Source organism: Gasterosteus aculeatus, chromosome Y (assembly GCF_964276395.1).
Source record: "Gasterosteus aculeatus chromosome Y, fGasAcu3.hap1.1, whole genome shotgun sequence".
Taxonomy (NCBI): Eukaryota; Metazoa; Chordata; class Actinopteri; order Perciformes; family Gasterosteidae; genus Gasterosteus; species Gasterosteus aculeatus.
Window position 1 is genome coordinate 4,290,888 of NC_135709.1, and position 72,089 is coordinate 4,362,976.

General features: G+C 41.7%; 3 protein-coding genes, 1 long non-coding RNA gene and 3 other non-coding genes across 8 annotated transcripts in view; 6 read left to right on the forward strand and 1 right to left on the reverse strand.

Annotated features, from left to right (window-relative positions):
* Positions 1 to 26,374: 26,374 nt before the first annotated feature.
* On the reverse strand, positions 26,375 to 30,158 carry LOC120812679 (uncharacterized). Of its 2 annotated transcripts, XM_078097374.1 has the most exons (7): positions 29,969 to 30,158; positions 29,742 to 29,784; positions 29,549 to 29,641; positions 29,113 to 29,178; positions 28,963 to 28,999; positions 28,780 to 28,876; positions 26,375 to 28,680 (listed from the first exon to the last, which is right to left on the reverse strand). In XM_078097374.1, exons 1-5 carry the CDS (start codon positions 30,016 to 30,018, stop codon positions 28,964 to 28,966), a joined length of 288 nt encoding a protein of 95 aa, XP_077953500.1. In that variant the 5' UTR covers positions 30,019 to 30,158; the 3' UTR covers positions 26,375 to 28,680; positions 28,780 to 28,876; position 28,963. The 2 variants fall into 2 exon arrangements, with proteins under 2 accessions (XP_077953500.1, XP_077953499.1); XM_078097373.1 differs by having other exon boundaries at positions 28,963 to 29,178; positions 29,969 to 30,150.
* Positions 29,613 to 34,375, forward strand: LOC120812678 (large ribosomal subunit protein uL4A-like). Its single transcript, XM_040168838.2, has 10 exons — positions 29,613 to 30,613; positions 31,288 to 31,459; positions 31,584 to 31,690; positions 32,201 to 32,339; positions 32,568 to 32,692; positions 33,033 to 33,162; positions 33,332 to 33,488; positions 33,662 to 33,745; positions 33,929 to 34,049; positions 34,251 to 34,375. The coding sequence occupies exons 1-10, from the start codon at positions 30,611 to 30,613 to the stop codon at positions 34,320 to 34,322; spliced, it is 1,110 nt and encodes a 369-aa protein (XP_040024772.1). The 5' UTR covers positions 29,613 to 30,610; the 3' UTR covers positions 34,323 to 34,375.
* On the forward strand, positions 31,771 to 31,868 carry LOC120812916 (small nucleolar RNA SNORD16). Its single transcript, XR_005710764.1, has one exon. It is a non-coding gene; the product is annotated as a small nucleolar RNA SNORD16 (small nucleolar RNA).
* LOC120812912 (small nucleolar RNA SNORD16) lies at positions 32,406 to 32,505 on the forward strand. Its single transcript, XR_005710760.1, has one exon. It is a non-coding gene; the product is annotated as a small nucleolar RNA SNORD16 (small nucleolar RNA).
* On the forward strand, positions 33,787 to 33,854 carry LOC120812915 (small nucleolar RNA SNORD18). The gene has a single exon (XR_005710763.1). It is a non-coding gene; the product is annotated as a small nucleolar RNA SNORD18 (small nucleolar RNA).
* Positions 34,376 to 59,840: 25,465 nt separating the features above from the next.
* Positions 59,841 to 61,299, forward strand: LOC120812835 (zinc finger MYM-type protein 1). The gene is made up of 2 exons (XM_040169046.2): positions 59,841 to 60,197; positions 60,268 to 61,299. Exons 1-2 carry the CDS (start codon positions 59,913 to 59,915, stop codon positions 61,297 to 61,299), a joined length of 1,317 nt encoding a protein of 438 aa, XP_040024980.2. The 5' UTR covers positions 59,841 to 59,912.
* A 4,728-nt stretch (positions 61,300 to 66,027) lies between these two features.
* The window catches only part of LOC144390892 (uncharacterized), a 12,508-nt gene continuing 6,446 nt past the window's right edge, over positions 66,028 to 72,089 (forward strand). The window contains exon 1 of the long non-coding RNA XR_013454705.1: positions 66,028 to 66,164. This is a non-coding gene — a long non-coding RNA (uncharacterized LOC144390892). The remainder of the gene's footprint in view (positions 66,165 to 72,089) is intronic.

A 72,089-nucleotide genomic window follows, 5' to 3' on the forward strand; every position in this document is an offset into this window, starting at 1 on the left:
AAGATTACTTTTGGTCAATTTCAGGTTAGAACTAAAAGGAAACTATCAATAGTTACATGATTATTTCACTTTGGACTGATAGTACACATCTCCAAGGTGTCACTCAGGGATAAGCAAGACATTGTAATGTACTATTCTAAAATGAAAGGCTCTCAAACACCATTTATGAACAAATTTCCTTCAAATCACGAGACTACTTTCGGTCCATTTCAGATCAGAATTAAAAGGACACTATCAATAGTTACATGGTCATTTCACATCAGACTAATAGTATACATCCCCAAGGTGTCACGCAGGGATAGGCAGGACATTCTGATTTACTATTCCAAAATGAAATCCTCTCAAAATACCATACATGAGCCGATTTCCATCACAACACTACTTTTGGTCAATTTCAGGTTAGAACTAAAAGGAAACTATCAATAGTTACATGATAATTTCACTTCAGCCTGATAGTACACATCCCCAAATTGTCACGCAGGCGTGAGCAAGACATTCCGATCTACTATTGCAAAATTATAGCCTCTCAAACTACCATACAGGAGCCAAAATATCAATCACAAGACCACATCTGGTCGATTTCAGATTAGGAAAAAATCGAAAGTTACACAGTATTTCTGCTTCAGACTGATAGAACACATCCCCTAGGTGTCACCACGGGATAAGCAACAAATTCTAATGTACTATTCTTAAATGAAAGGCTCTCAAAATACCATACATAAGCCAACTTCCTTCAAAGTCTAATTCACAAGACTACTTCAGGTCAATATAAGATTACTATTAAAAGGAAACTATCAATTGTCAAATGATTTTGTCACTTCAGAATGATAATACACATCCCCAAGGTGTCACCTTGGGATAAACATTATATTCTGATTTACTATTCCACACTGAAAGCCTCTCAAACTACCATACTATGGCCAATTTCCATCACAAGACTACTTTTGGTCAATTTCAGGTTAGAACTATAAGGAAACTATCAATAGTTACATGATTATTTCACTTCAGCCTAATAGTACACATCCCCAAATTGTCACGCAGGGGTGAGCAAGACATTCCGATCTACTATTGCAAAATTATAGCCTCTCAAATTACCATACAGGAGCCAAAATATCAATCACAAGACTACATATGGTCGATTTCAGATTAGGAAAAAATCAAAAGTTACACAGTATTTCCGCTTCAGACTGATAGAACACATCCCAAAGTTGTCACCCAGCGATAAGCAAGAAATTCTAATGTACTATTCTAAAATGAAAGACTCTCAAACACCATTTCTGAGCAAATTTCCTTAAAATCACGAGACTACTTTCGGTCCATTTCAGATCAGAATTAAAAGGACACTATCAATAGTTACATGGTCATTTCACATCAGACTAATAGTATACATCCCCAAGGTGTCACGCAGGGATAGGCAGGACATTCTGATTTACTATTCCAAAATGAAATCCTCTCAAAATACCATACATGAGCCGATTTCCATCACAACACTACTTTTGGTCAATTTCAGGTTAGAACTAAAAGGAAACTATCAATAGTTACATGATAATTTCACTTCAGCCTGATAGTACACATCCCCAAATTGTCACGCAGGCGTGAGCAAGACATTCCGATCTACTATTGCAAAATTATAGCCTCTCAAACTACCATACAGGAGCCAAAATATCAATCACAAGACCACATCTGGTCGATTTCAGATTAGGAAAAAATCGAAAGTTACACAGTATTTCTGCTTCAGACTGATAGAACACATCCCCTAGGTGTCACCACGGGATAAGCAACAAATTCTAATGTACTATTCTTAAATGAAAGGCTCTCAAAATACCATACATAAGCCAACTTCCTTCAAAGTCTAATTCACGCGACTACTTCAGGTCAATATAAGATTACTATTAAAAGGAAACTATCAATTGTCAAATGATTTTGTCACTTCAGAATGATAATACACATCCCCAAGGTGTCAGCTTGGGATAAACATTATATTCTGATTTACTATTCCAAACTGAAAGCCTCTCAAACTACCATACTATGGCCAATTTCCATCACAAGACTACTTTTGGTCAATTTCAGGTTAGAACTATAAGGAAACTATCAATAGTTACATGATTATTTCACTTCAGCCTAATAGTACACATCCCCAAATTGTCACGCAGGGGTGAGCAAGACATTCCGATCTACTATTGCAAAATTATAGCCTCTCAAATTACCATACAGGAGCCAAAATATCAATCACAAGACTACATATGGTCGATTTCAGATTAGGAAAAAATCAAAAGTTACACAGTATTTCCGCTTCAGACTGATAGAACACATCCCAAAGTTGTCACCCAGCGATAAGCAAGAAATTCTAATGTACTATTCTAAAATGAAAGATTCTCAAAATACCATACATGAGCCAACTTCCATCACAAGATTACTTTTGGTCAATTTCAGGACTAAAAGGAAACTATCAATAGTTACGTGATTATTTCACTTCAGCCTGATAGTACAAATCCCCAAATTGTCACGCAGAGGTGAACAAGACATTCCGATCTACTATTGCAAAATGATAGCCTCTCAAATTACCATACAGGAGCCAAAACATCAATCACAAGACTACATATGGTCGATTTCAGATTAGGAAAAAATCAAAAGTTACACAGTATTTCCGCTTCAGACTGATAGAACACATCCCCAAGGTGTCTCCCAGGGATAAGCAAGACATTCTGATGTACTATTCTAAAATGAAAGCCTCTCAAAATACCATACATGAGCCAACTTCCTTCAAAGTCTAATTCACGCGACTTATTCAGGCAAATATAATATTACTATTAAAAGGAAACTATCAATAGTTAAATGATTTTTTTCACTTCAGAATGATAATACACATCCCCAAGGTGTCACCTTGGGATCAACAGGATATTCTGATTTACTATTCCAAACTGAAAGCCTCTCAAAATACCATACTTGAGCCGATTTCCAACACAAGACTACTTTTGGTCAATTTTACGTTAGAACTAAAAGGAAACTATCAATAGTTACATGATTATTTCACTTTGGACTGATAGTACACATCTCCAAGGTGTCAATCAGGGATAAGCAAGACATTCTAATGTACTATTCTAAAATGAAAGGCTCTCAAACACCATTCATGAGCAAATTTCCTTCAAATCAAGAGACTACTTTCGGTCCATTTCAGATCAGAATTAAAAGGACACTATCAATAGTTACATGGTCATTTCACCTCAGACTAATAGTATACATCCCCAAGGTGTCACCGCGGGATAAGCAGGACATTCTGATGTACTATTTCAAAATTAAAGCCTCTCAAAATACCATACATGAGCCAATTTTCTTTCAAATTCTCCATCACGAGACTACTTTTGGTCCATTTTAGGTCATGGGCTTAGTTGGGGGTTCACTGTCTTGTCTTAATTTAAGAGTTAGGTAAGGGGGGAAGCAGGATGTGCTGAGCAGGCAAACACGAGTCTGACAGGATGGGGAGTCAGTTTCTGTCCTGGCTGAGGAATGTAAGGTCTGGGGGTCAACTAGCCGATTTACCAGCCAAAGGGGGGTTTAGAGACACACCAACACTATTCAACATACACACTCTGTTCGCTGATGTTTACGTTAAGTTCGGAGTCTGGACATTGGATGTGACCGGATCTTTAAATGCGGGGGGTGGAAGGTCCTCCTCTACGACAGTTTAGGGCCAATACCATACAAATAAAATACCATACATGAGCCGATTTCCATCCGATTTCCATCACAACACTAATTTTGGTCAATTTCAAATCAGAATTAAAAGGACACTATCAATAGTTACACAGTATTTCCGCTTCAGACTGATAGAACACATCCCAAAGGTGTCACCCAGCGATAAGCAAGAAATTCTAATGTACTATTCTAAAATGAAAGATTCTCAAAATACCATACATGAGCCAACTTCCATCACAAGATTACTTTTGGTCAATTTCAGGACTAAAAGGAAACTATCAATAGTTACGTGATTATTTCACTTCAGCCTGATAGTACAAATCCCCAAATTGTCACGCAGAGGTGAACAAGACATTCCGATCTACTATTGCAAAATGATAGCCTCTCAAATTACCATACAGGAGCCAAAACATCAATCACAAGACTACATATGGTCGATTTCAGATTAGGAAAAAATCAAAAGTTACACAGTATTTCCGCTTCAAACTGATAGAACACATCCCAAAGGTGTCACCCAGCGATAAACAAGAAATTCTAATGTACAATTCTAAAATGAAAGACTCTCAAAATAGCATACATGAGCAAGCTTCCTTCAAAGTCTAATTCACGCGACTACTTCAGGTCAATATAAGATTGCTATTAAAAGGAAACTATCAATAGTCAAATGATTTTGTCACTTCAGAATGATAATACACATCCCCAAGGTGTCACCTTGGGATAAACAGGATATTCTGATTTACTATTCCAAACTGAAAGCCTCTCAAAATACCATACATGAGCCGATTTCCATCACAAGACTTCTTTTGGTCAATTTCAGGTTAGAACTAAAAGGAAACTATCAATAGTTACATGATTATTTCACTTCAGCCTGATAGTACACATCCCCAAATTGTCACGCAGGGGTGAGCAAGACATTCCTATCTATTACTGCAAAATTATAGCCTCTCAAATTACCATGCAGGAGCCAAAATATCAATCACAAGACTACATATGGTCAATTTCAGATTAGGAAAAAATCAAAAGTTACACAGTATTTCCGCTTCAGACTGATAGAACACATCCCAAAGGTGTCACCCAGCGATAAGCAAGAAATTCTAATGTACTATTCTAAAATGAAAGACTCTCAAACACCATTTCTGAGCAAATTTCCTTAAAATCACGAGACTACTTTCGCTCCATTTCAGATCAGAATTAAAAGGACACTATCAATAGTTACATGGTCATTTCACCTCAGACTAATAGTATACATCCCCAAGGTGTCACGCAGGGATAGGCAGGACATTCTAATGTACTATTCTAAAATGAAAGACTCTCAAAATACCATACATGAGCCAACTTCCATCACAAGATTACTTTTGGTCAATTTCAGGACTAAAAGGAAACTATCAATAGTTACATGATTATTTCACTTCAGCCTGATAGTACACATCCCCAAATTGTCACGCAGGGTTGAGCAAGACATTCTGATCTACTATTGCAAAATTATAGCCTATTGACTACATCTGCTCGATTTCAGATTAGGAAAAAATCAAAAGTTACACAGTATTTCCGCTTCAGACTGATATAACACATCCCAAAGGTGTCACCCAGCGATAAGCAAGAAATTCTAATGTACTATTCTAAAATGAAAGACTCTCAAACACCATTTCTGAGCAAATTTCCTTAAAATCACGAGTCTACTTTCGGTCCATTTCAGATCAGAATTAAAAGGACACTATCAATAGTTACATGGTCATTTCACATTAGACTAATAGTATACATCCCCAAGGTGTCACGCAGGGATAGGCAGGACATTCTGATTTACTATTCCAAAATGAATTCCTCTCAAAATACCATACATGAGCCAAAATATCAATCACAAGACTACATCTAGTCGATTTCAGATTAGGAAAAAATCAAAAGTTACACAGTATTTCCGCTTCAGACTAATAGAACACATCCCAAAGTTGTCACCCAGCGATAAGCAAGAAATTCTAATGTACTATTCTAAAATGAAAGACTCTCAAACACCATTTCTGAGCAAATTTCCTTAAAATCACGAGACTACTTTCGCTCCATTTCAGATCAGAATTAAAAGGACACTATCAATAGTTACATGGTCATTTCACCTCAGACTAATAGTATACATCCCCAAGGTGTCACGCAGGGATAGGCAGGACATTCTAATGTACTATTCTAAAATGAAAGACTCTCAAAATACCATACATGAGCCAACTTCCATCACAAGATTACTTTTGGTCAATTTCAGGACTAAAAGGAAACTATCAATAGTTACATGATTATTTCACTTCAGCCTGATAGTACACATCCCCAAATTGTCACGCAGGGTTGAGCAAGACATTCTGATCTACTATTGCAAAATTATAGCCTATTGACTACATCTGCTCGATTTCAGATTAGGAAAAAATCAAAAGTTACACAGTATTTCCGCTTCAGACTGATATAACACATCCCAAAGGTGTCACCCAGCGATAAGCAAGAAATTCTAATGTACTATTCTAAAATGAAAGACTCTCAAACACCATTTCTGAGCAAATTTCCTTAAAATCACGAGTCTACTTTCGGTCCATTTCAGATCAGAATTAAAAGGACACTATCAATAGTTACATGGTCATTTCACATTAGACTAATAGTATACATCCCCAAGGTGTCACGCAGGGATAGGCAGGACATTCTGATTTACTATTCCAAAATGAATTCCTCTCAAAATACCATACATGAGCCAAAATATCAATCACAAGACTACATCTAGTCGATTTCAGATTAGGAAAAAATCAAAAGTTACACAGTATTTCCGCTTCAGACTAATAGAACACATCCCAAAGTTGTCACCCAGCGATAAGCAAGAAATTCTAATGTACTATTCTAAAATGAAAGACTCTCAAACACCATTTCTGAGCAAATTTCCTTAAAATCACGAGACTACTTTCGGTCCATTTCAGATCAGAATTAAAAGGACACTATCAATAGTTACATGGTCATTTCACATCAGACTAATAGTATACATCCCCAAGGTGTCACGCAGGGATAGGCAGGACATTCTGATTTACTATTCCAAAATGAAATCCTCTCAAAATACCATACATGAGCCAAAATATCAATCACAAGACTACATCTAGTCGATTTCAGATTAGGAAAAAATCAAAAGTTACACAGTATTTCCGCTTCAGACTGATAGAACACATCCCAAAGGTGTCACCCAGCGATAAGCAAGAAATTCTAATGTACTATTCTAAAATGAAAGACTCTCAAAATACCATACATGAGCCAATTTCCATCACAAGATTACTTTTGGTCAATTTCAGGTTAGAACTAAAAGGAAACTATCAATAGTTACATGATTATTTCACTTTGGACTGATAGTACACATCTCCAAGGTGTCACTCAGGGATAAGCAAGACATTGTAATGTACTATTCTAAAATGAAAGGCTCTCAAACACCATTTCTGAGCAAATTTCCTTAAAATCACGAGACTACTTTCGGTCCATTTCAGATCAGAATTAAAAGGACACTATCAATAGTTACATGGTCATTTCACATCAGACTAATAGTATACATCCCCAAGGTGTCACGCAGGGATAGGCAGGACATTCTAATGTACTATTCTAAAATGAAAGACTCTCAAAATACCATACATGAGCCAACTTCCATCACAAGATTACTTTTGGTCAATTTCAGGACTAAAAGGAAACTATCAATAGTTACATGATTATTTCACTTCAGCCTGATAGTACACATCCCCAAATTGTCACGCAGGGATGAGCAAGACATTCTGATCTACTATTGCAAAATTATAGCCTATTGACTACATCTGCTCGATTTCAGATTAGGAAAAAATCAAAAGTTACACAGTATTTCCGCTTCAGACTGATATAACACATCCCAAAGGTGTCACCCAGCGATTAGCAAGAAATTCTAATGTACTATTCTAAAATGAAAGACTCTCAAACACCATTTCTGAGCAAATTTCCTTAAAATCACGAGTCTACTTTCGGTCCATTTCAGATCAGAATTAAAAGGACACTATCAATAGTTACATGGTCATTTCACATTAGACTAATAGTATACATCCCCAAGGTGTCACGCAGGGATAGGCAGGACATTCTGATTTACTATTCCAAAATGAATTCCTCTCAAAATACCATACATGAGCCAAAATATCAATCACAAGACTACATCTAGTCGATTTCAGATTAGGAAAAAATCAAAAGTTACACAGTATTTCCGCTTCAGACTGATAGAACACATCCCAAAGGTGTCACCCAGCGATAAGCAAGAAATTCTAATGTACTATTCTAAAATGAAAGACTCTCAAAATACCATACATGAGCCAATTTCCATCACAAGATTACTTTTGGTCAATTTCAGGTTAGAACTAAAAGGAAACTATCAATAGTTACATGATTATTTCACTTTGGACTGATAGTACACATCTCCAAGGTGTCACTCAGGGATAAGCAAGACATTGTAATGTACTATTCTAAAATGAAAGGCTCTCAAACACCATTTATGAACAAATTTCCTTCAAATCACGAGACTACTTTCGGTCCATTTCAGATCAGAATTAAAAGGACACTATCAATAGTTACATGGTCATTTCACCTCAGACTAATAGTATACATCCCCAAGGTGTCACCGCGGGATAAGCAGGACATTCTGATGTACTATTTCAAAATTAAAGCCTCTCAAAATACCATACATGAGCCAATTTTCTTTCAAATTCTCCATCACGAGACTACTTTTGGTCCATTTTAGGTCAGAATTAAAAGGAAACTATCAATAGTGATAATCAAAAGTTCTCTTCATGGGCTTAGTTGGGGGTTCACTGTCTTGTCTTAATTTAAGAGTTAGGTAAGGGGGGAAGCAGGATGTGCTGAGCAGGCAAACACGAGTCTGACAGGATGGGGAGTCAGTTTCTGTCCTGGCTGAGGAATGTAAGGTCTGGGGGTCAACTAGCCGATTTACCAGCCAAAGGGGGGTTTAGAGACACACCAACACTATTCAACATACACACTCTGTTCGCTGATGTTTACGTTAAGTCCGGAGTCTGGACATTGGATGTGACCGGATCTTTAAATGCGGGGGGTGGAAGGTCCTCCTCTACGACAGTTTAGGGCCAATACCATACAAATAAAATACCATACATGAGCCGATTTCCATCCGATTTCCATCACAACACTAATTTTGGTCAATTTCAAATCAGAATTAAAAGGACACTATCAATAGTTACACAGTATTTCCGCTTCAGACTGATAGAACACATCCCAAAGGTGTCACCCAGCGATAAGCAAGAAATTCTAATGTACTATTCTAAAATGAAAGATTCTCAAAATACCATACATGAGCCAACTTCCATCACAAGATTACTTTTGGTCAATTTCAGGACTAAAAGGAAACTATCAATAGTTACGTGATTATTTCACTTCAGCCTGATAGTACAAATCCCCAAATTGTCACGCAGAGGTGAACAAGACATTCCGATCTACTATTGCAAAATGATAGCCTCTCAAATTACCATACAGGAGCCAAAACATCAATCACAAGACTACATATGGTCGATTTCAGATTAGGAAAAAATCAAAAGTTACACAGTATTTCCGCTTCAAACTGATAGAACACATCCCAAAGGTGTCACCCAGCGATAAACAAGAAATTCTAATGTACAATTCTAAAATGAAAGACTCTCAAAATAGCATACATGAGCAAGCTTCCTTCAAAGTCTAATTCACGCGACTACTTCAGGTCAATATAAGATTGCTATTAAAAGGAAACTATCAATAGTCAAATGATTTTGTCACTTCAGAATGATAATACACATCCCCAAGGTGTCACCTTGGGATAAACAGGATATTCTGATTTACTATTCCAAACTGAAAGCCTCTCAAAATACCATACATGAGCCGATTTCCATCACAAGACTTCTTTTGGTCAATTTCAGGTTAGAACTAAAAGGAAACTATCAATAGTTACATGATTATTTCACTTCAGCCTGATAGTACACATCCCCAAATTGTCACGCAGGGGTGAGCAAGACATTCCTATCTATTACTGCAAAATTATAGCCTCTCAAATTACCATACAGGAGCCAAAATATCAATCACAAGACTACATATGGTCAATTTCAGATTAGGAAAAAATCAAAAGTTACACAGTATTTCCGCTTCAGACTGATAGAACACATCCCAAAGGTGTCACCCAGCGATAAGCAAGAAATTCTAATGTACTATTCTAAAATGAAAGACTCTCAAACACCATTTCTGAGCAAATTTCCCTAAAATCACGAGACTACTTTCGGTCCATTTCAGATCAGAATTAAAAGGACACTATCAATAGTTAAATGGTCATTTCACCTCAGACTAATAGTATACATCCCCAAGGTGTCACGCAGGGATAGGCAGGACATTCTGATGTACTATTCCAAAATGAAAGCCTCTCAAAATACTATACATGAGCCAACTTCCTTCAAAGTCTAATTCACGCGACTACTTCAGGTCAATATAAGATTACTATTAAAAGGAAACTATCAATAGTCAAATGATTTTGTCACTTCAGAATGATAATACACATCCCCAAGGTGTCACCTTGGGATAAGCAGGATATTCTGATTTACTATTCCAAACTGAAAGCCTCTCAAAATACCATACATGAGCCAATTTCCATCACATGACTACTTTTTGTCAATTTCAGGACTAAAAGGAAACTATCAATAGTTACATGATTATTTCACTTCAGCCTAATAGTACACATCCCCAAATTGTCACGCAGGGGTGAGCAAGAGATTCCGATCTACTATTGCAAAATTATAGCCTCTCAAATTACCATACAGGAGCCAAAATATCAATCACAAGACTACATATGGTCGATTTCAGATTAGGAAAAAATCAAAAGTTACACAGTATTTCCGCTTCAGACTGATAGAACACATCCCAAAGTTGTCACCCAGCGATAAGCAAGAAATTCTAATGTACTATTCTAAAATGAAAGACTCTCAAACACCATTTCTGAGCAAATTTCCTTAAAATTACAAGACTACTTTCGCTCCATTTCAGATCAGAATTAAAAGGACACTATCAATAGTTACATGGTCATTTCACCTCAGACTAATAGTATACATCCCCAAGGTGTCACGCAGGGATAGGCAGGACATTCTAATGTACTATTCTAAAATGAAAGACTCTCAAAATACCATACATGAGCCAACTTCCATCACAAGATTACTTTTGGTCAATTTCAGGACTAAAAGGAAACTATCAAAAGTTACATGATTATTTCACTTCAGCCTGATAGTACACATCCCCAAATTGTCACGCAGGGATGAGCAAGACATTCTGATCTACTATTGCAAAATTATAGCCTATTGACTACATCTGCTCGATTTCAGATTAGGAAAAAATCAAAAGTTACACAGTATTTCCGCTTCAGACTGATATAACACATCCCAAAGGTGTCACCCAGCGATAAGCAAGAAATTCTAATGTACTATTCTAAAATGAAAGACTCTCAAACACCATTTCTGAGCAAATTTCCTTAAAATCACGAGACTACTTTCGGTCCATTTCAAATCAGAATTAAAAGGACACTATCAATAGTTACACAGTATTTCCGCTTCAGACTGATAGAACACATCCCAAAGGTGTCACCCAGCGATAAGCAAGACATTCTAATGTACTATTCTAAAATGAAAGATTCTCAAAATACCATACATGAGCCAACTTCCATCACAAGATTACTTTTGGTCAATTTCAGGACTAAAAGGAAACTATCAATAGTTACATGATTATTTCACTTCAGCCTGATAGTACACATCCCCAAATTGTCACGCAGGGATGAGCAAGACATTCTGATCTACTATTGCAAAATTATAGCCTGTCGACTACATCTGCTCGATTTCAGATTAGGAAAAAATCAAAAGTTACACAGTATTTCCGCTTCAGACTGATAGAACACATCCCAAATGGGTCACCCAGCGATAAGCAAGAAATTCTAATGTACTATTCTAAAATGAAAGACTCTCAAAATACCATAGATGAGCCATGATTATTTCTGGTCGATTTCAGATTAGGAAAAAATCGAAAGTTACACAGTATTTCTGCTTGAGACTGATAGAACACATCCCCTAGGTACCCAGGGATAAGCAAGAAATTCTAATGGACTATTCTTAAATGAAAGGCTCTCAAAATACCATACATGAGCCAATTTCCATCACAAGATTACTTTTGGTCAATTTCAGGACTAAAAGGAAACTATCAATAGTTACATGATTATTTCACTTCAGCCTGATAGTACACATCCCCAAATTGTCACGCAGGGTTGAGCAAGACATTCTGATCTACTATTGCAAAATTATAGCCTATTGACTACATCTGCTCGATTTCAGATTAGGAAAAAATCAAAAGTTACACAGTATTTCCGCTTCAGACTGATATAACACATCCCAAAGGTGTCACCCAGCGATAAGCAAGAAATTCTAATGTACTATTCTAAAATGAAAGACTCTCAAACACCATTTCTGAGCAAATTTCCTTAAAATCACGAGTCTACTTTCGGTCCATTTCAGATCAGAATTAAAAGGACACTATCAATAGTTACATGGTCATTTCACATTAGACTAATAGTATACATCCCCAAGGTGTCACGCAGGGATAGGCAGGACATTCTGATTTACTATTCCAAAATGAATTCCTCTCAAAATACCATACATGAGCCAAAATATCAATCACAAGACTACATCTAGTCGATTTCAGATTAGGAAAAAATCAAAAGTTACACAGTATTTCCGCTTCAGACTAATAGAACACATCCCAAAGTTGTCACCCAGCGATAAGCAAGAAATTCTAATGTACTATTCTAAAATGAAAGACTCTCAAACACCATTTCTGAGCAAATTTCCTTAAAATCACGAGACTACTTTCGGTCCATTTCAGATCAGAATTAAAAGGACACTATCAATAGTTACATGGTCATTTCACATCAGACTAATAGTATACATCCCCAAGGTGTCACGCAGGGATAGGCAGGACATTCTGATTTACTATTCCAAAATGAAATCCTCTCAAAATACCATACATGAGCCAAAATATCAATCACAAGACTACATCTAGTCGATTTCAGATTAGGAAAAAATCAAAAGTTACACAGTATTTCCGCTTCAGACTGATAGAACACATCCCAAAGGTGTCACCCAGCGATAAGCAAGAAATTCTAATGTACTATTCTAAAATGAAAGACTCTCAAAATACCATACATGAGCCAATTTCCATCACAAGATTACTTTTGGTCAATTTCAGGTTAGAACTAAAAGGAAACTATCAATAGTTACATGATTATTTCACTTTGGACTGATAGTACACATCTCCAAGGTGTCACTCAGGGATAAGCAAGACATTGTAATGTACTATTCTAAAATGAAAGGCTCTCAAACACCATTTCTGAGCAAATTTCCTTAAAATCACGAGACTACTTTCGGTCCATTTCAGATCAGAATTAAAAGGACACTATCAATAGTTACATGGTCATTTCACATCAGACTAATAGTATACATCCCCAAGGTGTCACGCAGGGATAGGCAGGACATTCTAATGTACTATTCTAAAATGAAAGACTCTCAAAATACCATACATGAGCCAACTTCCATCACAAGATTACTTTTGGTCAATTTCAGGACTAAAAGGAAACTATCAATAGTTACATGATTATTTCACTTCAGCCTGATAGTACACATCCCCAAATTGTCACGCAGGGATGAGCAAGACATTCTGATCTACTATTGCAAAATTATAGCCTATTGACTACATCTGCTCGATTTCAGATTAGGAAAAAATCAAAAGTTACACAGTATTTCCGCTTCAGACTGATATAACACATCCCAAAGGTGTCACCCAGCGATTAGCAAGAAATTCTAATGTACTATTCTAAAATGAAAGACTCTCAAACACCATTTCTGAGCAAATTTCCTTAAAATCACGAGTCTACTTTCGGTCCATTTCAGATCAGAATTAAAAGGACACTATCAATAGTTACATGGTCATTTCACATTAGACTAATAGTATACATCCCCAAGGTGTCACGCAGGGATAGGCAGGACATTCTGATTTACTATTCCAAAATGAATTCCTCTCAAAATACCATACATGAGCCAAAATATCAATCACAAGACTACATCTAGTCGATTTCAGATTAGGAAAAAATCAAAAGTTACACAGTATTTCCGCTTCAGACTGATAGAACACATCCCAAAGGTGTCACCCAGCGATAAGCAAGAAATTCTAATGTACTATTCTAAAATGAAAGACTCTCAAAATACCATACATGAGCCAATTTCCATCACAAGATTACTTTTGGTCAATTTCAGGTTAGAACTAAAAGGAAACTATCAATAGTTACATGATTATTTCACTTTGGACTGATAGTACACATCTCCAAGGTGTCACTCAGGGATAAGCAAGACATTGTAATGTACTATTCTAAAATGAAAGGCTCTCAAACACCATTTATGAACAAATTTCCTTCAAATCACGAGACTACTTTCGGTCCATTTCAGATCAGAATTAAAAGGACACTATCAATAGTTACATGGTCATTTCACATCAGACTAATAGTATACATCCCCAAGGTGTCACGCAGGGATAGGCAGGACATTCTGATTTACTATTCCAAAATGAAATCCTCTCAAAATACCATACATGAGCCGATTTCCATCACAACACTACTTTTGGTCAATTTCAGGTTAGAACTAAAAGGAAACTATCAATAGTTACATGATAATTTCACTTCAGCCTGATAGTACACATCCCCAAATTGTCACGCAGGCGTGAGCAAGACATTCCGATCTACTATTGCAAAATTATAGCCTCTCAAACTACCATACAGGAGCCAAAATATCAATCACAAGACCACATCTGGTCGATTTCAGATTAGGAAAAAATCGAAAGTTACACAGTATTTCTGCTTCAGACTGATAGAACACATCCCCTAGGTGTCACCACGGGATAAGCAACAAATTCTAATGTACTATTCTTAAATGAAAGGCTCTCAAAATACCATACATAAGCCAACTTCCTTCAAAGTCTAATTCACAAGACTACTTCAGGTCAATATAAGATTACTATTAAAAGGAAACTATCAATTGTCAAATGATTTTGTCACTTCAGAATGATAATACACATCCCCAAGGTGTCACCTTGGGATAAACATTATATTCTGATTTACTATTCCACACTGAAAGCCTCTCAAACTACCATACTATGGCCAATTTCCATCACAAGACTACTTTTGGTCAATTTCAGGTTAGAACTATAAGGAAACTATCAATAGTTACATGATTATTTCACTTCAGCCTAATAGTACACATCCCCAAATTGTCACGCAGGGGTGAGCAAGACATTCCGATCTACTATTGCAAAATTATAGCCTCTCAAATTACCATACAGGAGCCAAAATATCAATCACAAGACTACATATGGTCGATTTCAGATTAGGAAAAAATCAAAAGTTACACAGTATTTCCGCTTCAGACTGATAGAACACATCCCAAAGTTGTCACCCAGCGATAAGCAAGAAATTCTAATGTACTATTCTAAAATGAAAGACTCTCAAACACCATTTCTGAGCAAATTTCCTTAAAATCACGAGACTACTTTCGCTCCATTTCAGATCAGAATTAAAAGGACACTATCAATAGTTACATGGTCATTTCACCTCAGACTAATAGTATACATCCCCAAGGTGTCACGCAGGGATAGGCAGGACATTCTAATGTACTATTCTAAAATGAAAGACTCTCAAAATACCATACATGAGCCAACTTCCATCACAAGATTACTTTTGGTCAATTTCAGGACTAAAAGGAAACTATCAATAGTTACATGATTATTTCACTTCAGCCTGATAGTACACATCCCCAAATTGTCACGCAGGGTTGAGCAAGACATTCTGATCTACTATTGCAAAATTATAGCCTATTGACTACATCTGCTCGATTTCAGATTAGGAAAAAATCAAAAGTTACACAGTATTTCCGCTTCAGACTGATATAACACATCCCAAAGGTGTCACCCAGCGATAAGCAAGAAATTCTAATGTACTATTCTAAAATGAAAGACTCTCAAACACCATTTCTGAGCAAATTTCCTTAAAATCACGAGACTACTTTCGGTCCATTTCAAATCAGAATTAAAAGGACACTATCAATAGCTACACAGTATTTCCGCTTCAGACTGATAGAACACATCCCAAAGGTGTCACCCAGCGATAAGCAAGACATTCTAATGTACTATTCTAAAATGAAAGATTCTCAAAATACCATACATGAGCCAACTTCCATCACAAGATTACTTTTGGTCAATTTCAGGACTAAAAGGAAACTATTAATAGTTACATGATTATTTCACTTCAGCCTGATAGTACACATCCCCAAATTGTCACGCAGGGATGAGCAAGACATTCTGATCTACTATTGCAAAATTATAGCCTGTCGACTACATCTGCTCGATTTCAGATTAGGAAAAAATCTAAAGTTACACAGTATTTCCGCTTCAGACTGATAGAACACATCCCAAAGGTGTCACCCAGCGATAAGCAAGAAATTCTAATGTACTATTCTAAAATGAAAGACTCTCAAAATACCATAGATGAGCCATGATTATTTCTGGTCGATTTCAGATTAGGAAAAAATCGAAAGTTACACAGTATTTCTGCTTCAGACTGATAGAACACATCCCCTAGGTACCCAGGGATAAGCAAGAAATTCTAATGGACTATTCTTAAATGAAAGGCTCTCAAAATACCATACATGAGCCAATTTCCATCACAAGATTACTTTTGGTCAATTTCCGGTTAGAACTAAAAGGAAACTATCAATAGTTAGATGATTATTTCACTTTGGACTGATAGTAAACATCTGCAAGGTGTCACCCAGGGATAAGCAAGACATTGTAATGTACTATTCTAAAATGAAAGGCTCTCAAACACCATTTATGAACAAATTTCCTTCAAATCACGAAACTTCTTTCGGTCCATTTCAGATCAGAATTAAAAGGACACTATCAATAGTTACATGGTTATTTCACCTCAGACTAATAGTATACATCCCCAAGGTGTCACGCAGGGATAGGCAGGACATTCTGATTTACTATTCCAAAATGAAAGCCTCTCAAAATACCATACATGAGCCGATTTCCATCACAACACTACTTTTTGTCAATTTCAGGTAAGAACTAAAAGGAAACTATCAATAGTTACATGATAATTTCAATTCAGCCTGATAGTAGACATCCCCAAATTGTCACGCAGGGGTGAGCAAGACATTCCGATCTACTATTGCAAAATTATAGCCTCTCAAACTACCATACAGGAGCCAAAATATCAATCACAAGACCACATCTGGTCGATTTCAGATTAGGAAAAAATCGAAAGTTACACAGTATTTCTGCTTCAGACTGATAGAACACATCCCCTAGGTGTCACCACGGGATAAGCAAGAAATTCTAATGGACTATTCTTAAATGAAAGGCTCTCAAAATACCATACATAAGCCAACTTCCTTCAAAGTCTAATTCACAAGACTACTTCAGGTCAATATAAGATTACTATTAAAAGGAAACTATCAATTGTCAAATGATTTTGTCACTTCAGAATGATAATACACATCCCCAAGGTGTCACCTTGGGATAAACATTATATTCTGATTTACTATTCCACACTGAAAGCCTCTCAAACTACCATACTATGGCCAATTTCCATCACAAGACTACTTTTGGTCAATTTCAGGTTAGAACTATAAGGAAACTATCAATAGTTACATGATTATTTCACTTTGGACTGATAGTACACATCTCCAAGGTGTCACCCAGGGATAAGCAAGACATTCTAATGTACTATTCGAAAATGAAAGGCTCTAAAACACCATTCATGAGCAAATTTCCTTCAAATCAAGAGACTACTTTTGGTCCATTTCAGTCTAGAATTAAAAGGAAACTTATCAATAGTTACTTGATGATTTCACTTCATACTAATAGTATACATCCCCAAGGTGTCACGCAGGGATAAGCAGGACATTCTGATGGACTATTCCAAAATGAAAGCCTCCCAAAATACCATACATGAGCCAACTTCCTTCAAAGTCTAATTCACGCGACTACTTCAGGTCAATATAAGATTACAATTAAAAGGAAACTATCAATAGTTAAATGATTTTTTCACTTCAGAATGATAATACACATCCCCACGGTGTCACCTTGGGACAAACAGGATATTCTGATTTACTATTCCAGACTGAAAGCCTCTCGAAATACCATACATGAGCCGATTTCCATCACAAGACTACTTTTGGCAATTTCAGGTTAGAACTAAAAGGAAACTATCAATAGTTACATGATAATTTCACTTCAGCCTGATAGTACACATCCCCAAATTGTCACGCAGGGGTGAGCAAGACATTCCGATCTACTATTGCAAAATTATAGCCTCTCAAATTACAATACAGGAGCCAAAATATCAATCACAAGACTACATCTGGTCGATTTCAGATTAGGAAAAAATCAAAAGTTAGGCAGTATTTCCGCTTCAGACTGATAGAACACATCCCCTAGGTGTCACCCAGGGATAAGCAAGAAATTCTAATGGACTATTCTAAAATGAAAGGCTCTCAAAATACCATACATGAGCCAACTTCCATCACAAGATTACTTTTGGTCAATTTCAGGTTAGAACTAAAAGGAAACTATCAATAGTTACATGATTATTTCACTTTGGACTGATAGTACACATCTGCAAGGTGTCAAATAGGGATAAGCAAGACATTGTAATGTACTATTCTAAAATGAAAGGCTCTCAAACACCATTTATGAATAAAATTCCTTCAAATCACGAAACTTCTTTCGGTCCATTTCAGATCAGAATTAAAAGGACACTATCAATAGTTACATGGTTATTTCACCTCAGACTAATAGTATACATCCCCAAGGTGTCACGCAGGGATAGGCAGGACATTCTGATTTACTATTCCAATATGAAATCCTCTTAAAATACCATACATGAGCCGATTTCCATCACAACACCACTTTTTGTCAATTTCAGGTAGGAACTAAAAGGAAACTATCAATAGTTACATGATAATTTCACTTCAGCCTGATAGTACACATCCCCAAATTGTCACGCAGGCGTGAGCAAGACATTCCGATCTACTATTGCAAAATTATAGCCTCTCAAATTACCATACAGGAGCCAAAATATCAATCACAAGACTACATATGGTCGATTTCAGATTAGGAAAAAATCAAAAGTTAGTCCATTAGAATTTGTTGCTTATCCCTGGGTGACACCTAGGGGATGTGATCAGTCTGAAGCGGAAATGCACGCAGGGGTGAGCAAGACATTCTAATGTACTATTCTAAAATGAAAGGCTCTAAAACACCATTCATGAGCAAATTTCCTTCAAATCACGAGACTACTTTTGGTCCATTTCAGGTTAGAATTAAAAGGAAACTCATCAATAGTTACTTGATGATTTCACTTCATACTAATAGTATACATCCCGAAGGTGTCACCCAGGGATAAGCAAGCAATTCTAATGGACTATTCTAAAATGAAAGGCTCTCAAAATACCATACATAAGCCAACTTCCTTCAAAGTCTAATTCACAAGACTACTTCAGGTCAATATAAGATTACTATTAAAAGGAAACTATCAATTGTCAAATGATTTTGTCACTTCAGAATGATAATACACATCCCCAAGGTGTCACCTTGGGATAAACATTATATTCTGATTTACTATTCCAAACTGAAAGCCTCTCAAACTACCATACTATAGCAAATTTCCATCACAAGACTACTTTTGGTCAATTTCAGGTTAGAACTAAAAGGAAACTATCAATAGTTACATGATTACTTCACTTTGGACTGATTAAGATTGAACACTTTGTTCAATCTCTACAGCTATGACGCTGGAAACATCTAATCCAAGTGGGAGACATCAGTTCTTATGTCAGGGCCTTTGTGATGTAACCACTTGCAACTAATAAACTGGTCACAAAACTTTGCCTGCCACAGAACAAAAACTCCGTAAAAAACCCTCCGAAATGGGAAAATAGGAAGAAATCTGTTAGGAGAAGATAAAGACTGGAAACCTTCTCATAGGATTTGAGCGTTACACCCCAGATGTCATGTGTACAGTATTGAAATAAAAAATAAATGAAAACGTTTTTAAATCACAATACCGGAACTTGATTCCCTATCACACAATACAGATAAATAAACACATGGTTACACGAGTCCCCCCCAGTCGTCTGAGGGGGTTCCATGAGCGCTGTCGTTCCATGATAAGAGAGAACCACTCTTTAGGTAGCGGACTACGGAATCACAAAAAGATGCTGAGATGCAATGAAACTGAAGCAAGGAATAATATGAATAAAACTGTCGTGGCACAAACGACTACTGTGTCTACGTGGAGGGGTCCTGGCCGTGTTCTTCTTCTTGTGTTCGTCCGCAGGTACACGTTGGGATGTGGAGTCTGCCAACCTTCTTTCTTGTGAGGCACCCGCGTTGTAGACAGTCAACACAGATCACAATGCACTGTGTGTCTGTCGGTCAACTGCCCGTCCGTGGTCACTGGATCGGTGGTGTCGTTTGATTGACACTTGTTGTGGAGGTAGGGTCGCCTGAGCCCACTGCTGGTACTGGATCTGGAACCTTCTTGCAATGGGATGCGTGGACCCAAGTTGCCCTTTCAGCTACCTTGACCGCTGTTTGGGTGACCAGGAGAATCTGGAATGGACCCTGCCACCGTTTAGCTTTCCAACTTTTCCTCCTGAAGTCCTTCACCACCACGAAGTCACCTGGTTGCAGTCGGTGTAGTGGACCCGCTGCTTCTCTCGGAAGTGCAGCTACAACCTGTTTTCGAAGACGAAGAAGTCGAAGACAGTCAAATGCAATAGGTTAACATGTCATTCTCGCACATTGTGGTGGAAGGGAGTGGTGTTCCTAGAGCTTCCACACCTATATGGGGAGGAACTGCGAAAAGGATTTCAAATGGGCTTAGGTTGCTGCGTGTTCATTTCCTCATCCGCATGTACATCAGAACCAATGGCAGTGCTTTTGTCCACGGTAGACCTGTGTCTGTGCAACATTTGGCCAGTTTTGTTTTCAATGTTCCATTCTCTCTCTCTCTACCGCTCCTCCACTAGCTGGATGGTATGCGCAGTGTGTTTTTAAGTCAATACCCAGGTATGCACTTAATTCTGTGATTGCTTGGTTGACAAAATGTGAACCATTGTCACTAGAAATTTTGCTTGGGATTCCCCAGTGGGGAATGATCTCTGAAATCAAGGCTTTAGCCACTGTGGAGGCTGTCTGCTTACTGGAGGGAAACACCTCAACCCATTTGGACAACATGTCTACCATTACAAGACAGTGTTTCTTACCTTCCGATGGGGAGAGTTCCACAAAATCCATCATTACATGTTCAAACGGTCTTGCAGGCGGTGGATGTGCTGCATGATGTGACACCTGTACTGAACGACCTACATTGTGAGTTGCACATGTTATGCATGCTTGGCAGAACCTTTGTGCGTAAGCTGCAAAGCCTTTTGTGAACCATGTTGCATCAATGATACTTAACATTCCCCCTTTTGACACATGGTCTAACCCATGAGTCAATTTCGCCTAGTGAGGGAAGAAATGTTTAGGTAAGCATGGATTACCATTCGGACCACACCAGATGCCGTCTATGAATTTGGAGTCTGAGGAGGACCAAAAACGTCTCTCATCTGAAGTAGAGAGGGACTGCACGGCTGCAAGAGAGGAGGGAAGAGAACACATGGCAGGAACTGGGCGTGATGGTTTGGGAAGAGGACGTCTAGCAGCCGCTTTTGCAGCTAAGTCTGCTCGCTCATTCCCCTTTGCGATGTCGCCTGTGCCGGATGTGTGCGCTGCACATTTACAAACGGCAATAGCTGTGGGCAACAAAATGGCATCCAATAGTTCTGCTATCAGAGTGTGGTGTAACACTGGTTTGCCATCTGATTTGAGAAAATTTCTGTGTTTCCACAGTGCGCCGAAATCATGAACCACGACAAAAGCGTATCTGGAATCAGTGTGAATGGTTGTCGTTTTATCCTTAGCTAGTTTACAAGCTTCTGTTAGCGCAATTAATTCTGCTGCTTGGGCTGAGAGGTGACATGGAAGAGGGCCGGAACACAGAACAGCTGAGTCTGAAACAACAGAGAAACCCACAAGATTAAAACCAGTCAGGTGATCCCGTGAAGCAGATCCGTCAACATACATTACCATGTCACTGTTGAGCAGAGGTGTGTCTGCGAGGTCTGGTCGAGGTGTGCACTGAGCTTCCAGCTCAGCCAAACAATTATGCTCCTCTCCATCCTCCGGAGTGGGGAGGAGAGATGCAGGATTGAGGACATTGCAGCGTTTTACTGTAACATTCGGCATGTCTAGGAGACATGTGTGATATCGAAGGTAACGCGCTGCAGATAAATGAGACGACTTCTGTTCGAGAAGAATTAGTGAAACCGAATGTGGAACCAATAATGTTAGCGTAGCATAGCCTACAATGTCACGAGAGGCTGTAAGAGCCTTTTCAGCAGCTGCCACAGCTCGAAGGCACTGTGGTAAGCCTGCTGCTACCGGATCAAGTTTTGCGGAGAAATAAGCTACTGGTCGTTGTTTATCGCCATGGGATTGTAGGAGCAGTGATGTCATACAGCCAGAACGTTCATCAACGGTTTGTGTGAACGGTTTGTGAGGATCAGGAAGACCCAAAGTCGGAGGAACTTGTAACGCGCATTTCATGTCCGCGAAAGCTTGAGGGGCTGCAGGGAGCCACTGAATTTTATCATGCGCGCTGAGATTTTTCCCATGTATCAATGCGGACAGAGGTTGCTCGAGTTGGGAGTCATTTGGAATAAATTACCTACAGTAGGAACACATTCCCAAAAATGACATCATCTATTTCTAGGTTTGTGGTTTTGGAAGTGTTACAATTGAGGCAATGCGCTTTGGTGATAGTGTCTTCCCTTCACCGGAAATGTTATGGCCTAGGAAATGAACGTTTTGTGAAACAAACTGTAGTTTGGATAGGCTGGCCTTGTGTCCTTCCGCTGCTAAGTGTTGAAGCAATTTGAGTGTGTCCTGTTCACACTGCTTTTGTGTTGGAGCTGCAATTAAACAGTCATCAACATACTGCAAAAGAGCTGTTCCTGGAGACAAAGTGAGGCTCTCCAAACGTTCCCTGAGTGCCTCATTGTAGATCGTAGGTGATTCTGTGTAGCCCTGACACAAGCGTGTGAAAGTGTAAGGCTTGCCATTGAAATTAAACGCAAACCCAAACTGACTGTCAATGTCCACAGGGACACTGAAAAAAGCATTTGAGAGGACAACCACGGAAAACCATCGAGCATCAGGTGGAACCTGTGCCATAATGGTGTAAGGGTTGGGAACATTTGGGGCTCGTGCGTGGACGGCTGCATTAACTGCTTTTAGGTCCTGCACGAAGCGCCACTCAGTTGGTTTGCCTGCATCTCTGATCTTTTTAACTGGAAAAATAGGTGTTCTTACCGGCGAGTCAGGACATGGGACAATCACTCCGGCCTTTAAGAGGGAGTTGAACACCGGTGTTATACCGTCAATGGCCTCTTGGCGCAGTGGGTATTGATGTTTGTGGGGACGGAAGTCTGATCGAGGAGTGATGACCACAGGTTGACATTTTTTGATGAGTCCCACGTCATATTTATGCGCTGCCCACAAGGTGCCTGGAACAGAATTGAGGGCAGGAGAAATAGAGGAGACATTAGTCAAAAATGTATCAGTGTGTTTCAGAAAATATGTTATTTTCATCCATGGCATAAACAGATCTGAGAGCAGGTGTGCAAAATGCAAATGGCTGTTTAAAGAAGCCTGTCGACGGAGAGCGCATCACAAGTGGATCTGGTGTAGCCTCCCAATCTGCCAATGCCTCGCACGCTGCGACAAAAGGTCCCAAATCTCTCCATTGGTCTGTTGGTCTGTTGCTGCTTTAGACAAGGAGATGTGTGGGAAAGAAGAGTCCACATTAAAGAGGTGCTGCTAAGAGGGGGTGAGAGAAACGGAAACCACATTTAAGTGTGGACCAAAACATTGTCATACATGCAATCTGATCATTCAGATCCTGTAGAAATAATGCATCATATTGCTTATCTGGCCCATGTGACACATGAGCAGTGCAGTGGAGATACGAAGCATCCATGCACTCTGCCTCAGGCTGGACGCGTAATGCTGCCAGGTTGGACAGTTCTGATTGTTGGTCAACCGGAAGCCACCACTGGTACACAAACATTGGATCACTCATAACTGTCTTTGCCATCTGGTCAATGGCTCTGCATCTCACCACTTGCAACCCTGTAGGAGTGGAGATGAGGCTAATGCCGAAAGTGCCGAAGAGTGTGAGTGTGCGTGTAGGGAGTTAGTGCAGAAAGCGTTTCTTCATTGCAGGCTGCGGTGTGTGTGTGTTTTACTTCCCTTATTATGTGAGGCCTCAGCATGGTTGCCGTCTCCCCCTCACATGCAGCCTCCTCCTCCCCCGCCTCACGTCAATCGGATTGTGCGTTGCCACCCCTTCCTCGTCTGGCCAGTCCACGCCCCCATCCTCTATGAGGTGCTTTTTGTGGACATTCTCTGTGACAATGTCCTTGTTCGCCACAGCGGAAACACGTATCATTGTCATTGGGTGGATACAGCTGTGATCCCTCCTGGTTCTAGTAGGAGCGTCCCCTCGTCATATCCCGACCACGCCCCCTGAATCCACCCCGTTGGTTGGGATCCCGTGGGCGGTCGTTTCTGGCAAGTTGAGTGACAGCTTGGAACATAGTCAGTTGGGCGAGTTCAATCTGACGTGAACGCCTTTTCCCCTCGTGGTCAGTTCTCTCTATGTCCATGGATTGCGCATGCGCAGCATGTTTCTTTACATCTGCGAGTCGCGAGTCTTCCATTCCAGCAACAGAGCGCTGCACATTCATTTTTATGTCGGGCAATAGTCCATTCATGAAAGCATTCTTCAGGTGTGATTCCCACGTCCCCAGAGCGTCTCCTAACACGGCGGGTTGTTGAATGCCACTGTTAAGATTAAACACTGTGAGAAGTGCTGCTTTCACTGCCGCTTCCTTTTCCCTCCCTCTGCCGGGTGTAGTGAACTTTTTGAGCTTGTGACCATGCAGACGGAGGTTTCTGGTTCGCAGGTGAAGCAGGGTACGGCAGTGGGCATGTGTTGAGGAGAGGGCCGCCAGCCCCTGTGAGACTCGGATACAAGGGAGAAGAAGCACATCGGTCATTTTGTTCAATAACATTTGGATCTGGTTTTTCAACCAATGTGGCTTTTGCGCATGTCAATTCTTTAGCCATTTGTTTCGTTTCTCTACATTCACATTCATCCTCCCACCATTTTAACCATTTACTTTGTTTCTCAATGTTCTCCCAAGTCTTTGCCTTTTATTACCCTCTGAGTTTTTATACCCTTCTCTTTTCCCTCTAAGCCTGTTCGTAACATGTTCAGTTTTATTCTACTGAAAGAACCATTTGCAGGGAACCCAAAATCTTTTGACCACTCGGGCAAAAACTCTAGAGATTGATCTCCATATTTCCTTCTCATCAGATCCACAATGGGTCCCTCCGGAGAACCCATTTCCTTTTTACTTTTACCGTGTACACCACCCATCTTTCAGGCGTGGTGAAGTATACTTTTTATTCCTTAAAATATAGTCGTCACTATAAGTCTTGATTTTCTTTTACGTAGGAAAAATACAAGTTAAAACCCAACCAGAAGTATTGGTTAATAAATATAGGTCAAGGGCGCAAATATCTGTTTTCAGATTACTGTCCGTAAACCCCGATATTGTTCCTGTCTTCCTGTTAGGTCAAGGGCTGAGATTTTGCGATTTCAGTGAACTCTAAAAATCCCTCCTATCTTCCCCTTCGGTCAAGGGTCACAATTGTCAATTGCCCCTGTCTTCCCCTTTGGTCAAGGGTCACATTTATGCGTTTTCAGAGTGTTAGTCTGAATACAATCGTTAATACGCAAATTGCCCCTGTCTTTCCCCTTGGTCAAGGGTCACAATTATGCGATTTTCAGATAGTTAGTCTGAATACAATCGTAAATCCGCACATTGCTCCCTGTCTTCCCCAGTAAAAAGTTGGATGCTGATGAACCGGAAATACTGTTTAATTACTCTTATAATTTTATACACATTTTTCAAATAACCGGATAAAAAGACAAGTTATCATCATTAGAAGCCCAATCAAATAACCGAAATTTGGATTTTCTAAGAAGAGAGAGAGAAAAAAAAAAAATCACAAAGTACTAAATACCCGTCTTTGTAATCTGTTAACCCGTTATAATTCAGAAAACCCTGTTTGAAAACCAGAATAACAACTTCTTACCCGATTCGTGTGAAAATCTTCCTCATCGGATCGTGTTGAAGCCAATCAGGTCTCTTTTGGTCGCCGGTCCCCTCTCTCTGAGTGTGATGAGGTATAGGGCAGAATCACGTTTTGGTGGATCCTGAAGGGGCCCCTTCCCGGACGTCCTCGGAGTCCCGACGGAGCTTCAAACGATCCCACTTCTGACACCAAATTGTGGTGGAAGATTTTGCACAGACAATCGTTAAGTAAGAATCAAAGGCTCTGAGTCAAGTATGTCTTTTCTCCGTTTATTTCCTTGCAAGGGAAAAAGGGTCACAACAGCTACGTGGTCAGTAGACTGTCAAGAACCTCCTTCTTGCCCCCAACACATCGAGGCAGTTCTTATACCTAAGTTTAGATATCGGTGGCGTCAACAGAAACCTTTGACCATCTTGTTGAGTATCTACAGCCAGGGTACTGGGAACATCTTATCCATGTAAGACACGTCAGTTCTTTGACCGTGTCCTTGCTCTCCCAACATGCTAAAACAAAGGTGGTCATACACATAACAAACACTTTGTTCAATCTCTACAGCTATGACGCTGGAAACATCTAATCCAAGTGGGAGACGTCAGTTCTTATGTCAGGGCCTTTGTGATCTAACCACTTGCAACTAATAAACTGGTTATACAGATGAAGCATTTAAAAGGGTTACATATCATTTTCCCATTACATGACATACTTTTCTTTACTGTTTTCTTAAATTTAATGAACTACAAACTACTAACACATGTATTCATTGTCATTGATTGTATATAACTTATACTGATAACATAATGCAATATAGCCAGGACAGCCTTACAAGAGTCGCAACGCTTTGTGTTGCGTTGCTTCGCATCGCGTCGAGGTCTGTATGATCACAAAATTCAGAGTTTACCCACCTCTAATTTTACCACTACAGCACTGGGCTTAAGAAAGGCAAAATCCAAAGAAATGACACCGGGGATTCCTCCTGTGAGGGTTATCACAAAGTCAATGTGGGGTGATGTGTCTATTAAATAGAAAGAACAGAGGGGGGTCAAAAAGAAATTGAAATGTTTCCCTCCATTACGTGTGTTTTACAGGATGACGTTTCCTTGATGAAGGAGCTGAAGCTTAACCACTATCGCTTCTCTATATCCTGGCCCACAATTTCAGTTACCATCTCCATGTGGCTGGTCAAAGGGTCTGGAATTTACAAACACACACATTTGACCAGCCACATGGAGATGGTAACTGAAATTGTTGTTCCCACTGTTTGCACACTCTCTATTCTGCTCAGCGCCGTCTTCCTTATGTTCCTGCTGAGGCGGAACTAGACGTTGTGCATCTTTATAGCCACAAACATTAATATACACATATTGCAAGTGCATCATTTCTTTAATGGATCCTGCATGAATATAAATCAGGCATGAAAACGGGTCAAGGGTGAAAAAGGTGAGAAGGATATTACCCTTCTAGGGCAGGGGGTTTTCAACTGGTTTTGTCCCAGGGACCACCATTCTGAATAGAAAGTAATTTGCGGCCCACTGACGTGCCTGCACGCGTGTGCGTGTTTGTAACCGCCGTCGCCACGCCCCCTAACCCCGCAGATATTCCACCTGCAGCACTTGTCAGTGTAATTTCTTCGATATTTTTCAGATGCACGGCTCCTTCTGACATGCGCACCTGTTCGCAGTTCACTGAATATGAATACCCACCCTACTCATCGAATCTACACGATTCACGTAGGTCACCTATTTTGGTTTCAAAACGGCGAATTTCTTCGAAATGTAAGGAATTTTCATGCCTGATAAATACATTATAATGTGAATTTCAAGAGAATGTGTTGTAAAAACATTACTTGAGCCTTTTAATAACATCGGACACTGAAACAGTGGATAGCTCTGCAGCATGTTGCTTTTTGTTATATTGCTGAGGATTGATTGTACTTTGTTTTGCGTTGTTCTCTCAACTGCGGTATTGAACATACAAACAAATGTGATAAAAAAGATGCATTCAGAGAACTCACGGCAGCGTCACAAAACGTACTGAAAGTCACTTATTCAAAATATGTAACCAATATAACTTGTTATTAACAGAACTACTGGCCTGTTCTTCTATCATTTTAAAACATGTTAATTACTGATTAGAATACTGGAAATGACAATGAACTCCTGCTTAGTATTAAGTAGTGCTCAGTTTGATTTCATGCAAAGTTGACGAAGCTGCAGCACACCGTGGTGGAGAATAAGGCAGGATTCTCACTGTCCACATCAGTGATTTCATTTTGGTCATCTAAATAAAGAACAGCTAAAGAACAATGTTATCTACACTTTACCAGGGATAAAAGCCATTTGTAACATTACAGGTCATTTAGCTGACGCTATTAACCAAAGCAACTTCGACGATCTAGAGGAATTTAGAAAAAACAAACGAACAAACAAAAAAACAGCCCTCAATCTGTTGATGAACTGTTTTACCAAGCAGCATCATTTCATATCCAGGGTTTGATGTTCCCATATCTTAGAGCTTCCATGACCAATTTCAGGCAATCTACAATGTCTTGATATGAAGTTACACCTGCAATGAAGAATAAAATGGAGGAAAAAGGTTGTCACTGTCGGTTTGTAAAGTAAGTCAAGTGAATACTAAGTTTCCTTAATAGAGAAGCTGACTCACTCCTTCTCATTCGAACCCACAGCTGCTCCACAAAATCCAAATCGCCTCATTCCAGGAATGAGTTGAATATGTCGGTCTCAGGTTTCACATCTGCGTTCTTTGAGAAAAGTTGTATAAGCAAGAAAACAACCATATTTATTCTGAAATTAATTAATTTGTGAAAAGTCCTTTATTCTATGCTACCTTAGCTGTTTTGTAGTGTCTTTGAAGTATCCTGAAGCTGTGAAACCAAATGACAAAAGGAAAATAATATTTTGAATGAACTGTTAGCATTAATTAGTCACAAATGTGCATTAATTGAAAAAACAGAAGGAAGGCCGTGGTCAGATTTACAGCAGACACGCTTTCCAAAGCCTCCACCCATTCAGTTTCACCAGTTCTCAAACCATCAGCTCGAGTCTGAAATAACACAAGAATGATACATTTAGATCCCTATTTATTTGATGATGGTGTTCATTTATTTTTGGAACCTTGAGAAATTAAGACAGAAAAACATGGACCATTTTAAAATAAAATTATATGAGAGAATAGCGACTTTGTGCGTACATTGAGTTATAGTATTTGCTTTTTACAATACTAAATACACAATTATGGTCGCTCAGGTGACACTGAATGTGCGCCATCCCAAATCAACGTCAGTGTGTCACAAAAGTGAAGTTGCATTTCAAAAATCATAGACTTCTCAAATGCAATACAATCTCCATATGTTGATTCAATTATCAGATTGCTCCGGCTGCACTCAGTGAGGCACAGCGTCGACTTTACTCACAGCTTTTTCATAGATGAAGACTGGCTCGTTGCCACGGTACATTTTCAGCACAGGAATTCTGTCTCCGTCCGTCTTTAACAGTTGGATGTTCTCCTAAAATCAATCAGAAACCGAAACGCGATTATTCATCAGGGTGTTACATAGATACACTTTAACACGACTGATTTAACGTTCACACATAAAATACAATCACCTCATATGCAAATGGTCCGTTGCCTTCCTCATCTTGAAGAGACCTTCCGTCAAAGGAGATATAAGATACACAATTAAACCTTGCCGCAAAAGATAAGTATATTCAAGCAATTGAGAAATTAAAACGTAAAGTTAAGCTATAACACCAGGCGGATTATTGAAAGCGTTCATTTGACTTTCTCTAAAATACCAAACACAACGGGCGTCATGGTAAACAAGTTAACTCACCGAAGAATATTATAAAACTCCTTAGCGTCGGATATCACCCTTGAGCTCATTGCGCAATCAGATCAGTTGTTCCAGAGTGGATGAATGTTACATATATTAAACTAAAAGTTTTACTAAGAGTTAAACGGGATGCTAGCAGTGCTGGGATGCTAATGTTTTTTTGACTGTCGCGCGTTTACTCAGGCGATGACGTCATAGGTCATAGGTCTTTTCTTTTTAATCAATTATACGTTTAACGTTATGTAACACAAAATAATGGCAGCACGGTGTTTATATAATCCCAATAAACCGCAATTATTTCTTTCTTTTATAAAATAAGAAAGAAAAAAAGTCGTCGTTTGGTCATCCTGCGCCGTAAAAATGGCGTAAAGAAATAGTCCCGTTTGAAGTAACGTTAACTAACTTTAATACGGTTTTGTTTGGGCATTTGTTTTAAAAATCAATTGCAATTATTTGATAAAGCTGTAGACATTTTTAATAGACATTTATACAAGGTAAGCAAAACATTCGTGAAAAATATATTTCGGCGGAAGTGATATCCGTCTATGCGGAGGCATAAACCCTAGAGTGTGTTACACCGACTTCCTTTTTCACTGTGGCCGCCATACCGTGAGCAGTGTGGTTCCCGGCGAATTTTCGAAAATGGTGAGAAGATACCCTTAGATCGTTATCAATATGCTATATAATACTTAAGCTTTATATCTCAAGTTTCAATTGTCATTTAAACGTCACATAGTTACCTGGATGAAGCGTGTATTCAGATCTATTGGAACAGCCAGTTGGAATGCGCCCGGCTGACGAGGCTAACATGAGGAGCCATTTTGGACGTATAGCGTCAGCTCAGTAATTCAGACCAGTTACACGTGTAGAGCCGTCGTAGCTAGCGCATGTGGTACAGGCCATGGGGCATCGAATGTTGCATTTTTTCCTCGTAAATACACGTTATGGTATTCTGGTGTGTTAGTGCTCGTATTGGCTCCTTTGCCGGCGTGTTGGGCCAACGCAACGTTTTAGACCTAAAGTTAGTTAGCTTCCGTCGCGTTAGCCTAGCCGAGCTAAGCTAACGGCTAACAGCTATAGTTTTTGACCAGTAGTAGAAATGCCAATACAACGTCCCTGTTATCGTATATCAGGGATATACGAGGTGCATATCTGGCTTACCGTTGGTGTTGGTTACCCGCATAAATGAGGCTCAAAGGAGATTTGATGTACATAGATATAGATTTGAGCAAACACCGTTAATGGACGTTCACCGGGACAAAGCGAGTATGTCTTCGAGAATATTCATTACATTATCCTGAACTCGATTGTTTTTATAGGCCTGTTCCCGACCCCTCATCTCGGTTTATTCCGAGAAAGGAGAATCTGCTGGCAAGAATGTCGTCCTGCCAGCCGTGTTCAAGGCTCCGATTCGCCCTGATGTCGTGAACTTTGTCCACACAAACATGCGCAAGAACAGCCGGCAGCCGTATGCCGTTAGCGAACTGGCAGGTATACCTCCTCCTGCAACAAGAATGAGATGAGCCTCATAGTTGAATCAAAGTATTTTACAAGAGCGGATACGTTCATGCATTCGGATGTGTTTGGTAATTTATGTGTCATTTTTGTTTTACAGGGCACCAGACCAGTGCAGAGTCCTGGGGTACAGGAAGAGCTGTAGCTCGTATCCCCCGTGTGAGAGGTGGTGGAACCCACCGCTCTGGCCAGGGTGCTTTTGGAAATGTATCCTTGGGACCAAAATTCAACCTTTAGGGTTTCTCTTGTAAAGAAAATACTTGAATCCTCAAATCAGCCACAAGACTTGCAATGATGGTGTAATTTGCGACTTACTCTGTGATCAGTGACAGATGCCTACTGTCATATGCTGGCACAGATAGCTGACGAACAATGAGTCTGAGCAAGTATTACTTAGTTAATTGTTTTAACTAAGGCAATATCTCTTTCCGATCCCCATACTGCACTGGGACCTGAACATAGCCAAGAAGGGGAATTGTTTCTCCTGAGTACGCTTTTAATCAGATGTGGGACTTTTCGATGGGTAAATGTGGGGATTTCTTCCGGTGCAAAACTTCTGATGCGATAGACACTCAGCGTGGTTACATGGATTCGAATAACTGGCTTGGTCTTGCCGTTCGGGAAAATCTGCGCGTTTCCTTCACATTTCCCCGCGTCGAATCCCCCTCACTACAGACCGGTCATCCGTTTTGTCAAACATCCTTGACTTTGGTGTAGATGTGTCGTGGAGGCCGCATGTTTGCCCCCACTAAAACCTGGCGTCGCTGGCACCACAGAATCAACACAACCCAGAAGCGCTATGCAATCTGCTCTGCAGTGGCGGCAACTGCCATTCCTGCACTTGTCATGTCCAAAGGTATATGCCAAGAACCATTCAGTTTATATACAGAAGTACCCCGTTTTTAAATGTTACCGCTTGTCTTGCCATAATGGTGTAATTTGCGTCTGAGTCGGTTATCAGTGACAGTGGACTGCTGTCTTAAAGCTGTCACATGGTATTGATGTGTCTTCGAGTCTGAGCAAGCTGTCGCTGTACGTCACGAAGTGTGAAACGGGTGTTTGAACCAATTCTCTTGTCTGCTAGGACACCGCATTGAGGAAATCCCAGAGGTCCCATTGGTGGTTGAAGACAAGGTTGAGGGCTACAAGAAAACCAAGGAGGCGGTTCTCCTGCTGAAGAAGCTGAAAGCCTGGAATGACATAAAGAAAGTAATCAAACCTTTCTTCTCTCTGCTTGACAAAGCACTCTTGATGACATGATTTTAAAAATAAAAAAAACTCCCTCCGGCAAATATGAACAAAGTAAAGATGAGGAAATGGAGAATAAGATGGCTGCCCCATATGCTGAGCAAAGGATGACTGGGAAGATGCTAAAAATCTAATTTATGTGTATGTAATGGAAAGATCTTGGACTGAACTTTTTTTTTTTTTTTTTTTAGTGGTATTAATGAACAATTCTGGCTCTGATAACTGCTCAAGCGTTCAAGAGCATGAAAAAAAAACCTTTAGTTGTGTTTTGTCATATAAGTAACAATAATAAACTCCTCAGGTCTACGCCTCTCAGCGCATGCGTGCTGGTAAGGGTAAGATGAGGAATCGCAGACGGATCCAACGCAGAGGACCGTGTGTTATCTACAACCAAGACTCGGGTCTCACCAAAGCCTTCAGAAATATCCCCGGTGTGTCATTAGTTCCCATTTTTAAAGAACCTACCATTATGGTTAAGAGTTTACCATTAGCACTATTACGTACTTAACTACAATATGCTGTCGTTCCTGTAAACCTGAATGCTATGGGGTAAAAAAAGGGAAAGGATGATTAAATGTTATAAATTGTCCTGCTGTAAAGGCATCACATTGCAGAACGTCAACAAACTGAACCTCCTGAGGCTCGCTCCTGGTGGTCACGTTGGACGCTTCTGCATCTGGACTGAAAGTGCTTTCCGCAAGCTGGACGAGCTGTACGGCACCTGGCGTAAACCTTCTTCCCTGAAGGCCGGCTACAAGTGAGTATTTAACACAATCACTGTTACTCAAGTAGATCAGTGATGAGCTTCAACTTCATGGTCCGTGGTTTTGAATATGTGATATCTAAAGAAGTTGAGTTAAAATGTCAAGATATGTCACTTGACTATTTTCTTAATCAAGAATTAAATTAGTAATGCCTCATTTATTTCAGCCTGCCAATGCACAAGATGACCAACACAGACCTGAGCCGGATTCTAAAGAGTGAGGAGATCCAGAAGGCTCTTCGTACACCAATGTAAGCACCGCTCGCCGTATACAACATTTATGTTTGCTCTTCAACTATGATGATGTTTCAACTTCAGGTCCGTGTTTCTGAATCCTGATTGTATGGAAGTTCTGAGCAACGCATTAAGTTAATAATAAATTTGTAGTTGTGCAGAAGTGACAATTCTAAGACTGGTTTATTTTGTCATTACAGCAAGAAGATCATCCGCAGAGTGCTGAAGAAGAATCCTCTTAAGAACTTGAGGATAATGCTCAAACTGAACCCGTACGCCAAGACAGCAAGACGTCATGCCATTCTGAAGCACAACCCTAGGGTAAGAACCAAAACCTGTAGACCTGAATTGTTACCAGCTGGCTCAAGGCGACAATATAATGGACAACAAGGCAAATACATTGATCTAAAGAATGAATACATAAGTAATATGTGTGTTCGAAAGAAATGCAGACTAATCCCTAGTGGCAAGTAGAGGTCATCCCAAAAGTGACTTTGAAATCTTGGTTGTCCCCCTCCATAGACGAAGGCCATGATGCTGAAATCCAAGAAGAAGCCTGGCAAGAAAGGAGCACCTAAAAAAGCCACGGCATAAATTGCTATGCTTGCAGACAAGAGTTCGGTGATTTAATAAATCATTTGTTGCAATTGTACGTGTCAGACTGTCATTCTAAATTTTATTTCAACATAACATTTATATCTCATAAACTAAACTCATAAGAAAAATCTGTCACTGCTAAAGTACGAAAGGTCGAGAAGGATATTGAGGACACGGGTTCGGTAGCATTTTTCATGATTCAATTATATAAAGACTTGTTCAATACAAAGATTTAACTCTGCATGTAGCTTTGTACACTAAAAATACAACTATTGCTTGCACAACGTGTAAACCATTTCACTGAGGTTGGTGCGATGTGTGGTAAACCAAACGGGTGTGGGTGAATGTCACTGGCTGAACCAATGGTACATCACAACCAGCCAGCAAAGTCCCCCTCTCCTCAGCTTAATGAAAGTATCAAGTCAAAGACAAATTGCAAGCTCAAAAAGCTGCTGTGATGGTAAATCACCGTAAATATTGGCGCTCGTATGCAAAGGACGCCTGTAACTAAAGTTGCTGGGTCTCCCAAGTCTTCTGCAATATATTAAGTGGGTCAATTGTTCCAATGTAACTTATTACTGGTTGGCTATATGGCTATTTGATATATTATTGGCAATGCATACTTTACTGATTTCTAGATAAACCTCTTCTGAATCTTCTATTATTCCTGGCTATGACGTTTGAACAAGTAGCCATTTAAATGACAACGATCATTTTTACCGTTTTTTATGTTTTCAAGCTCTCTTGACATTGATGGCATCACTGTAGAACAAGAACCTTGTGAGGCATCTGGATTTAAAGCTGCTTTCCGCAAGCTGGACGAGCTGCACGACAACTGGCATAAACCATCATCCCTAAGGGCTAGCCAAGACTGAGTAAGCGATCTCACTCTTTTTTTGTAAGTTATGTTTATTATCAAAAGCAGAGTGTAGTTATACATTACACTTTTACACATTTTACTTTTTCTCTCCCCCTCGCCCACATTTTAGTTCCTACCCCCAAATCTCTCCCAACACAGAAAAAATTGCGCCGCCTCATTTGCTAAAAAAGCACATCACAGTGTAGGTAGCTAAAGTATAGACAAAGTATTACATACGGTGCAGGAGGACAGTACAGACAACCAGAAATCAGTAGTGGTTCATACATCAACATTATAGGTCCAGTGACAGCGTCTTCATTTTATCAAACTTTTCAGGGTGTCCCCGCAGAGAAAACTTGATTTTTTACAACTTTAAAAAGAACACCAGGTCATTTAACCACAATGAGGAGTTGGGAGGGCGAGGTGACTTCGCAAGCAGCTTTGGCGGAGGTTGGAAATATAAAAGCACCCGATCGCCATTTCAACCAGGGACAGACCCATACTCCAGATCTCCTACTGAACGGAGTAATGTGTTCCCTACACAACGCTGTGTAAACGCTACACAACAGACATACAATTATTTTATTATAAAACGTGGTAATATTATACAGTCGCACTTGGACACTGTGCTCACTAATCCACATGTCATGTTTGCGAAATACTGGTAGATGAGAACCATTCGATTCCACAGAGAAATTTGCCTTTGAGCTTTTAAGTCCTACCCGCGTCCGACTGCCATGGATACAGCTTACCTTCCTTGCCATAATCAGACCGGAGGGGCGGTGGGAGACTCCTCCATTGCCTGCACCGAGCTTGCAGATTTTCTCAAAGTCATCGTCCTTGAGCTCGCCCACCTTCTGCGTCTGTGTCAGAAAGGCCTCCAGACGTTTCCGCTGCTGATCGTCCAACTCAAGCTCGTCCAGCTTCTTCTGCAGTGCCTCTAGATTCGAAGAGGATGGAGAGAAAGGTGATTAATTCATATGCTATGAATCTCTTCTGTGAATAGATGAATTGTTGATCAAACTATTCTAAAATGCTTCTGTTTGACCTGTTCTCCTTTACTCTAGTCTTCAGTATGTGCATTATATCTGATCATAATAAGATGCTTTTCTTCTTGCTTGAGGGTAATTATCCTTTTTTTCCCACATCTTTGAATGTAATCACGACAGATCAAGGAAGTACGCTCTTTTCTCTGCCGCTCGCCACAGACAGGTTTTAAGAGATTTTATTTTTGACAGTAGGTCTGCATATCCATGGAGACAAAGTGCTGTGTTTGAGTTGGTTGCAGATAACGTGGGTGACAAAAGTTGGAGGTGGAGGAGGATGGGGATACCGAGAAGTGGAGCAACTTGAAACACACTCCACACAATACGAGCACGATGCTGGCCCTTTGTCCTCCATCCGAACAAGGCCACGGGACAAAGGACTCCTGTTGGAACTGAAGACACAATTTTTCCTAAGCTTGCTGCGAAACACAGGGAAAAAAATGGCATAGCTGTTCTGCAATGGAGCTTCTATGAGATTATTAATTATTGAACTGAAAAAAATCAAACCAGATCAATTTATGAGGTCTACGGTTTACAACTGCTGTGAATCTGCTGTTTTCCCAACATACCAATAACATGGTGCACACTGAGCTAAAAGGGCCTCATGCCAAGTACGAACATTATTGCTTTTTCAGTCCACTAACTTCCAACTCAGGATGAATGTATAATAACATTGTTTGATTTATCAAGAGCAAGATCAACAGTTTTTAAAGATAAGGGAAATGAATGTGTTGAAGCCAAGCATGCCATCTGTGCAATTGCATTGCTAGGCAACAGTTTGGGTCCATTTTTACTTCTTGACAGTTCACATAATGTCACTGCAACAGGGAATAAACTGGGACACATTTGTAAGGTTTAGAACAGGTTGGTTTTTATTTGTTCTCAGATCTCCTCTGATAATATCATACGCTTGGCTGGCATTTTGTGGACAACTCAGTAAACTACTCCCATGACTGCCACACATTAGATGCTGAGAGAGCATCTCACGGGTTGTAATGGCAATTCCTTTTCACCAGAGAGGAATGGTCTTAATAAGAGGCTCATTGATTGCATCACGGTCTCTTGTAGCCAATATGCAACAACAGTCCTGCTATATGTGCACCAGATCCTCTTGTAGAATTGTCCAAATAATGTGCTAATTTATGTATCTGTTGTATGAATGTAAGCATTCCAAGTATTGTTCTTCTATTCTTTATTCCGCCATCCGCTTATATTTCTTCCGTCGCACCTTTCAACTCCTTCACACTTTCAGCTATTAAAACCGTTCAAATTTTAAAATATTCAACTCATTCAGGAGAGGGGGGCTATGACTTTTCAGCTTTCTACCTCTTAAGCTTGAATTTATACATACATACATTTATACATTCATACTACAGACCAATTTCAAATCTACCTTTCATAAGTAAAATAATTGAGAAAGTTGTCCTACAACAACTTAATCACTTCCTGGCTTCAACTGGCTGCCACGACAATTTCCAGTCAGGATTTTGACCTCTTCATAGCACCGAGACGGCCCTTATTAAAGTTGTAAATGACATCCGTCTTAACACAGACTCTGGCAAAACTTCAATATTAATGCTATTAGACCTCAGTGCTGCATTTGATACAGTCGACCACTCAATACTTTTGGACAGGTTGGAAAACTGGGTGGGGCTCTCAGGCACAGTCTTAAGCTGGTTCAGGTCATATCTACAAGACAGGAACTATTTTGTTTCCATTGGTGACTTTGTATCAGAAACAACCGACGTAACGTGTGGAGTCCCCCAAGGTTCGATCTTAGGGCCGACTTTATTCAACATCTACATGCTCCCACTAGGACAAATCATGCAAAAAAATAAAATTGACCACCATTGCTACGCTGATGACACCCAAATCTATGTAGCGCTTTCACCAAACGACAATCGCCCCATAGATCTTCTGTGCCAGTGCATTGAGCAAATCAAAGACTGGATGTGTCAAAATTTGAACTAAATGAAGACAAAACTGAGATCATTGTATTTGGTGCTAAAAAAAGAAAGGTTTAAAGTAACCCAACACCTTCACTCTCTGTCCCTTAAAACATCAAATAAAGCCAGAAGTCTGGGGGTTATTATGGATTCAGATTTACACTTGGAGAGTCACATCAAATCAGTAACAAAATCGGCCTATTACCACCTCAAAAATGTAGCACGACTTAGAGGGCTCATGTCAGCTCAAGACTTAGAAACACTTGTACATGCCTTTATAACTAGTAGGCTGGACTATTGTAATGGTTTCCTTGCAGGTCTCCCTTACATTGGCTCCCAGTATGTCAGAGAATCAATTTCAAAATCCTACTGCTCACATATAAATCACTACATGGTTTAGGGCCAAAGTATATCACTGATATGGTTCCACTACACAAGCCTTCAAGATCACTAAGATCTTCTGACACCAATCTGTTAGTGATTCCCAGAGTAAATACAAATCATGGCAAAGCCTCATTTAGTTACCACGCAAAAAACAGCTGGAATAAACTTCCTGAAGATTTAAGACTTGCCCCAACTCTGACCACGTTTAAAACAAGACTGAAAACTTTTATGTTCAGGTTTGCCTTCTGCTAAATTTGACCTACATTGCACTTTTAACCTCTGCCTTTAATTAAACAATTTAAATAATATTGTAATTTATCATTTTATTTGCTGTTTTTAATTGTCTTTTAATTCCTGCATTTGATTTCACTTTATTGTATGAAATGTTATGATGTGAAGCACTTTGAGTCTGCCTCGTTTATGAAAAGCGCTACACAAATAAAATTGCCTTGCCTTATATAAATCAGTAATCATGAATATTTCTTCTAATGGTTTTCCAATGGAGATCGTGTTCAAATCCTCTTAAACTTCTTTAACTTTCAGATTTTTCAGCTTCGCCAATCTTTCAGCTACAGACACAATTTAAACTTTCAAATGTTGACACATGTCTCAACTGTGTTATGAAAAAAACTGCTTGTTGATATCTTTTCTACTTTTTTCATAATCACTGATTATGTTTCACTAGTTCTTCGCTCCGTTGTGTTTCTTAGAGTGAGACCTGGAGATGCCAGAGCGTGGGGCAGCGTCAGAATCTGGTTAAAAAAATACGGAACTTCGGTCCTCAGAGCCAAAGTATACACTTTTGAGGCTTCATTTTTAGCTTAACGTGATGGCATGGTTGTGCTGCTTGTAGTCATGTGGCTATGGAATCCCAGAGTTCTTTAGTTTTGGCCTACGGAGACCAACAGTCACACAACCTCTGCTAAAAGCCCCTTAGGCTCCAATACAAATCTGGCGACATATTTCTCAAAAAATGCAGAAGGTACACGTTTTGTAAACTGCGACAGGAGAAGTATTTATTACCGGACAGACATAAAAAAAACCTCCCTGCGTTCGGTAGAGTCTTGGGTCTTGCACAAACTTCTTATTTTTTGGATAGCTGTTATAGTTTTGCGTGGAGGACACTTGTTTGAGGTGTGGTTTCTTGGTAAAATCCGTTTACTCAGCCCTATGATCAGCCCGCGAAAACAGCAGCTGCGCCGTCTCCATGACGACCACACAGGCTCGTGCCAGTACTCACTCTCCCTCCCCTACGTAGTCTGACAGACACACAGACCTACGTGGGGAGAACATGGCGCTAGCTAACATGGCGCTAGCGAGTAGTGATGTGTCGGTCGCGAAAGAAGCGGCTCTGTGCTCCATCTCGTGCTCCATTAGCATGAAGCTAGCTAGTTTGCAATAGTAATAGCACAATCTAACTTCTGACAAGTGGCTAAAACAGCCAGAGAATATCGAGTGGGGGAACAATACAGTCAACGGTGGGAGGGGGGGGGGGGGGGGGTAGCTAGCATTGCACTAGTTACAGGACCCAACTGCTGACACGTGCCTAAAACAGCCCGAGAAAAATGGGTCATGTGCTTAGTTTGCTAGCTAGCCTTTGTGGCTACCCTTCTTTTGCCTGCTTGGCCGTTTCATGAAGAATAGGGGGCGCTGCAATTAATTGTTGATTAAAATGTAGTCTCGTGCTCCATTAAAATGAATGGAGTGCAATGTGCTCCATTAGAATGAATGGAGTGCAATGTCCCCAAGTTCCCCATTAGGATCGTGTTTATATCTCATTGTTTTGAGAAGTTATGGGCTAATGAACTTATCTAACGTCTTAACTTCCAAATGGTTTGGCCTGCCCTCACCAAAGTTGTAACACATGTGAACATTGAACCCCTGAACACACCCTAATTCTTTCAGAATATTTGAAGAATAGGGTGCGCTGCAATTAATTGTTGATTAAAATGTAGTCTTGTGCGCCTAATCTGGCAAGACTCGTAACTTCCAAATGGTTTGGCCTGCCCTCACCAAACCTTTCTTCCTGCCTTCTTTCTCTGCATCTACATCTTTGGGTTGCTTGAAAGCCGATTTGGCCAAATCCTGGGACACGGAATGAGAAAAGAAAATGCTGGAGACTAGGGTGCAACTTGCTTCAGTCCTCGTTGTCGTTCAGCCTGCAGAGACACCAACTGTGGTGTGAGGCAACCTCTCTTAACACCTGAAGCCTCAGGTGTCCCTGCTGTCTGTCCTTGAATATTAAAATATCCTCAGGTCAAAGCAGAAGTCCTTTTGAGGGACTAAGTATGCTCCAATCTTTACTAAACTGATGAAAATGATACAATGGTCTATGGTTACAAATGCGGCACTGAGGTCCAGCAAGACAAGAAAAGAGATGAGTCCTTGGTCCGATGCAAGTAGAAGATCATTCGTAATTTTCACCAGTGCTGTTTCTGTACTGTGATGCGCTCGAAATCCTGACTGGAAATCCTCGAACAAAGCATTGTTTTGTAGAAAGCGACGGATTTCTCAAGGACCTTAGAGAGGAAAGGAAGTTTAGAGATAGGTCTGTAGTTAGCCAACACCTCTGGAGTAGGTTTCTTAAGAGGTTTAATTACTGCTACCTTAATGGACTGTGGTAAATGTCCTGTCAACAAAGACAGATTCATAATATCTAATAAGGATGTGCTAACTAAAGGAAAAACTTCCAGCTTGGTCGGAATCGGATCCAAGAGACAAGTAGAAGATTTAGACTTTGAAAATAAAGAAGTCAGTTGATCAAGGTTGATGGAAGAGAAGGCATCCAAACAGGCATCAGGGCCCACTGATGCATCCAAGGTTCCTACATCGGAGGACAGGTCGGCACTGGTTGAAGGCAGGAGACCATCAATTTTCTCTTTGATAGTCAGAATCTTATCATTGAAGAAGTTCATGAAGTCGTTACTAGGGAGGTCCAAAGGAATACACGGCTCAACAGAGCTGAGACTCTCTGTCAGTCTGGCTACAGTGCTGAAGAGAAACCTGGAGTTGTTTTTATTTTTGTCTATTAATGATGAGTAATAAGATGCTCTTGCGTTACGGAGAGCCTTCTTATATGTTTTAAGGCTGTCTTGCCAAACTAGCCTAGATCCTTCTGATTTGGTGGAACGCCATAATCGTTCAAGTTTCCACACAGTTTGCTTTAGGTTCCATGTTTGAGGGTTATACCACGGAGCAGACTTTCTTCTTGTTGCTATTCTTCTTTCCAGAGGAGCAATAGCGTCCAGCACCTTTCTCAAAGAGCCTGTAGCAGTATCGACAAAATTATCGATCTGGGACGGACTGATGTTCTCACAGGAGTCTTCTTGTATCTTGAGGCAGGGCACTGAACTTAGAGCAGAAGGAATGGCTTCCTTAAATGAGGCTACAGCGGTAGGTATCCGATAAGCGTCGACTGTAGAAACCCTTGGCAGGAGGAGGTGGTTCTGATAGTAGAAATTCAAAGGTTATCAGACAATGGTCCGACAGGAGAGGGTTCTGTGGAAAAATTGTTAAATGTTCAATCCCAATCCCATACACAAGAACCAAGTCGAGAGTGGGGTTAAAAGAGTGATTGGTTTATTTACACACTGACAGAAACCAATTGAATCTAACAATGAAAGAAATGCAGTACTAAGGCTGTCGTTGTCGACATCCACATGAATGTTAAAGTCACCCACAATAATTACCTTGACCGTTTTAAGGACCAAACTTGTTAAGAACTGTGAAAATTCAGAAAGAAATTCTGAATAAGGACCTGGACACTATTACAAAGAGAACCGGCTGGATTATTTTCCAGGTCGGTTGCGAAAGACTGCAAACCAGGCTTTCAAATGAGTTATAAGATGAGTCTTAGGTTTAAAGTTTATTAAAAGGCAGGAGTCATAAATAGCTGCCACTCCCCCCCCCTCGGCCTGTGCCTCAGGGGAATATGAGTATTAACGTGACTCGGAGGAGTCGCTTCATTTTCAACAGAAATATTCCCCATTCAACAACCACGTTTCAGTAAGACAAAACATATCGACATGGTGATCTGATATTAGTTCATTTACCAAAACAGCTTTAGATGACAGAGATCTGATATTCAAAAGACCCCCTTTAATTCTCCTATTTTGTTGCACTATTGCATTAGTAGTTTTAACTTTAATTAAGTTATTTACTATAACTCCTCGGTTGTTTACCTTTAACTTAGATAACTGTGTCTGTGGGGCAGACAAGGTCTCTATAGGGTTCATTATGCTGAGTGACTGCTCAGATCGAAGCGCAGAGAAGTGTGTAAGACTGCGACTCTGCTCCCTGTCTGAACTCTGGGTCATGGATTAAGTCCACTAAGAAACTGGGTCAGGTTCTTAGAAAGAGGTTCAGCTCCGTCCAAAGTGGGATGGATGCCGTCCCTCCTAATCAGACCAGGCTCTCCCCAAAACGTCTTCCAGTGATCAACGTAGCCCACATTATTTACTGGGCACTACCTCGAGAACCAGCGGCGGAATGACGACATGCGGCTGTAGGCTACATGTCGTCACTGGTCAAGTTTGGGAGGGGGCCAGAGAAACGAGCGGCTAACGACTGAGCTTCCATGGTGCGGAGCCGTGCTTCTAGCTCACTAAGCCTCGCCTCCAATTTATCAAATATACTACACTTCTTACATGTACCATTATCCGTAAGGGAGGCAGAGGAATAGCTAAACATGTGACACACCGAGCAAGAAAGAGCAGGAGAGGTAGACAGGAGAGGTAGACAAGACATCACCAGGTTAGCTGCTAAGCTAATGCAAACGCTAATAGAAGTAACGTTGACGCTAAACAACGTCTAAGCAACTATTCGATGGAGCGAAAATTTGCTAGACGGTGAGGTGTTTAACAACGCCTCACATAGATAAGAATTCACTGTTTGTGATGAAAAATATCACGCTACAGTCAACTCAGTATAGCTAGAGCTGTGAAAAGTTCGATGACAGCAAACACGCTGGCAACAGGAAGTGACGCAACACGGTTACCGTCAGCTGTGTTGCTGCATCTGGCCTTTACAGTTAAAGATGTAGTTACTTCATATGATTTCAATGCTTCCAAAATGCATTTTGGCTTGATAGTGCCCCCTACAAGTATTCATAAACTCTCTCCTGGCTGGTCTCCCTCCCACAACTCTACGACATCTGGAGCTCATGCAGCATGCAGCAGCTCGACTGGTCTTTAACCTACCTAAATTCTCCCACACTACTCCACTCTCTTCACTGGCTACCAGTGGTTGCCCGCATCCACTTCAAAATATTTTATCTCACGTAACATGCAGTGAAAGGATCAAAATTCACCATCACGAGATTACATTTGGTCAATTTCATCATAGAATTAAAAGGAAACTACCAATAGCTACATGATAATTCCACTTCAGGTTCATAGAACACATTCTCAAGGTGTCACCCCGGGATAAGCATGACATTCTAAAGTACTATTGTGGTGGAAGATTTTGCACAGACAATCGTTAAGTAAGAAACAAAGGCTCTGAGTCAAGTATGTCTTTTCTCCGTTTATTTCCTTGCAAGGGAAAAAGGGTCACAACAGCTACGTGGTCAGTAGACTGTCAAGAACCTCCTTCTTCCCCCAACACATCGAGGCAGTTCTTATACCTAAGTTTAGATATCGGTGGCGTCAACAGAAACCTTTGACCATCTTGTTGAGTATCCACAGCCAGGGTACTGGGAACATCTTATCCATGTAAGACACGTCAGTGCTTTGACCGTGTCCTTGCTCTCCCAACATGCTAAAACAAAGGTGGTCATAGACATAACAAACACTTTGTTAAATCTCTACAGCTATGACGCTGGAAACATCTAATCGAAGTGGGAGACATCAGTTCTTATGTCAGGGCCTTTGTGATCTAAGCACTAGCAACTAATAAACTGGTTATACAAATGAAGCATTTAAAAGGGTTACATATCATTTTCCCATTACACTATTCTAAAATGAAAGCCTCTCAAAATACCCTACATGAGCCAATTTACTTTAAATTCCCCATCACAATACTTTTGGTCAATTTCAGGTTAGAACTAAAAGGAAACTATCAATAGTTACATGATAATTTCACTTGCCTGATGGTACTCATCCCCAAGGTGTCACGCAGGGATGAGCAAGAGATTCCGTTCTACTATTCCAAAATTAAAGCTTCTCGAAATACCATACATGAGCAAATTTCCTTCAAATTTTAAGTTAATCAGGCATCGGGGGGAAAAAACTGGCCTAGTGTGGTACTTTTCAAAATGCTAGGGGGCGCTATGGAGACATTTCTATGTACCCGAATGCGAGACAAAAAATCAGGGTGTATTCAGGGTTTCAATGTTCACATGTGTTACAAGTTTGGTGAGGGCAGGCCAAATCATTTGGAAGTTATGACTCTTGCAAGATTAAGCTACACCCCTTACGAAGTTCATTAGCCCATATCTTCTCAAAACAAGACGATATCAACACAATATTAATAGGGCAGTGGTAAATTGATCCAATAATGATTCACAGAAAATTCTGTGACAATCGAACATAGCGTTTAGGGGAAATGGCCAAAAACGTGTTTTCCACCAAATTCAAAATGGCGGAAAATCTAGTTAGGCGCATTTGCATATCATGATTGACTTTTTTGTAGAGCATGTCCAAGACCACATGTGTGCCAAATTTCAAGTCAATCAGGCATTGGGGGAAAAAACTGGCCTAGTGTGGCCCTATAGGGGCGCTATAGGGACATTTCTTGATACTCAAATGCGAAACCCCAAAATTATCAAATTTTTCACCAGTTCTGATATGCATGCCAAATTTAACAACTTTTTTTTTGAATATGATAAAGGACTCAAAAGGGAAAATTCCTTAGAGAAAATAATAATAATTCCATGAAATACAATAGGTTCCTCTACGACTAGTCGAGGATCCTGTTGTGTCCTGGTCTTCACTGACATCTTCAACACCTCCCTGGAGACATGCCACATACCAGCCTGCTTCAAGGCCTCCACCATCATCCCTGTTCCCAAGAAGCCCAGGATCACAGGACTCAATGACTACAGGCCCGTCGCCCTGACCTCTGTAGTCATGAAGTCTTCAGAACGGCTAGTCCTGACCCACCTGAAGTCCTCACCGACCCCCTCCTGGACCCCCTGCAGTTCGCCTACAGAGCCAACAGGTCTGTGGACGATGCTGTCAACATGGCCCTCCACTACATCCTCCAGCATCTGGACTCCCCAGGAACCTACGCCAGGATCCTGTTTGTGGACTTCAGATCTGCCTTCAACACCATCATCCCGTCTCTGCTGCAGGACAAACTCTCCCAGCTGCACGTGCCCGACTCCACCTGCAAGTGGATCACAGACTTCCTGTCTGACAGTAAGCAGCACGTGAAGCTGGGGAAACATGTCTCAGCCTCTCGGACCATCAGCACCGGTTCCCCCCAAGGCTGCGTTCTTTCCCCTCTGCTCTTCTCCCTGTACACCAACAGCTGCTCCTCCAGTCACCAGCCCGTCAAGCTCCTGAAGTTTGCGGATGACACCACCCTCATTGGACTGATCTCTGGTAGGGATGAGTCCCCCTACAGGTGGGAGTCTGACCATCTGGTGTCCTGGTGCAGTCAGAACAACCTGGAGCTCAACGCTCTAAAGACAGTGGAGATGGTTGTCGATTTCCGGCGGAACAGAGCCCCACCCTCCCCTATCACCCTGTGTGACTCCCCCGTCACTATTGTGGATTCCTTCCGTTTCCTGGGCTCCATCATCACCTAGGACCTCAAGTGGGAGCTGAACATCAGCTCCATCACAAAGAAGGCTCAGCAGAGGTTGTTCTTCCTGAGGCAGCTGAAGAAATTCAACCTGCCAAAGACGATGATGGTCCACTTCTACACGGCCATCATCAAGTCCATCCTCTGCTCCTCCATCACCGTCTGGTACGCTGCAGCCAAGGGCAAGGGCAGGCTGCCGCGTGTCATCCACTCTGCAGAGAGGGTGATCGGCTGGAATCTGCCGTCCCTGCAGGACTTGTTCGCTTCCAGGTCTCTGAAGCGAGCTAAAAAGATCGTAGCCGACCCCTCTCACCCCGGAAAAAAACTGTTTGTGCCCCTTCCATCTGGCAGGAGGCTGAGGTCCATCAGGACTAAGACCTCCCGCCACACGAACAGTTTCTTCCCGTCGGCAGTCGGGCACATCAACAGAGCCCGGTCCCCCACTGACTGAGTATTTTCCACCGGTCACTCCCCTTCATACTGCACATGTCACTTTAACTTAAATTTTTCACTTTGTCGTCACTCGTCACTTTGTCGTCACTCATGACTTTGTTACTTGTTTGCTAGTGTACTTTATGCTTAATTTTTTTTTTTACTTTTTTAATATTTAAAATGTTTAACTTTATTCACTTGTTTTATACTAACCCATAGCCTTATTCTACTAACCCATTGCAATAGCATTTCATTTTACTTTATTTTATTAATTGTGCACTGCTGTCTTGTCTAATGTCACATTGTCTACTGTCGCACACTAACCGCCAAGACAAATTCCTTGTATGTTTGGCATATTTTGGTAATAAATGTTTCCTGATTCCTGATCCTGATTCCTGATTCCTAATAATTCTTCGAAATACAATAGGTTCCTCTAAGACTATTCGTTGCGAGGACCCTAATAATTCCATGAAATACAATAGAATCCTCTACGACTAGTCGTTGCGAGGACCCTAATAATAATAATTCCTTGAAATACAATAGGTTCCTCTACGACTACTCGTTGCAAGGACCCTAATTAAAGCTGCGAGCAGCGTTGGACGGGTCCCCGCAACTCCGCACGTCGGGGCACAGGCCGGACGGCTAGATAAGTAGCCAAGAACTCCTGCGGCCGCCGGACAAAGCATACAAGAGTCAGTTGTCGTTAACCGCGTGGAGTGACGCGTAATGTCATAGATCACCAAACCTTCCCTTAAATCTCATTCACCAGCCTTATAATCAATTTCCGATGGTATTTAAAATGGAAACGACCAATAGCTACATGATAATTCCACTTCAGGTTCATAGTACACATCCCCAAGGTGTCATCCAGGGATAAGCAGGACATTCTGATCTACTATTCCAAAATTAAAGCCTCTCAAAATACCATACATGGGCCAATTTCCTTCAAATTCTCCATCACAAGACTAGTTTTGGGCAATTTTAGGTCAGAATAAAAAGGAAACTATTAATTGTTACATGATCATTTCACTTCAGACTAATAGTATACATACCAAAGGTGTTACCCAGGGATAAGCAAGACATTCTAATGTACTACCCCAAAATTAAAGCCTCTCAAAATACCATACATGGGCCAATTTCCGTCAAATTCTCCATCACGAGACTACTTTTTGACAATTATCAATAGTTACATGATAATTTCACGTCAGCCTGATGGTACTCATCCCCAAGGTGTCACAAAGGGATGAGCAAGAGATTCCGTTCTACTATTCCAAAATTCAAGCCTCTAAAAATACCATACATGGGCCAATTTCCTTCAAATTCTTCATCACGAGACTACTTTTGGTCCATTTCAGGTCAGAATAAAAAGGACACTGTCAATAGTTACATGATCATTTCACTTCAGACTAATAGTATACATACCAAAGGTGTTACCCAGGGATAAGCAAGACATTCTAATGTACTACCCCAAAATTAAAGGTTCTCAAAATACCATACATGGGCCAATTTCCGTCAAATTCTCCATCACGAGACTACTTTTTGTCAATTATCAATAGTTACATTATAATTTCACGTCAGCCTGATGGTACTCATCCCCAAGGTGTCACAAAGGGATAAGCAGGACATTCTGATGTACTATTTCAAAATTAAAGCCTCTCAAAATACCATACATGAGCCAAAATGTCAATCACAAGAATACATCTGGTCAGTTTCGAATTACATTGGAAAAGGAAACTATCAATAGTTACATGATCATTTCACTTCAGACGGATAGTACACATCCCCAAGGTGTTAACAACCAGGACATCATCATCATACTATTTTCAAAATAAAAGCCTCTCTAAATACCACCTTTGTTTTTTACTGGATACTACAAAATGTGACTCAGATTAACCTTTGAGGAGCACAACCTGTGAGGAGCAGGGTGTAAAATAAAAAAACAATCAACTTCCGGTTTTCCCAAGGTGGCGCTATGACTAAGGTTAAAAATGATCTCATGGATGTGTACAGTGTGAGAAGTTCATGCTATATGATAAATATGGAGCAGATTGGATAAAGTATGACAAAGTTAAAACAACTTCAATTTCATGCCATATGGTGTTTTTTCAAAAATGCTCCCTACACACATAGTTTGGAATTTCTTCCAGCAAAATGCAATTCTTAGAGCCTAGGTCCTCAAGATTACACTGCGCAAATTTGAAAACAATCGAGTTTAATCCCTGGGAGGAGTTCGGTCTTTTACAACTCTAGGAAATCATGAAAATAGGCAAAAAAATGTTCCAAAAAGGCAGAGTTTGGTGAGGGCAGGCCAAATCATTGGGAAGTTATGACTCTTGCAAGATTAAGCCACACCCCTTACCAGGAATCAGGAAACATTTATTGCCAAAATATGTCAAACATACAAGGAATTTGTCTTGGCGTTTGGTGCGTGACAGTAGATAGTGTAACAATAGACAACAAGACAGCAGTGCACAAGTAATAAAATAAAGTAAAATAAAATGCTAATGCAATGGGTTAGTAGAATAAGGCTATGGGTCAGTATAAAACAAGAGAATAAAGTTAAAGTTAAAAATGTAAAATATTAAACAAGTAAAAAAAATATTAAGCATAAAGTACACTAGCAAAAAAAGTAACAAAGTCATGAGTGACGACAAAGTGACGAGTGACGACAAAGTGAAAAATTTAAGTTAAAGTAACATGTGCAGTATGAAGGGGAGTGACCGGTGGAATGTCATACTCAGTCAGTGGGGCACCGGGCTCTGTTGATGTGCCCGACTGCCGACGGGAAGAAACTGTTCGTGTGGCGGGAGGTCTTAGTCCTGATGGACCTCAGCCTCCTGCCAGATGGAAGGGGCACAAACAGTTTTTTTCCGGGGTGAGAGGGGTCGGCTACGATCTTTTTAGCTCGCTTCAGAGACCTGGAAGCGAACAAGTCCTGCAGGGAGGGCAGATTGCAGCCGATCACCCTCTCTGCAGAGCGGATGACACGCTGCAGCCTGCACTTGTCCTTGGCTGTGGCAGCAGCGTACCAGACGGTAATGGAGGAGCAGAGGATGGACTTGATGATGGCCGTGTAGAAGTGGACCATCATCGTCTTTGGCAGGTTGAATTTCTTCAGCTGCCTCAGGAAGAACAACCTCTGCTGAGCCTTCTTTGTGATGGAGCTGATGTTCAGCTCCCACTTGAGGTCCTAGGTGATGATGGAGCCCAGGAAACGGAAGGAGTCCACAATAGTGACGGGGGAGTCATACAGGGTAATGGGGGAAGGTGGGGCTCTGTTCCGCCGGAAATCCACAACCATCTCCACTGTCTTTAGTGCGTTGAGCTCCAGGTTGTTCTGGCTGCACCACGACACCACATGGTCAGACTTCCACCTGTAGGCGGACTCATCCCCACCAGAGATCAGTTCAATGAGGGTGGTATCATCCGCAAACTTCAGGAGCTTGACGGGCTGGTGACTGGAGGAGCAGCTGTTGGTGTACAGGGAGAAGAGCAGAGGGGAAAGAACGCAGCCTTGGGGGGAACCGGTGCTGATGGTCCGAGAGGCTGAGACATGTTTCCCCAGCTTCACGTGCTGCTTACTGTCAGACAGGAAGTCTGTGATCCACTTGCAGGTGGAGTCGGGCACGTGCAGCTGGGAGAGTTTGTCCTGCAGCAGAGACGGGATGATGGTGTTGAAGGCAGATCTGAAGTCCACAAACAGGATCCTGGCGTAGGTTCCTGGGGAGTCCAGATGCTGGAGGATGTAGTGGAGGGCCATGTTGACAGCATCGTCCACAGACCAGTTGGCTCTGTAGGCGAACTGCAGGGGGTCCAGGAGGGGGTCGGTGAGGACTTCAGGTGGGTCAGGACTAGCCGTTCTGAAGACTTCATGACTACAGAGCTTGACGGACCGGGTGTATAGGGAGAAGAGCAGAGGGGAAAGAACGCAGCCTTGGGGGGAACCGGTGCTGATGGTCTGAGAGGATGAGACATGTTTAATACAAAACAACATTGCCCGAAACTTACCTAAAAGTCTAAAACCGCCACGACTTAACATGTTGAGCCTCGCTGGTGTGGTGGAAATTTGCGGATCTAGCCCTTGTGAGAAATCAAAAGTATCTTGAGCTTGCTTTGTGATTAAGTATTTATTACTAACTAGAACAGTGGTTCTTAACCTTGTTGGAGGTACTGACCCCCACCAGTTTCATATGCGCATTCACCGGACCCTTCTTAATTGGAAAAATACAATTCAAAACATAGGTATATATTTTACTGGTGCACAAAATGAACCGTGCATCAACATCAGTGTTCAAAGAACAAAACCATTAAAACAATTTTTAATACTTCTGCCAGTTTTGGAGGCAAGGTTTTTGTTGCCAACGCATGCCTGTGCAGAATACAATGAGTAACAATGAGTAACCAAAACCAGACTTTCTTCCCGGCATGACTGGAGCTCCGTCCGAACAAACTGCAGAAACCATATCCCACGAAAGATTGTTGTCTTTGAAGAAGTCATCCACAAGTTTCTTCACATCGGCTGCCTTAGTTGTTGTCGTAAGAGGCTTACAAAATAAAAAATCTTCCTTTATAACGTTGTCTTTCACATAGCGCACAAATACAGCAAGCTGGCTTAGATTGGAAACGTCTGTGGTCTCGTCCAGTTGAAGGCTGAATTTTGCCGGGCTTGAAATCAGATCTGCAACTACTTGAGCCAAGATGTCTTTGCTCATGTCCTCTATTCTGTCACTAATGGTGTCATTTGAAAGAGGAATTTGGGATAACTGAACTGCAGCCGCTTTTCCCAGCATGATATTCGCCATCTTCAACACAGCTGGTTTTATGAGTGTTTCACCAATGGTGTGTGGTTTGCCCTGCTTTGCGATCAGGTAATCAACTTCGTACGATGCTGTGAGGATCGGTTTGTTGATGGGTACAAAGCCGAGAACAGGCAGAGTAGCCTTTTCATCGAATCTGGCTCTCTTCACCTTGAATTCAGCGAGCGTTGTGTTCTTGTATTGTCCATCTCCATGCAGCTTAAGGAAGTGTTCTCTTAGTTTTGCCGGTGCTAGACTAGAATTGCTCAACTTGGCATTGCAAATCATGCAGTTAGGACGCTGACTCCCATCACGTTCCGTTATACATGTGAATCCATATTGTACATATTCGTCCGACCACTTCCTTTTTTTGCTCGACATAGTTAGTATGAAAGGATTAAATATTAAGAAAGAAATCACACGACGTATCATCACGACAGTCACAATTTGACTACTGAGCGAACCAAATTCCCTGCAGCACAGATAGGCCAAGCGATGTTGCGTGATCACCTGCAGCCAATGATGGCCAAGCGGGGCGTGTAATCACGGATCATATGAGTCGGGTGTGTGTCTTGACCTCCGCCGAACCCCTGAGACTGACTCACCGAACCCCTGGGGTTCGATCGAACCCAGGTTAAGAACCACTGAACTAGAATATAGAAAAATGATAAAGAATACAGAAATCATCAACACAATCCGTAAGTACAGACAGAAGGCAAATGACTACAATTCAGCTGAAAAAGGGAAGAATGGTCCTTCCCCCAAAAGGAGCAGGAAGATCTGACAATGTTAAAGAGGAGAACAGGAGGTTTTATACACTTCAGGGAGGTTTGTGCTGCCTCAGCACAGGACAGCCCACCCTTCAAAGAGGTGTGTTCGGAAAAGTACCAGACGACGTAGGGGAGACACTGTGACACTGTGTCTCACCCTACGCAGGCTCAACAATTTTCCCCCAACATCCCTCTCTTTTTGTCATTTTTGACAATCAGGAATCAACTTAAGAAACTATAAACAACAGTCAAATCACAATTAAGAAAGAAAATGAACCAACAACAAAGAAACTCTTAGAACCTACATCAGTGGTGTAAATTCCAGAAGATTCAGAAAATCACATCATTAACTTCCAAGTACATGAGAATTCTACTAACACATAAATGTTGTTTAGTTACACACAATCACCACATTCATCATCACTGTCAAGGCTATCCAGATAGCTAGGTGGAGTCCATTTCTGAACCGGATACTGCATAGTGGTACTTGGGTGTTGAACTCAACAACCGTCATTAAACAGATCTTAAAAACAGTTACAATTAGGGTTTTAGACAAAATGATGCCCCTAATACTCATAGCAGTCCCTTGAAGAGAGAAGCCCCCCTCATGATCCAACCCATGCCTGTATTTCCCCAAAAGGATTCCAGTCATGGTCGTGCAATTCCTTAATGCCTTGTTCTGTGTCTGCCACCACATCATAAACTGATGATGTTGCAACAGAGATGTAAGTGCAACGTTCAGTATGAATCGCTTTTGTTAGCAAATTCATTCATAATAGTCAACGCAATATTGTCATGCTCGTGCGGTAGTGTACTGTTTGGAGCCATGAACCCCAGAACACGCGTTCTGGGGTTCATGGCTCCTCTGTGCTTCTCCTTTCTCTATTCGACCTGGTGTTTCTCCTCTCCCTGTGCTCTCTGCATCATTGCCTCTCCTCTCACTGCCTGAAAAAATATGTTGAATTTAAGAGTTAACCAGTAAAGCAGCCTGTCAATTACACTGACAACATAAGTTAAAGGAACACTCATGTACTACCTACGTCATCATAAATAGCCTATACTGCATGTTTTTTTTCACATTGAGAACTGACTTGTTTTCTAATCTACGCGTCACCAGGCGTTTTTCTTTTACCGTGCACGACCAGCGAACACAGAGCGAACCCCGTCGGTCGTTCCGCCCGCAACGACTACTACCCCCCCCGTCGGCCGTTCCGCCCGCAACGACTACTACCCCCCGTCAGACCTTCTCGACCGGTCCGCGAAATATTGTCTGACATGAAACCGGTCCGTGAAGTAAGAAAGGTTGGGGACCACTGGGCTGATCCGTGTGTTTACACACCTCCTGGATCCTGATTGGTCGCTGCTGCAGCCGCAAGGCACTGATTGGATGCTCACAGATCGTAATACAGCGCAGATGAAAATGATTCAGACTACGGCGTTTATATGTTCAACAATAGGAAACGTAGTCTTAGCTGTTTTAAAATTACACCAAGTTTATTTCGGATTATTCCAACGGAATTATACAAGGCGCAGGGAACTTTGAGGTGCGTAAACGCCACTTAGAGTTGGGTAAACGCTATTTATAGGTGCGTAAACGCTATTTATAGGTGCGTAAACGCTATTTCCAAAATTCAAGAGGTGCGTAAACGGCGTTTACGTGCGTTTACCCTCCACTACAGCCCTGGTCATAACATGTAAGCTTTACAACCCTCCTCCCCAGACCCCCCTCTCGGACAATTGAAAGAGATCAACCCTCGCCTCCAAGTTTCTTTAGTGGGGGGCTGTTCTGGCCTGCGAGAGGTCAGGGCCTGTGATTTAACAGCCTCGTAAATTATTTCAGGTTGTGCTGTTTTAGGCTGTGTGTCACTGACATGCTGGTAAGTTCTTTTGCATGCCTCCCTCCAGTTGCTGGAGCCAGTGTAGGCTGGTATCTCCTGACACGATCGTGGTTTACTGCAGCAGAATGGCGGATCTGCTGAATCAAATCTTTCGTGCACCGACATAGTACATACTATATCTCTTCTTAACCCGGCAACACACCCAACTTCATTTACGTGACTTTCTGTTTTAACTCAACGTGGAGTGGTCTTTGGCGCTGGAGATCTGTCTTCTATCGCTGTTCTTCAGGTGGCTGTCGTCTTTGCTGTCTCTGCCATCTCCGCTATCTCTGCAGGTTCTTTGGTGTCTTGGAACACCGCAGTGGGGGGAGGGCTCTACACCGTGCAACCCCTTAACCGGAACCAGATGGAGGTGCTCCTTCGCCTCCTGGATCCGGGATGCGTTTGCAGTGGCTGGCGTGGACCATGTCGCTTTCCCTTCCACCTTAACTGCCGTCTCAGTGGTCAGGAGTACTTGGAAGGGCCCTGTGTAGCGTCTCTGCTTCCAGAGGACCCAGTCTCCTGGTTTCAGGTGGTGCTGGATTGCAGTAGCTGTGGATGGAAGCACCGCTTTCACTTCTCCGTGCAGTGCTGAGAGTGAAGGGGAGAGGTTAGCACAATATCTCAGCATGCTCATTTATAGCAGTCTGGTTGGTCCTGTCCAGATTCCGCACTCAGGAATGGCACCAGATCGTTTCCACAGGGAACGCTGCTGTGCACCGGCAAGAGACTGAAGTGTGGGAAAATTGGCATAAGGACCAGGATCAGTCGGTGTGGAAAGCATTTGAGCCAGGGGAAAAGGAAGCCCTGTGAGGCTGCCTTCTTTGCTGCCGCATCCGCTCCCCTGTTTCCTACGGATACAGGATCAAGAGAAGAGGTGTGAGCTTTAAATTTAATGACTGCATGCCCCAGTAAGGGCAATCAACTCTGCTGCCTGTGCTGAGAAGTGTGAAGGAAGCCTGTGTGAGATGCAATAAACTGGTAAAATATATTATAACATTGTTTTGTGCTAAAGCCGTGTCTCAAGTGTCCTGTATTTGACCCTAATGTGCAAAGACATGATACAAAATGTTGCTTTGCAGCTGTGTCCTGAGAAGGGAGGGCGGTCAACTCAAGCTCATAGACGCTTCAAAACAAAGGACTTCTGTTCATGGCCTTGGTTCATATCTTATTCGGTACGAAAGTTCCGGATCCACGTTTTTACTTTATGTCAATTAATTATGATTTGCACCTACCACTGAGGATGATCTAGTGTGTGTGTGTGCTACCCTCAGCTTCACCTGGGTTCTTATCTCAACCTGCTTTGCAGCTTCTCGTAACTGGCATGGAGAATGTCCTTCACATGTGTATAAAAACTCAGCGTTTTAACTGCTCGGAGACGCCACTACACCGAGCGCTGAGATACGGGCTGGTGTGTTGGACCTCCTGCTTGCAAGCAATAGTTAGAGCCAGATGTCTGCGGAGAATTGCTCATGTAATCTTTTTCTCTTCTAAATAAATGTTAACTTTTTGACTTTAATTGATCAACGTGCTGAGATTCTTCTCATCAACCAACTCGGGGGGATTGGAGATCCTGACACCTGCCACTAACAGGTGTAGCTGGGTTAAGGACATTGCATCGTTTGACAGTAATGTTAGGCAGTTCTAACAATGTTGTATGATATCTGAACCATCTCTGAGCAGAGAGGTGAAAAGTCTTCTGGGCATGTAAGACATGGGAGACAGCATATGGGACCCTAAGTGTTGACGTCACAGTAGCCCACAATGTCACGTGATGCGAAGATGGCTCTCGGCTGCTGCCACTGCTCGCAAACAGAGAGGAAGACCCGAAGCAACAGGGTCAAGTTTTGAGGAGAAGTAGGCAACAAGCCTAAGTTTCCCTCCATGAAGATGACACAAAATTGATGTCATGTAACAGTCCTTCTGGTCTATGAACTGAGTGTACGGTAGGTTGAGTCTCAGCAGGTCCAAAGTCAGGGCCTGTGATAAGGAAGTCTTTAAGTCCTAAAAAGCCTGTTCAGCTTCAGTAGTCTAAGTCAGTTTGTCATGGACGCTGAGGCCTTTACCATGGACCATGAACGAGAGAGGTGCCTCTCTTTCTGAATAATTTGGGATCCACTGTCTACAGTATGAAATCATTCCTAAATAACTCATCATTTGTTTTTTGTAATCGGTTTTGGAACCGATTGAATTACCCCAATATGTTTGGGAGAGAGGGATTTGCCCTCAGCTGTGATTACATGTCCCAGATAAGTCACTTGTTCCAAAGCAAATTGAAGTTTCTGTAGGCAAGCCTTATGTCTGTTCGCTGCCAAATGTTTAAGTAGCACTACCGTATCAATTTTACAAGCCTCCTTTGATGGGCTGCAAATCATCATATCATCCATATTATTTAGAAGGGCCAACCCTGCAGGGAGTTATACATTTTGTAGGTGTTTCGAAGCGCTTCTGTGGAATACACCTGACCTTCGTGGTAACCCACTGGACATCCTATCCATTTATAACCGTGCCCAATGAAGGAAAAACCAAACCAACTCATGTCTTCTTGTTTGGGTGGATATACAAGTCTGTGTGTTGTGTGTATTCCTCGACAAGCTCTACTGTTCTGTGTACACTTACTCGTGTGATTAACATAGTGCGATCTACATTACCACTAGCCCTATACTCTTCATGAGGATCCTCTGCACCCGGTCTGAACTTTAGGCCGATACACTGTTGCAACCATGGACCAAGATCCTGTCATTCCCAGTGAGATGGTTTAGCCAATGAAATGTGGAGTAGAACCAAGGAACACTTTTTTTCTTTTGGGAAGGAGAGAGAGAAACAGACACCGCAGCAGCCTCCTCTGACCAATACACATGCTTCAGCCATAATCTCTCTTTCTCCAACTTTTGGTCATGCCATATTTCCACATATCTTCTATCTCTCTCTGTGCTTACATGGGATGTGCAATGTAATGACTGTTCATGCATGTAATCTTCTACTGCGTGTGTATGGGTGTACTGGGGTCATCATGGCGTAGGGGGTAGAGCGGGTGTCCTGGGAACTGCAAGGTTGGTAGTTCGAGTCCAGGCTGCCGCATTTCTCAAGTCGAAGTGTCTCCAAGCAAGACACCTAACTCCTAATTGCTCCCTGTGCAAAATGTGAAATGCCATGGGTTTAAAGTGTAATGCAAGTCGCTTTGGATAAAAGCGTCAGCTAAATGACCAGTAATGTAATGTAATGTGGAATTTTACATGGTCATCAGTAATTGATGCATCAAGATATGCTAGTAGTTGTCAACCATATACATACAGGAGGGTTTTTGGACTGTAGTTAAACATCTAAAATAATTGCAATTTAGTCTTTTTCTTTTCTTTCTTTTTAAAATGCCATCTGATATTGAGCTCAAAAAAAATGCCAAATGCTCTTGAGTCAACTACAAGTGTTACCGGATGACAAGAAATCAATGTTATCGATCAATGTTAATTATGGGAATTTCTAAATATAAAAATTAAAAAAATAATAATTAGTCAACATGCAATTTAAGATGTGTGTGTATGTGTGTGTAGTTGTGTTAGCTATTTTGTTTAATTTATGAGTATGTGTAGGGTGCGTTACTTTCTCCTCCGTGATAGAGTGCTCCGTCTCTGGGGTCCGCCCCTCCCTCTGCCTCCCTCAGTCAGACGTGTCATGTGTCTCATCCTCATGTGCTCAGGACACTCTGCTCGCCAATGTTCTTGTTGTCCACAGTTGTAACACACATTTGGATCATAATTCCCGTAAATCCGATCTGATCTGCCTCTGCCACGAGCTCTTCCATAACCTCTTCCTCTTCCATGTTGGCCTTGGGCAAATTGTTGGTTCTGCAACCGTGTAAACATCGCATACTGAGCCTTTTCAGATGTATAGTACATATGTACATATATGCGTTCTGGTTTGCATGTTGTTTACTCCCCCTTCAAATTATAATCCAATAGCCCTTCATCATACTTTACGATACAAACCCCAGATACTAGTACCGTCTCTCGTCAACGACAGCCAGTATTATAGCCAAGGAGTTCAAAGTAAATGATGCACGGAGTGAAATTGTAAGTACAAGAAGTTACAGAATGTGGCTATCTGTAGTTGTTAATGAGTGTTACCTGCTTTAGGTTTACTTGATATGAGGCAAATGAAAGCGAATATTGTAGTGGGCTATGTTAAAACTAAGCTAGCTTGCTACTTTGTTAGAAACTGTCCCCAGTTAGCAAGAGTGTGAACTAGCGAATTACAAGAGAGAAATACAAGAAATAACTAGCGACATCTCTCTATTCTTTGCATTGATATATCTCTCTAGTATTTCAAAACAATATTATCAGTCCCTATAGAATGTTGTTATTTATAATCAGTTAATGCTAGTGAAAACTAAATGTCATAGTGTCCCTCATACCGCTATTGTGCCGGTATATCATCCAATTCATTGACCAGATGGATATAAGAACATTCTTTAGGACAGGTGGCAGCTCCACCCCGTCAGATGAGAGAGAGAATCAGGAGATTGACAGGCCTGGAGGAGCTGGTGTGATGGAGGTTAGTGGTCTACAGGTCTAGAAGGAATTGAGTGGAGTTTTTTTTTATTTTCTTCTACTGTGGTAGAAATGTATAGGTATTTGTTGTCAGGCCTAGGCTACTCCAAGGCATAGCCTAAACTAGATTATTTTTATTCCAAGTCATAAAATTGGCTTCTGGATTTCGATCAGTTAATGTTTTAATGTTTCAACTTATCTTAAAGGGTCATGCAGAAGGAGATGCTGAGGCAGAAAAGGGAAGCTGCTCAAGTCAGAGAGAGGAAGAGACAGACCAAGCAGCTGCAGCAACTAATGATTTAGGTGAAAGAGACACAGGGCCCAGACAGGTTAAGCTGAAGAGTTACCCACAGGACAGCTTTGGTGCTCAGAACAGGTCATTTCACCACAGCTGGTTTCAGAAGCACAGTTGGTTGGATTATTCAGTCAACCATAATGCAGTTTTCTGCTTCTGTTGTGTTCAAAAATGAAGAAACGCCGGACGGACAGAGGTCATCGCTGATCAAAAGGTTAAAATCAAATGTATTTAATAAAAGAGATGGTGTTGTGGTAAAAAGAACATCTCAGCTGAGGAGCCGCTGGTCTCAGCAACCAACAGGCCCCAGGTCAGTCCTTTTGACCATCCCTAGTGCCCGTCTGTCGCCTCCACCAGCGAACTCGAGAACAATGGTTCCTACAGTTATTCATAACAATGCTTAAAGGTGTGAAAGTTAGTGTCCACACCTCTGGGAGTGGTCTTCTGGTGAGTTCAATGTAACTCGGATTTCGAATGATCCATACTCAATATCAGTTGTTGTGCAATTACAGTGGTTTAACAATATTGTCATTACTTTATTGATTACAGTTTCAGAATCATGGCTGTATTCTGGTGTACACTATATGCATTTTTATTAATTTTCGGGTCGTATATTTGTTTCTAATATCCTACACTTCCCATGTAGATTGTTTGGCAAAAACATCAAACATGATGCTTTGGTCAGTAGTGGTTGCAAGAACTGGAAGAAAGCATTGTTTATCTTTGGCAAGCACGAGATGGCACAGACACATAGGGACAGTGTCAAAGCTGGCAAAGCTACCAGGCAACTAGCCGACAGGGAAACGTTGCACAGATGATAGCATCTGCACATGCAAGTGAGATAGTAGAGAGAAGGGAGTATCTTAGGCGAATTGTTGCCGTCACCTCCATGTTAGGGCGACAGGGACTCCCTTTTCGTGGCAGTGATGAAGGCCAAGACAGCACAAACAGAGGCAACTTTCTTGCTTGCATGGAACTTTTGAAGGAGTTTGATCCTTTCCTTCAAAAATATAACCCTTCCTCAAATGCTACCTATATCTCACCAACATCTCAGAATGAGATGATTGAGTGTTGTGCTCAAGAAGTAAACAGTGTCATTGTATCTGAGATGACAAAGTCCAAAATGTATGCCATTATGGCAGATGATGCACGTTCAGAGCAACTGGCTGTTTGTGTACGTGTCAGAGGGGGCAGTGAAGGGACGTTTTCTAGCACTTACAGAGATCATGTTGTTTGATGCCCAGTCTATTGCAAACGAGCTGCAGCAGCAGATCCAGAACAGTGGTCTTGCAGAGCTTAAGTGTGTAGCACAGAGGTATGATGGTGCAGCTGTTATGAGTGGGTCCACTGGAGGTGTGCAGGTACATTTTAGAAGGCTCCATCCTGAGGCTATATATGTGCATTGTTATGCTCATGAGCTAAACCTGGTGTTGTGCCATACTTGCAGGGCTGTTTCAGAGGCTGTGGAGCTTTTCAACTTGTTGGAGTGTGTGTATTCTTTTTTCAGCACCTCCCGAGTTAATCATCACAAGTTCGAAGAGGCTCAGTCCAAGCTTGGCTTGACAGCAGTTGAGCTCGTACAACTTTCAAACACTCGCTGGGCATGCCAGCTGCGATCAATCAATGCAATTCTTGAGACATTACCTGCCATTTTTGAGTGTCTCTCTGCCATTGGATCCCCCATAGCTGTTGGTCTCAGAGCGAAGCTCTACAAGTTCTCGACAGTCTATTCACTTCTGATGTTTCAGATACTTCTGTCTGTAACTGAAGGACTACACAAGTTCCTTCAGAAAGAGACTTTAAACCTGGCAGAATCTTTTATCAGCAAACAAGCTATATGTGACACACTGAGGGGCAAACGCACAGATGTATTTGCCACAGAGCTGTATGAGAGAACCAAGGCCCTGTACCACACCCACAGTATCCCAGAACCGGATGCTAAGAATAGGTGTAAACAGAGAAAGATGGAGGATTTTGTGTTGGAATCAACCTTGGGTTCAGGCACAGAGTTGATCAGCTCACACACATTGACAACAGAGTTGCTTTCCCCCTGTGTGGACCGGATGGTTAGTGAGCTTGAACAACGCTTTTCTAGTGTAGATGCAGGCCTGCTAAAAGGCATCCAGGCATGCAGCCCTAAATCTCAGAACTTCTTAAGTGAATCACATTTGGATGAGCTTCCCAAGCACTACAGCATTAATCTGAAAAAAAGAGGAGGTTCTGGTGGCCAGAAACTTCCTTGCCCGCAAAACAGAGGCTGGATGTCCATATACTGAATGCAAGCAAAACTACAGAGCAAAATCACACTCTTTCTGATTAAACCAATCTATGAACTGTCTGAAACAATGGATATCCGCGGCCCCAAATGGGCCTTAAAAAAAAAAAATGACCGTTGCTTTCTCTGGTCAGTCAGTCAACTGCATTTATCCAAAGTTGGCCTGTGAATTTTCAGAAGACACAGGATATGCAACTCGAGAAAATACTACAGGTGACCCAGACACGTCTACCCACAACACACTCGTTGTAAGATAGGCCTAAAACCCTTTTGTCATGACTCTGTCATAATTTTTATCTTTCACCGCGTGTTCGTCGTTTCTTTTCTTGAACTGGATGGATCGGTAATCCGGGTCTCGTAGGGACGGCAGCTTCTCAACCTCAGGGAGGAATCACCTATACTATATGGCCTCCTCTCCGTCCGTCAGAGTCCAGATCACGCGTCCATCCCATCCTCGTCGTCAAGTTTGTGGTGGAAATTTGTGGATTTAGCCCTTCTGCGAAATCAAAAGTATCTTGAGCTTGATTTGTGATTAAGTATTTATTACTAACTAGAATACAGAAATCATCAACACAAGCCGTAATTACAGACAGAACTAAAATGACTACAATTCAGCTGAAAAGGGGCAGAATGTTCCTTCCCCCAAAAGGAGCAGGAAGATCTGACCAAGTTAAAGAGGAGAACAGGAGGTTTTATGCACTTCAGGGAGGTTTGTGCTGCCTCAGCACAGGACAGCCCACCCCTCAAAGAGGAGTGTTCGGAAAAGTACCAGACGACGTAGGGGAGACACTGTGATCCTCCTTTAATGGACCCAGTCAATCAACAACATCTAAAAGATCAGTCAGGGCACGTATGGTTCCATCTGTGTCTTATCTCACCCTGGACTGACACTTTATGTGTGTGTTGCTTAGATTCCGCTTGTCCTCGTCTATTGAGGAAGACAAAGAGAGGAGGCCGGCTTAGCTTTCAGTGGGAGGGGTGCTCCCGACGCACGTGACCGTGTTTGCCGTGAGGGGGCTTCGTGACTGGCTCCAGGCTCAGGATCTTCACCTGGCCTCTGACAGAGCATCCTAATCCCACCGTGTATGGAAGTAAATCTCTGTCATCGGATTTTAAAGGACCCATCGTATGCCCATTTTTCCACAAGTTGATATGGTTCTTGGGGTCTTAATGAAATGTTTGTAACATATTTTGGTCAAAATACCACAAGAATCATTTCAAACAGCACCCTTTTTACCCTGTCAAAAACACCTCCCCACAGATTGACCTGTTTTGATTGGCTGTTCCATTAAATGCTAATGAGCCAGCTCCCTCCTCCCCCCTCTCGCCTCCCCCCTCTCCCTCCTCCACGAGATGCGCTCGCCTAGCTGCTGCCTGCCCAGCTAGCCATTACGTCTTTAAACTGGGTGGGTTGAGTGGTGGTGGGGGGCGGTCCAAGGCCATGTAGGCAGACTCCCTACATGGGCGTGCTTCAAAATCTATGTAGACGTTGGTGGGGATCCCATTTGACGCACTCGAGCATATCGTTTCTGACACCACAACACAACACCACACCACAACAAGCCGTGTGAGTTGTTTTTTTCCAGCGTTTTTGTGTTGGGAGACATGCCAGTTACTCAAATTAACATATAGAAGCACTAAAAAAGTGGAATTTTCATAATATGGCCCATTTAAAATAAAAAGGTGATTGAATTTCTAGCACTGAATATGTATACATTGAAATCTTGTATCTGAATGTTTTTCAATGTTAAAATATTCAACTGCAAAAAATTCAACCGCAAATAATTAAACGTTAAAATATTCAACTGCAAAAAATTCAACCGCAAAAAATTCAACAGCAAAAAATTCAACCGCAAAAAATTCAACCGCAACATCCGGGAACCCAAGGAAGAGCAATCGATTCTAGATTCAAGATCGGGAGCATGCCTCGCGCAGAAGGAGCGAGAGCCCCAATACAACTTCGGCTTGTCGGCGTGTTTTAACTTTATGCGATCAGTGTGGTTTGTGTCTGTAAGATTCGGTAATAGACAGCTGACATTTGTACATTAACAGAATGTATAGTACATGAACTAAGCGGAAGTTAAACGAGAGCGTACAGCTGGTCAGAATATGCATTTTCTTCTCGTTTTAAATTAAGTTGATGATGCTGGGATGCTTCGACAAGCTATTAGGAGTGATTGGCGGAGTTTTGAAACAGCAACCCGCATGTAGAGCGCATAAGAGCCGCTGCAGCGTAGTGGGGAGGGGGGCGGCTTTAGCGGGGCGTGTGCAGACGCATAACCCCGACACTACATGCAGGTTATGCTGTTTACATGCACGACCATTGCATGTCCAACGGTGAAGTCAAACTAGTATCTCAACTTCTTTACTTTTAAGAACTTTAAAAAAATTCAGTGACAGATCACAATCTCTGCTTCACAACTGTAAGGTCGTATGGGACAATAAACCGTTGTCACACTATAATGTGTATATGTCTGATATGTTCGTGTTTTTGGTGGGTTTTTTATGATACTATATAATGTATGACATCGTACTGAGAGCTTGAAAAAACAACAACAACCGAACGTCATCTCGTTTAACTTCCGCTTAGTTCATGTCCTATACAGTTAATGTACAAATGTCAGCTGTCTATTACTGAATCTTACAGGCACAAACCACACTGATGGCATATAATAGAGTTAAAACACACCGAAGCCCCATCACTGTTGGACATGCAATGGCCGTGCCTGTAAAAAGCATAACCTGCATGTACAGTCGGGTTTATGCGTCTGCACGCGCTCCGCTAAAGCTGCTCATATGCGCTCTACAAGCGCATTCCTGGTTTAAAAACTCCGCCAATCACTCCGGATGTTGCGGTTGAATTTTTTGCGGTTGAATTTTTGCGGTTGAATTTTTTGCTGTTGAATTTTTTGCGGTTGAATATAGAAATTCAATCACCTTTTTCTTTCAAAATCCGATGACACAGATTTACTTCCATAACCGTGTCACTTATTTACACAGAATTTAGAGAGCTCTGTTGACTGTTTTTCAATTGTATAAAGTAACTAACTACATTCAGTGTAGTAATTAGGCCTACTGTATTTAATCTACCTCAAAGTTAATTACTATACTTTTCAAAATAAAAAGCGTTCAGTTTATATATATATATATATATATAAAATGTATATAAAAAGCTAAAATGTACTCTAAACCTAAGAGAAAAATACCCCACGTGTTCTGCCAACCAGGGCTGTAGTGGAGGGTAAACGCACGTAAACGCCGTTTACGCACCTCTAGAATTTTGGAAATAGCGTTTACGCACCTATAAATAGCGTTTACGCACCTATAAATAGTGTTTACGCACCTATAAATAGCGTTTACGCACCTCAAAGTTCCCGGCGCCTTGTATTCTTCCGTTGGAATAATCCGAAATAAAATTGGTGTAATTTTAAAACAGCTAAGACTACGTTTCGTATTTTTGAACATATAAACGCCGTAGTCTGAATCATGTTCATCTGCGCTGTATTATGGTCTGTGAGCATCCAATTAGTGCCTTGCGGCTGCAGCAACGACACCAATCAGGATCCAGGAGGTGTGTAAACACATACACGTTGTGGATTAGCCCAGTGGTCCCCGACCTTTCTTACCCCACGCACCGGTTTCATGTCAGACAATATTTCGCGGACCGGTCGAGAAGGTCCGACGGGGGGGGGCTGTAGTAGTCGTTGCGGGCGGAACGACCGACGGGGGGGGGTAGTAGTCGCGCGCTCTGTGTTCGCTGGTCGTGCACGGTAAAAGGACAAGAAAAATGCCTGGTGACGCGTAGATTAGAAAACAAGTCAGTTCTCAATGTGAAAAAAAAACGTGCTGTATAGGCTATTCATGATGACATAGGTAGTACATGAGTGTTCCTTTAACTTATGTTGTCAGTGTAATTGACAGGCTGCTTAACTGGTTAACTCTTAAATTCAACATATTTTTTCAGGCAGTGATAGGACAGGCAATGATGCAGAGAGCACAGGGAGAGGAGAAACACCAGGTCGAATAGAGAGAGGAGAAGCAGAGGAGCCATGGCTTATGGTTCATGGCTCCTCTGTGCAAGGCAGGACCTGACGTGGAGGACAAGGAGGCCCTCTGGGCACTACTGTAAAAAGGAGACTCCATATGTAGATAGTTATTAATCTGCAATTGTGTTGTGTTGTGTTGACTTTTTTTTACTGTTTTCTTAAATTTAATAAACTACTAACACATGTATTCATTGTCATTGATTGTATATGACTTTTACTGATAACATAATGCAATATAGCCAGGACAGCCTTACAGAGTCACAACGCTTTGCGTTGCTTCGCATCGCGTCAAGGTCTGTATGATCACAAAATTCAGAGTTTACCCACCTCTAATTTTACCACTACAGCACTGCTGCCAACGCGTCCTTGAGGAAACTCTCACATGAACTATGACATCTGTCCCTCACGCCAATCCTGACGTGCCAGCTGTCAAGCAGCCTCAGCCGAATGACGTAAACGATGACCAAAAACTTGCCCCCTCGTTGAATTTTCGCCCGGCCGCTGGCTGAAGTGAAACCGATCCGCGTGTCCACGTGTTTTCCGTCATTTACATGTCATTTGCATATGAACGCCGATTGGTCGGTTGCGGTCGCTGGAGGAGCGAATAGGAGAGCCGCTCCCCGCTGACCCCGCCCCCTCCCCACTCAGACACGTTGCGCTGGGAGAAGCAACACGGGGATGAGCGCAGGCTGAACCGCGTCGCCACTCGGACGCCGCACGCCCGTCGCATTAGTTGCTCTCTGCCTCCGACAGCGCCGCAGGATTTACCGCGGAACGGCCGGAGGAGTTGGACCAGCCGGTCTCCATTCTTGGGGGGAAGGTGAGTGCCCTTCCTCCGATCCTCGTCCTGTAATCACACGGATAAACATCACTGGTTGTCCCTGCGCGAGGAGGAAGAGGAGGAGGAGGAGGACACACGGGGTTTATTTTGTTAAACCATCCACGGGAATATGGCGCAGGCAAAGAAGTATTATTTAATAGGCTACAGATGAAAGTGTGACATCGTTTCATACGATCAAATTGTCTGAAGAGGAAGTCTATTGTGTCTATTACCCAACGGATTTAAAACCTTAAGGCGGACAGATAGGATCATTTTGGTACGGGAACATTCGTGTTTTATGATCCCTGAGAAGGGAATTATATTATATCATATAATTCCTTTTCATCGCCGTGTTTCAAATCAAAGTGTGGGTCGTCGTTGCGCAGGGGTTAGAGAAGGTGTGCTGTGAAGCACAAGGTTGTTGGTTCGATTCCAGGCTGCCCCATGTTCCATGTCGAAGTGTCCCTGAGCAAGACACCTAACCCCTAATTGCTCCCCGGGCAAAAATGTGAAAAAGCCATGGGTTTAAAGTGTAATGTAAGTCGCTTTGGATAAAAGCGTCTGCTAAATGACCTGTAATGCAATGTAATCTAAAGTGTGTATGTGTGAAGGGTGCATCTCGTGCCCCACCTAGACAGGTAGATCTATTTAATAAAGACATGTCTTATTTTAAAGCATATGTTTGAGTTAACAATTTGAATTTCCTTCTGAAACACTGTGTGCCTGTGAGTTGCATTTAAAGTGTCTGAAGTGAGGTATGTCAATGTTATTCACGATACAAATCAAACTAATTCTGTCGGGAATAGGGAAATATTTTAATTATTTAATTATAAAACCTTGTTTTAGGTTTTAGTATGTAAAATCTACCAGAGCTTAAATATCCCTGGTTTTGTGATGGTGTGTTGAAGGAACGTCTTATAGGACAGCACGAAGATGTGACGGGTAAGATTCATAAGATGTGTACTGGATATATGTGATATGAAACACACACGTTTGATGGTAGACTCCATATGCACATGCAGTTACATTTGATTAGATATACAGCTGTTACAGTTTTTACTGTTGTGTGTGACAATTTTAAATGACCACTGTAGATTCTAATTTACAAGTGGACATCCTGAATCCGGATACTGTTTAGTTCCAAGTAGCCTATATTTGGAAATGAAATAAACTCACTGCTATTACAGCTCAGCTCTTACACGCGATGTTTGGTAATCTGACCACTGCACAAAGTTTTTTCTTTTCTTACATCGTTTAGTTCTCAAACTGTGGTTTACAACAATATTGTATGCTGCAATCAGAAATATCCAAATAGATGTTTTTTCCAGCTTCTCTCTTTGTCTTTTTAAAGCTCGTAACATCTCTGCCCCCCCCCCCCCCCCCCCCCCAGTAGTATATAAACCCCCCTTTTGCTTGTGCATGTGACCTTTGATCTCGTGCACGCGCAAGTGGGCGTGTACAGGAAGTGGGCGTAACCGCCGGCATTTTGTGGGCATACCCAGAAATGTGTCATTTTATGAGTGGAAACAGAAATACATCATTTTGGGGTGTTATTTGTCGGGGGCGTGCACTGTTTAAGCATAAATACGCCATTTTGACGATGGCGTGCGTGGTTTTGATTGGAAATTCATCATTTTAGTGGGCATGAAAATCCCTCAACTTTCGGCGAAAATCGCCGCTTCGAAACCCAAATAGGTGACCTACGTGAATCGTGTAGTTCATATTCAGTGAACTGCGAACAGGTGCGCCAGAAGGGAGCGCGAGATTCTGTGAATTGCGAACAGGGTGAGTTATGGTTTCAATAATTTTAATATTTTCTGGTCCATCTAAGTTAAGTTACCCAGGAGCTTTGTTGACACAGACTTAAGGCTGGCGCATGCTTCTGCATCGTTGCGTCGACGCACTCGTTTTAATTCATGGTTCTGCGTGTGTTGCAGAGCAATTCACCGTCAGAACAACAGGGGGAGTAATGTGTTTTTGTTGGAGACGACCTAGAGAGTAATGTCTACTTATTTATTTATCATAGACTTTTTTGCCCCGTGCATCGCCATTGCTGCTTTTCATCGCGGACACATTTGTCCCGTATTTTCCTCCACAACTTTGTGCACCTCTCGACCGGCAAACCGGCGTGAATCCAACCCGCTTCTATAACCCGCCAATGACGGCTTGTATAAGCGGTCATATTTGCGCATACAAATATTCTTAAATCTGATCCGTTCTCTCGTAAACATCCTTCGTTTTAATAATGGCGGTATTGTGCTGTGAAAGCAGAAATGTGAGACTCCGTAAAGGACGTAGTTAGCGGACCAATCACAGCCTTGTGCGTTGCGGGAGGCTTGCGTTTTGACACAAGCCTAGAAAAATGTCTCGACACTAGAGGGTGGATAGAGGATGTCGGGCCGGGTTCGGATAAATATTTAGAAAATGTAGTCGGGCTCGGACACATCACCGCGATAAGGCATTGAACATTCCATATTTAAAATATCTTAATAAGTAGTGAAGTCAACATCTGCTTCCCATGATGTAGAACCTCGGATCCCAAACTGGGGTAGGGTACGCAAAGTGGTTCAGGGGGTATGCGGGGAGAAAATGTCCGCGATAACAGAAAACAGACGGAATTCGCAGAATGTACCGTTTGAAACAGAATTGCAACTTTCAGACGGAATCATTATTTTGTGCATCAAAATCGCCCAAATTCCCCTGTATTTGGTCCTGCAACGCTGTATTTCTTTCTTATAAACACCACAACGTGGATTAAACCTTGAAGGTTGGACAATGTACATAGTTTTTTGTTGTGTGTATTCTATTTCTCCGTTTTTGCATTGTTTATAATTTATTTTCAATGTGCTTGTGAGTTTAACAGCGCTTGTTTGTTTGAGCGAGTATATTTATTTGTTGATGCCTGAGTTTAATAAAGGCAGGCTATTTATAAAAAAAAAACGTTCATGAATGTGTCAATACTATGAACAGTTGAGGCATTGACTCCGTCAGGCTCGGGTCGGTTCGGACAAAATAGTTTAAAGGCTGTCGGACTCGGGTCGGACTCGGGCCGGGCTCGGACAGAAAAAGTCGGCCCGATCCATGCTTTACTCGACACACGCAAGGAGGTGTGAAAAGCGACGCAAGGGACTCGCTCTGAAAACGCAGAAGCATAAACTAGGCTTTAGCTAACATTAGCTACAGCTTGATGAATTGAGTCATTAAACACAGCGGGAGATAACGCAACGTTGGCCAGCTAGCTAAAGCTCCGTTAGCTAACGCTACCGTTTTTGAGGAGGTAGATTTTGAGGTGAGGGGACTGACAAGGGAGGCAGAAGGTAAAGTGGTCCACTGTTCTATCAATAAGCAGACCTGCCAACCCGAGACGCATTTTAACTTCAAAGTACGCTGGTACGATTTGTCACTCTAAACTACGCAAAAATAGTTGACCAGCACACATGATATGCAATGCAATATAATGCATGACGAGTATTTAATGACTTGTCCCCTATTAGTTGTTGTCAATTCCCATCCCCCCTCGTCGGTACGCAAAAAAAGGATCACTGGGACAAAACCAGTTGAGAACCACTGCCCTAGAGGGGTAATATACTTCTCACCTTTTTCACCCATGAACCGTTTTCATGCCTGTTTTAGGGTGTGTTTTATGCGATGGGCGTTAGTTTTGACAGGAAACACGTCACTGTAGGAGGGGTTTCATTGCCTCCACCACCAACGCCTTCATTCTGGACTCATCCTCTGGTGGTGGTGCTGCTGCTGCTGCTGCGGCTGCTGCTGTTGGTTCCGCTACTATTGCTGTGCAATCGGACTAAGTATCTTTTTCTTTAAACCAAACTAGTCTGCTAAATTTGTTGTTGATTCTAGTGTCTTAAGTTAATTTGATTGCTGATTTGCTTTAGTTCTTGCCGTTTTACTGCCAGTTCTCTCTGTTTGAGGTTATCTTGGCTCCTAGTTTGCTTAAACTCTTTCACCTTTTTAGTGCCAGTTGGTGCTCTAGACCAGTGGTCCCCAACCTTTTTTACCTCACGGACCGTTTTCATGTCAGACAATATTTCGCGAACCGGTTGAGAAGGTCCGACGTCAATTTTCAAAATAAAACATTTTTCAGAAAAAAAAAATATATAAGCTTTCTTTTTGCAGCCCGGGAACCAAACGGCCCACAGACCGGTCTCCGGCTTTGCTATCCAGCAGTCGCTTGACTTCCTCGTTCTCACCGAGACCTGGATCACACCTGAGAACACATCCACCCCACCCGCTCTCTCCTCCGCCTTCTCCTTCAGCCACACACCCAGGCCTACTGGTAGTGGTGGTGGCACAGGTCTACTCATTTCATCCAAAAAGAGCTTTTCTCTTTACCCTCTTCCACCGTCCACCCCACTGTCGTTCGAATTCCATGCTGTAACAGTTAATCACCCGGTGCAATTAACTATTGTTGTTCTTTACCGTCCGCCAGGCTCCTTGGGTCATTTCTTGGAAGAACTGGACATTCTCCTGTCCAACTTCCCTGAAAATGGCCCTCCGCTGATCCTCCTGGGTGACTTCAACATCCAGACAGAGAAGTCATCTGACCTCTTACACCTACTTTCTTCTTTCGCTCTGTCACTCAGTCCCTCTCCTCCTACTCACCAAGCCGGCAATCACCTTGACTACATCTTTACTAGAAACTGCTCAACCACTAACCTCTCTGTAACTCCACTTCATGTGTCTGATCACTTCTTCATCTCTTACTCCCTTCCACTCTGTATAACTAACGACCTCATTCACTGACTCTGTACCTGTTCGTCGCAACATTCGCTCCCTCTCCCTCCTCCCTGGCATCCTCTGTTCTATCAGCTCTCCCTTCCACCGACTCCTTCTCACTCTTGCATCCGAACGCTGCTGCTGAGACTCTCCTCTCAACTCTTTCCTCCTTTCTAGACCAGTGGTCCCCAAACTTTGTTTTATCGTCATATAGAGACTCATGTTTAAACATGCGCAAATAACCACAACACGCATGACAATAACAACATCAACACAAGCTGAATTAAACTGCAATGAATTCCAAAGATCCACAACATTAAAAAGAATAGGCTCTGAAATAGATAAAATAAATAAAAATGGAAACTTTTCAAGTGCGACAATAAAATTTGCCTACACACGATCCACAACATAATTAAGTAACAAAGAGCGGCTCAAACATAAAATAAATTAAAAGACGCTAAAAGAGGATCCATCTGGAACTTTTCAAGTCTAGCGCAAAAGTTGCTCAGCCTGCAGCAAGAGAGAGAGAGAGAGAGAGAGAGGGGGGGGGGGGATGTGTTAATATTCCCAACAGGCCTATATGTGTAGCAATAATATCAAATACTTACCCATATTAATGCGATGGGTGGGCTTGCATCTTGGCACAAAGCTCTTCAAAGTTTGGCGCAATGGAAGACAGTTTAAGCCTCAATTCCTTCACAACAGCATCCAGTCTTTGCCGATGTTTAGTTTTAACTGCTGCCATAGCAGAGAAACCAGCCTCGCAGAGATAAGTTGTGGCGAAGGGCATCAAAACTCTCAAGGCTTGCTTTGCCAAGACTGCGTATGATGTCAGTGACTCGGTCCAAAAATCCACAAGTGGCTTTCGTTTGAACTGTAACTGCAGTGCTCCATCAGATGACAGCTCGATCAGCTGCTCCTGGACGGGCAGGGAAACTTCAAATGGATTGCGAATCCAAGCGGCAGATGTGTCCATAGGTGGAAAATGTTTCCGTAGCTGCTCGGCGAGTTGGTTGAGGTGATCAATTATGAGAGCTTTTACATGCTCACCCAGGTGCACGTCATTTTCCCCCAAGAACTCGTGAAGCGTAGGGAAACACAGGTGTGTGTTCCCACTCACACAACTTGCCCAGAACCGTAGCTTCTTTATCATGGCCTCAACCCTGTCTTGTGTGTTGAACACAGTTA

Bases quoted from the DNA above. Each gene is read 5' to 3' on its own strand.
- LOC120812679 (XM_078097373.1), bottom strand. From the start codon at position 30,018: ATGAGCTCAAGGGTGATATCCGACGCTAAGGAGTTTTATAATATTCTT. The intron at 29,642-29,741 runs GTGATTGTATTT...GATTGATTTTAG, and splicing joins ACGGACCATTTGCATATGAG to GAGAACATCCAACTGTTAAA. The intron at 29,179-29,548 runs GTGAGTAAAGTC...GTGTTATTTCAG, and splicing joins TCTTCATCTATGAAAAAGCT to ACTCGAGCTGATGGTTTGAG.
- LOC120812678 (XM_040168838.2), top strand. The intron at 32,693-33,032 runs GTAATCAAACCT...TAAACTCCTCAG, and splicing joins CCTGGAATGACATAAAGAAA to GTCTACGCCTCTCAGCGCAT. The intron at 33,163-33,331 runs GTGTGTCATTAG...CCTGCTGTAAAG, and splicing joins AGCCTTCAGAAATATCCCCG to GCATCACATTGCAGAACGTC.
- LOC120812835 (XM_040169046.2), top strand. From the start codon at position 59,913: ATGTTAGGGCGACAGGGACTCCCTTTTCGTGGCAGTGATGAAGGCCAA. The intron at 60,198-60,267 runs GTACGTGTCAGA...TTTGATGCCCAG, and splicing joins CAGAGCAACTGGCTGTTTGT to TCTATTGCAAACGAGCTGCA.